Source organism: Lutjanus erythropterus, chromosome 12, assembly GCF_056507025.1.
Source record: "Lutjanus erythropterus isolate fLutEry1 chromosome 12, fLutEry1.hap2, whole genome shotgun sequence".
NCBI lineage: Eukaryota > Metazoa > Chordata > Actinopteri > Lutjaniformes > Lutjanidae > Lutjanus > Lutjanus erythropterus.
In genome coordinates, this window is record NC_139328.1 from 10,498,450 (window position 1) to 10,570,538 (window position 72,089).

Here is a 72,089-nt window from a genome sequence, read left to right on the forward strand (position 1 = left end):
ACCAAATTCTTCATGGCCAGACACCACACTGCTTTTTAGTTATTTGGGAAAACTGACCCTTTAAACGACTAACCAACCAGCTGTATTTGATTTACAAAACTGTGTTTTGGACGAATATGTGAGACACAAGACATCGTCAAGATAACAGAAGTCCAGAAGTGTCAAATAATGCATTTATCTTGTCTAAAAGCATCTAATACTGACACCCACTTGAATTTCACCCAACCCGATTTGGGTGCCTTCCCAGACTCTGATCAAGCTTTTCAATCTCCAAACTTCTGTCAACTTCTGTGACATTAAAAAAGTGATGTCTTCATGATTCACACAAGAAAACTACACGCCACAGACACAGAAATGCACTTCAATATTAAGTGCAAGAGACAACGGATTTTACAGCTCATAAGTTCATACTTTGACATGAAATAAGAAGCCAGTTTGAAAATGTCAGTGCAGATGGTGTGAGAGCATCTTCATTTATTAACATGCTAGATTTCATCCTTGTTAAAACAAATCTTGCAGGAAAATGTGCTGCCAGCAAAATGGGTAACTGATGATAATCTGAGCATAAAAATGTTTTACTTTACAGATGATTTCTCTTCTCTCTGGTGTTGGATGAATTTGTTTGGGATGCATAATTAGATGAAAATCTTCTTCAGGGATGTCAGAAAATTCCATGAGGCTACAAAACCAAAGAGCGAGCGACAGACAGGCTGATATATGATCTGTGGCCTGACATCTGATCCCCAGATCTGCAAAGCAAACACGCACATTTGTGTACGCATGTGTGCACACGCGCACATGCATGCATTCACTCAAAGGGGGTGTGAGGCAGCGTTGATTAGTTTGTGTGACAGAGGATTAACACACACAGGTAAGCCTGCACTGCACATGTGTGCGCATATATACACCAGCAAACACATGTATGTGTGCTGGTTGGAAGGCGGGCTCAGCCACGGTGGCGTTGTATTGAGGGGACTCTGGGGTCTTTGTATAAATACACAAACCTCTACCCAAACACACCCGGCTGCCAGATCTCATCATGTGGTTGAAGAGAGAGGTCAGAGTGTGCGACCACTAAAAAGGTTAACACAGCCAGGACAAAGAGCACAGACAAAGTCAACCTTTACTGTGGTTTTCACAATTTTTAGCTCAAAACTCAGGTGACAAAATGTGTTCGTTCACATTCCCATCAGGTCACTCTTGTCGTCCAACGAAAAAGACTACAAGAGGTTGTAAAACTACAAAATTTACTGGCTTACTGTGACTCTAAGTTGCAATACAGAATGGAATAAAAGATGTGCAAGGAGAAAAGATTAGCAGAATTGTGGATTTGAGTCACATGACTTGGACTGAAGTCAGATTCAAATCAGACAAATTTGATGACTTAAGACTCAACTTGGACTTTAACACCAATGACTCATGACTTCACTTGGACTCAAGGCGTTTGACTTGAAAATACTTGATAAATTTCCCCCGAGCCCAAACATTAAAAAGTACTTAATTTAAAGTGTGCCACAAATCATTAACTTGACTTGTGACTTACAAAACAATGATTTGGTCCAACTTCTGAAAATTAGGTATCTTTACGTGTAAAAATACACAATTTAAATGAAGTGGTTAAGGCAGAAAAGTGAAGGAAGAGTTGAAAGAAGAGTAAAAAAAACAACTTAAAGGAGGTTACAATAGTGCTGAATCTTCAGCACGCAGTCTTATCAATGAATCAAAGCCTTAAACAAAGCACATTTAAGAATAAAATCTGGAACAATGAGACAGGAAGATGAACACAGGTAAGACAAGGGACATGGAAAAGTACTGAACTTTGAAGTATTTCAGTCTGTGAGCTGAAGCCACATCTACAGTAAACATGCTGGGAAGCAGACGGTCCTGTGGTGGGGCCCAAATGGCCATATAAAGAATACTTTGTTTCTGTAGTAGTTCATCTTTTCAGCCGGGGACCCACATTTATGGAATGTATTCTGGTAAAGCAAACCAGTCAAATCAAAGTGCGACTTGTTTTGCATTCCATTGTGTCATTTAAAGCTGAAATCTGTGGTGTTTTTAAAGTTGTTAAAATGGCCGTGTTTTATGGCGTCGCACCTGCTCTGGTCCGCTCTGCAAATAATAAAGTCAAATTAAATATTTCTCATGAATTATGAGGTAAATCAATGGCATTTCGTACTTGATAGACTGCTGGATAACAACAACAACAACTATGTGGAGAAACTGGCTGTAACCCAAATCCATACTGCTATTAATAATTATCATATGTTTAATTAAGCCTATAGGCAGTATACATGTAAAATGCATGACATTCCCAATTAAACTTCACAAAACAGAAACAAAATACCTTCCTAAAGATTTTTTTTCTTTTGTTTTCCGAGATCTCTGGATTGTGGGTGGAGCTGTCCCACCACACACGATCTAAATTTTTCCAGCTGTGAGCAGCTTTTCCTTTGTGCATTGCATTGTGGGAAGATTGTGTACATCAACAAGACACTTCAGCGAGCATTCTCTCTGGTTTCACTCGGGTCATTTTGTCCTTTTCCCAGTGAAAAAAAAAAAATATTCAAAACCTGCTTAGACTTGTATGGAATTACGATTTGTTTGGTCCCCATTATGGGTCAACCTCTAAAAATGCAATCTTGTCTCCAACAAATGATATTTATACACTGTATGACTGAACTATGTCCTCAGTTGCATTGGGATTCCCACCTGTGGTTTTCTTTAGGCAACAAATGCACTTCGGTTAAGGTTTGCGAACAATGGTAGTTTCAGTTAAATGTTAACAAACGTTTCAAGTTTTATGTCGCTGCAAACATTTTTCTGTATTAAACTAAACTAAAATCTTTCCCGAGCCACAACCAAGTGCTGCCACACCAAAACATAACCACAAAACATCATGAGATACTGTATTGCAAGACTGGTTATCGTTAGACTCTCTGTCTACCCCTCCACACTCATATCTTGAGTGCAATTTATTTGCCAAAAATGAGACAAAACACACAGTAAGCAAAGATAAAGATAGATTTGACTGATTCCATTATTTAAAAAATAAATTCCATAGATATCATGATAATATCATTACTGCATTATACTGATCTACTGTTACTGTTCAGTATCAACATTTTCCTAATGATCTTGTCATGGACCCGATGAAGAGTAGCCAATACTTATGCAGGTGCTAATGGGGGATCCTCTATTAGTAAAGGAACCTGGTGGCATTTCGTTTTTGTTTTTGTGCATTAGTTGTGTATTAACATACTTCCTAGAAATCCGTGTTGGAAAATGTTACATCCAACATTTCTAATAATGCAACTTTAACAAAATAAAAATTCCCCTTTAAGGATGAAAATGCAAAACACAGCGTACCTCAAGAATCATCAACAAAGTTGTACATTCAAATGTGTTGCGGACTGCAGATGAGAACAATTTTATGAGTTAATGACTCACACTTTATTCTTTACCTGGCATTACTACAGTTTTGTGCATAAATAATAACAGTATAGACTTTAGATAAAAGCCACATCAGTAACTATTAGTTTTATGATTAGTAATTAGTCATTTGGTAAAGGAATAATCATAAAAACATCTTCCTCTACACGACTAACAATCACATCTAAAGTACAGTAGAGATGGGGGACGACATGACATCATAATCTCTCATACACACACAGAGCAACATCACATAATTGAGCCACAAGAGACAGTCTAAATGACTCCTGCAAGGCCACAGACACAATAGGAAACAGAGGAGAGTAAATCACACACACACACACACACACACACACACACACACACACACACACACACACACACACACACACAGAGCACTCCCACAGACATCCCTGTCCTCATCCTCTTCCTTCGTGACTAAGGAACTTCAAACCTGTAATTTAAGAAATGCTCTGCCGGAGGAATGCAATAAATCTTGTGACAGCAAAGAGAAGCGGAGAGGGAAAGAAGAGGAGGGAAAAAAAAGAGAGAAAAGTGTCAGGCGCGAGTCAGCTTCCTCCTCCGCTGTGTTCGTGTGAGTGTGTGCGTGAGGGCGGGGTGTCGGTGTTAACTGATACAGGATCAAGCTGGGTGGTCCGGGGCCTACACATACACCATTTTTGTGTACAAATAAACTTAACCCCCGCGCTATTGTGGTCACCCCTCCCACTGCTTTTTTTTTTCTCCATCTCTGGTCCTCGCAGCTGCACAGTGCGCACGTGAAAACACCCAGGAACATTTGTGTACGAGGCTGTGCTCCGCCCTCTCAAACAGGGGAAATTGAGTAATTGAAACCTGCTATTAGGAAATAGTAATGATCTGATAATAAGTAGTGTTGTGAAACAATTACAAAGATCTACCTGGAACTGACAGTTGAGGTGATGAACACATATCACTAAAAAAAGATAAAAGAAGAAAAACACCCACATACTGATTCATGGGATGAAGCACTTATCTTTATTTGGACACAATGTACAAAAAAAGCGAATGAGAAGAGAGTGTAGAACCGTCAAGCAGCATCCAGGCTTCTTATTGGTCAGTCAGCCGGTGAATTAGTTGTCCACTGTGTTTTGCTGCTCTCTGATTGGTTAATGAGGTGATGCCACTCCTTCCACGTGGGTCCTAGATCTCCATCAGCTGGTCCGTTCCAACGATCACCTCATTAGTCCTCTCGGCTGAAGAAGAGAGAGAAATGTATTAATTTACGCAAAAAAAATGTTACATCAAAGGCAGTTGGATGAAACCCGTGGCTGGGTATCATTAAAAAAATGATAGATTCAATACCCATCAAGCATTCCTGAAAGAATCCTTCCACATTTTATGCATTCATTTTAGCAGATGCCACAGGCGTGTAACACAGCTAATTTCAAACTTTTTGCCAGGCCAACTCTGTCAAATACACTGCCCTCAACTCATATAAACATAATCCCCCTAAATCATCACTCATGACCCACTAGAAGTATCTGCAGAGTCCCTGCACTCTGCCTGCATTTCATTTATTCTAATGTTTTGCTTCACTTATGATGTTTCTGGGCTTCAGCCTGTTTGGCAGTGGCGTGTAGCCCCCAGCCAATACAGCACACAGGTTTTGGGGTCAGAACTCTTAAAAAAAAAAAAAAAACAGTGACCAAGGTTTCCATCATAGTCTCTGTTTCTTTCCTCTGCTCTCTGTCTGTGAGAGCCGCACAAAGAGTTTTAGACACAGAGACACACAGGCAGGGCAGACCGAGGATCTTCGGTATTTTTATGTGCTATTGGTCAAATTATAAAAAGCAGCTATTCATGGGATGCTGACTGAGGTAACATCTAAAAAGAGAAAAACAATCTGACCTGGCCTAAAATAACAGAATGTGTCGGGAGTCTGGACATTTTGATGATTTATGTTTTCAAAACTATTACTGAAGATGAATACGGACTTCAGACGTAAAGGACCTTCCCACTGGGTTTTGTATGTACCATTAAAAGCACAGAGTGATGTTTTTGCAAACCAGTTCGTGCTATAAAACAGCAGTTTTTGAATGCATCCCTAATTCTGCGAGCAAGTACAATGTGTGATATACATGAACGCCTCGGGTTTCATGCCGTCCTGCATTCTCTCATTGGTGTCAGTTACGTGAAAAAAGGTACAGACAGTGAAGAGGAAGGCTGCTTGCTAGCAATAATACATAAACAGTTCACAATTTTAAAAATTTGAAAATTCGGGTTTGCAAATGTCTCATGGCAACTTTAGAACTGACTAAGTGTTTCATGGTGTGCAAGCTCTGAGAGCTAAGTGTAAACTTTCTGGCATTAAAACTTGTTTGGCTGGTGACTGTCAACTCTTGAGTTAAAGAAATTTGTCTTTTCATTTTGAACCTTATGATAAGACGCTTCTGTTGGTTGGACATGCCTATTTATTCTGGGTGTGTTTTTCGTTTTTTTTCTTCCTTCTCTTTTACTAAATGCATCAAGTCATTTCTGCATGTTGCTTTTGATACCATACTGAGATGGAAAACAACGGTTGCCTGACAGGTAGGAAATCAATGTACATGTAATTTGTAGTTAATGAGCTACAACATGCATATCCACTGTATGGTTCTTTCATTTATCTGAAATCAGTCCCAGAATATTCAGTGTGGTAAGACTTAGGTCACCCTGACCGCTACCTGAACCTCGCAAAAAGAAATAGATGATGCTTGAAACCGAATCTGCCAGCATTTTCTCACTATCTCCCTCAACCCAGAGCTAGTTCAGCATGAGGAGAACAGCCGCCGCCGCTCCTCCCTCCGTCCCACCATCTCCGAGCATCGGTACTGATCCAAAGCAAACGGTGGCAGAGAGTTATGTTCCATCCACACAGACAGGTTTTAGTGTGAAGGAATCTGTTGCTCAGAACGAGTTTATGCTCCGCTGTGTGAAGGGGAGGACAAATGGAGCATGGGACAGCAGGAGAGGGAAGGAGAGGGAGTGACTGGAGAGAAAGGGAGGAGAGGTTACTCAATCTGGGTCTGTTGATTCACAAGTAGCTAAAACAGTGTTTAAATGTATTAAGCCTATATAGTTACATATTTCTCCTGCTGAGCCAGTGATAATATACAGATCCAACTCTGACCTGAATTAAGAAATGAAGGCGAGAAAGCCCCGTCAATGTTTCTGCAGGTTTCAACAAGTTAAATGTAAGACTCTATTAGACCTTTTTTAAAGTAAATATGCAATTTGTGACCTATTTCACAGCCATTCATGAAAAATAAGCTTTATGTTTTCCTGACTTTCCATGCAACGGTGCCTTTATATCCAAAATTCCTGGTTTGTGCATCAGCTTCAAATTTGTTATTTTCAACGGGCTTCAACCAAACACCAAAATACATTTTTTTTTTCCAAAAACACATAAGTAAAATCAAGACTGCGACTGACTTCATATCTCAAGTAACATTAACTTTGTAATCCAATCAATTTGTAAGACCTGTAAAAATTGTATTGAAGAAATTTTAAGGCCTAAAATTCAGATTATTAAAGTTGAAACTTTTTAAAGACCCACAAAAACACCACATATGTTCATGAAGAAGACTGAAGCGCTTATTTTGACCATATATTCTATAGGCAAGTAGTTAAATGTAATCAAGATGCACCATTAAATAAGAAAATAGTGTCAGCGTGTATTTGTATAACATATATGTCCACTGTTTTAATGCATATGTGTGTATTTATCAAAGCACCCAGTGGAGAGGTATGGCTCTTTTAAATATCAACACCTGACAGACCTGTATCTGTGTGTATCTCCGTGTGCATGAGTGTGTGTGTGAGTGTGTGTGTGTGTGTGGCTAACTGTCAGGGTGGTCCTTAGCAGCTAACAGCCTCAGCAGTAGAGAGGGTGTGTAATGTCTTTTGCAGCCTACGGTCAGCCGGCTAGATTGGTGGCGAGAGACACCGCTGAGCTTTCTTACAATAGAACATAAAATAAACAAGAGAGCAGGTTGATCTTTACTGAAATCTGTTATATAGAAGAATCTAATCTGATCCAAGATAGATTAACTGATCGATAAACTGGCAGACGTTGATTCTACCAAAAACTGTCGAGGGATGTTTTGAAGTGGATGACCGCAGACAATATAATTTTTAAAACAGCAAAGCCAAATTATTATTAAATGAATTATTTAAAAAAGAGAGATGGCAGTTGGTTGCTGGTTGCTCTGTAAACTCAACTGCAGCTAAACACAAATGTATGATTTGTACTATTGGAAAAAAAGGGGAAAAAAACAGGATAATCAAGAAAGCAATCCAGCACTCCAAAAAATAAATGGTAACGAAATTAAAAAGGCTTTAATATAGTGGCTAACTCATTTAAAATGCCAACATGTTTCAGCCACTACAGGTCTTTGTCAGTGGTTTGAACAATGCTTTGTTCGAAGCCTGGATTGCCCCCTTCGCAATTAATTAGTTTGCCCTTTGCTCTCATTTTCTATCTTGACAAGTATTATTTTGTTCTATCACACAGGCTTGACTATGATACAAGATTATGAGCAAAGATGAGGCAAAGAGAAAACAAATCTTACGTCTTAGGTTTGATTTTTTTTATTTGTTTTTTTGTGACTCTGCTCGGGGGGAATCATGAACAACTCCTCCTGCCAGTCGTGGAAGAAAAGTTGTTCTTCATGAGGATTCCTCCTTTTTTTTGCTCTTCTGAAAAGTCTTCCCGCATTAAAATTAAAAATAAGAATAAGAGACTGTTGTATGCTGTACATATTGTAAAGCCATCTGAGGGGGAAAAAAGTGCTGTTTTGGGCTATTAAAATAAATTTGTTTTCACTTGATTGTACACGGGCAGACTAAACGATTATTTTCATCAATCTGTCAATCATTTTCTCAATTAATTGATTACAATTCGGTCCATAAAATGTCAGAAATTTGTGAAAAAAAGGTTGATTACTGTTCCCCAGATCTGACGGTGACGTCCTCCAATGTGTTGTTTTGTCCACAACTGTCATAGAGAACTAAAGAAATCAGGAAATATTCACACTTGAGAAGCTGGAATCACAGAGGTTGTACGCTCTACGTTTGGAAAGCCTTTTGTTTTGGGCTATTTAACTACACTTGACCTCGCTTGACCACATACAGTAGATCCCTTATAAAATATCTATTAAGGAGACAACAAGATTATATAATGAGCTCATGGAGTAAAGTGTCAAAATACAATAACAAACACTTGTGTCTGTGCCTCAGTGACAGTAAGAGGGATATTAAAGAACAGAGAGGTTTCTGTCCATCAAAGACAAAAATAGGCTGAAACTTTTCAATTGTGTGACTGAACTTTGGCTATACAGTGTATGCAAAACAATTATGCAACCAGGGGTCCAAGTTTCCAGTGTTCAATAGCATAATGTTAGCAGCTCGTTGCCGGCCAGTGGGAGAAACCTTTGCCAAAAAAAGCTGAAGTTTTGTTGCAGCGATCGCTCACTGGACGCAAAAAAAAAGAAAAAAAAAGTCTCAACGGTTTCAAACATTTTTAGACGAGTTTAGCTCAAATTCACGCTGTTGTTACTTAGAGCACCCTGTTGTTCACTCAATTAGGCTGCTCAGTCTGGTAGCCGAGCTCGCTCTCTCTTTCTCTATATGTGCGTGTGTGTGTGCCTGTGTGTGTGTGTGTGTGTGAGTGTGTTGGATGTGGCTGGAGGCTGCTGCTGTTGAATTCCGGGTGGTCCTGTTCTGGCCCTGCTCTCTAACCTCTCCATCAATGTGACACACACACACACACACACGCATGCATGCATGCACATACGCGTGCATGCACACACACACACACACACACACACACACACACACACACACACACACACACACACTGAGCTAGCTTTGGGGACAAGAGGATTAAGGAAATAAAAAAATCTCTGACAAATCTCTCTATCACACAGACTTCAGAATTAAGAAACTTTCCTGGTTGGCTTGAACACTTGGCACTTACACACAGATACCACACACACACAGACATTAACACCTTGTCTGAGTCAGACACAGAGAAGTGCTGCAGCTGGGTGAAATAACATAATTAATAAGCTACTTTGTCTAAACTTTGTTTATTTTGTCTTCCCTTTTTGTGTCCCATTTGATTTAATTTGGGGGGAAAAAATGGTCAGTGCTCGTTTTGCTACATTCAAATTCCAAAAATGCTTAAAATGTAAATTTAGTTGGACTAATGAGACAAAAGAGGTTGCGATGAGGCATCATGTGCTGACAATCACTAGGAGAAAAACTTAAATATGAGGCGCAATCAATAAAATAAATGAAATGTATGAATCAAAGATTTTAACAGCATTATTTTGTGCGTGTGTTTATGCTTGTGGACTTCACCTCCTTGTTCAATCCGTTGTCCATTTCCCACCAGACAGTATTTGAGGTCTGCCCCTCGGCCGATGACAGCATTACTGCAGATCACGCTGCCCTGGATGTTACACCTGGAAATCAAACACATGCACACAGATCACATTAATTGCAGCCTGCTTCGATTTTTTTGAACAGTAGTGGCTCCCAACCTGGAGGGTGTCGGGACTCCACATGAGGTGGGGCTGCAACTAAAGATTATTTTCCTTATTGATTAATCTGCTGATTATTCGCATGATTAACTGATTTATCATTTAGACTATAAAATGTAAAACAAATGTGAAAGTAACTTTCCAAAACCAAAAGAATCTTTATGGTCATAAATAACAGAGAAAAGCAAAAACCTAACATACACTTACCTACACTTTTTCTTCTTTGTAGAATAGTTCATACTATTCATCATTCGTACTCCAGTTCATACTGGACTCAAAAACTCTTCAAATGAAACATTTGTTCATTGCTCATGTCCACATAACCAGTGCTGTGCCAACACATTTTTCAATTACTTTTGTGTACATGGACACAAAATTTCATTTTTTTTTGCTGAAACTCAGCACCATTTTAAAACTTATATATTATTTACTGTGATTTTCATTCTGTAGTCAAATTAGCAATAATAAACATGCAACTTCCGGTTAAAGCTTCACCATATAAGTCTTGATTATGTTCAGGAACAAAAAGTACTCGGTTAGGTTTAGAAAACGATTGCAGTTTTGGTTAAAATAACTACTTTAATAACAATCAACACTGAACTGAACCCCGGTCTCTTGTGTGAAAGAAAGTGAAAGTGTGTTGCGGGCTATTACTTTGAAAATTTGAGAATATTGCCAATTTATATCCATGCACACAAATCTATAGATTACATTTCGTGACTGTTTCCTGAACTGGCATAAAAACTGGGCTGGATGTAGAGTCACAAGAAGATATTGCTTCATTTTGTCACAAGACAAAAACGTTGGGAACTGCTGGTCTCCAGGCTACATTAAACTGATTAAATTAAAATGCCAGTTTATTATGTACACTTGGCTAAAAATAAGTCTAACGCAGTCTAATACAACAGACCTGTAATAAATCCTACCATCATGAAAGTTTAATGTTCAGTTTTCGTTCTGAGAAGCTTGATTTAACTTTTTGGTAGAAAGGGGGAAAAACACATTTATCAATAATGAATCATTCACAGCTACTCAAGAATATCCTTAAACCTTGAGTTGCTACATACAGTGGTGAGCTATTGGCTCATTTCTGGTCTTGAGTAATTAAAGAATCATATTTTGCTGGGAATTGGTTTAGTAGTGTTAAAACAGGATTTTCCGACTCTGCTGTTTGCTCTTTGGGCCCGCTGGAGATTCGAACATGTTTATGGTTCATGTTCTGTTTTCTTCCTCGTACCTTATGTACACACGCACACACACACACTTTCACACATTCATACTGGGAGCTGCCCAGTGCTGCCACAGCCTTCCACTGTTGGCTGTTCAGTTGTGGAGCGAGCGCCACACTGGAGGTCAAGCTGACAGTAGGAACATTCAGCCTGTTTCCCCATCAGGGATCCTCCCACCTGCTCCGAACACTCAAACACATCCAATCAACTGAACTTAATGACAGCACATTAACATATATATTAAAGAACAACAGCACAGTGCTGTGCTGTGTGTGTGTGTGTAAGACATTGTTGGCCTCGTGTTACACTCTTAGAAATAAGGGTTCCTAAAGGGTTCTTCCTGGAAGGCTGAGATTCTACCCCAGACCCATTTATCTCTGAAGAAAGGGTTTGTTCTTCAAGAGACATGGATGTTCAGAGCCTCACCCTTAAGACCCTCTATTGAGCTCACCTTGCTTGAGTTCTAGACGAAACCCTCGAAATTTAAAAGGGTTCTCTTTAGATCAGCCTGGCTGGGTTCTGTATGAAATCCTTGGAGTATAAAAGGGTTCTTGGTAAAACCCCCTTGGGTGGGTTCTAGATGAGATCCTTGGAATATACCCTTAGGTGGCTCCTAGATGAAATTCCTGGAATCAGAATCACTGTTATTTCATTTTTTTAAATAAATTGCATACTTTAATGTCTGCTTCTCACTATTTTTCCACTCTATGAGTCATTACTTAAACTAATAATAATAAAGTGTAAAGGTATTTAAAACCAGCCCTTTGAGAACAACCATAATTCTGATGTGGCCCGGAAAGAAATTGAGTTTGACATGCTTGTTCTATGGGGGCAAGCCAAAGAACCTTATATGGTTCTAGCTAGCACCTTCATTTCTACGAGTGTGCAGTCCCACCTGAGCCGGCAGTGCCAACCCACCGCGCACGCTCACATTCAGCCAAACCATCACCATAAAATTCTTGGAGGGGAGACACAGACAGTCTTGACACAGACAGTGTGTGTCCTGTGTCGGCTAACCGTGGAGGGCGTGTATGTGTAAGCGTGTGTGTGTGTGTTCGAGAATGTGTAGCTTGGGGAGCCCGGTGGAGAACACATGTTGGTCTTGCCCAGGCAGTGACGCACACACACTTGGCCCTGTGCACCTCACACACAGACAGGTTTGTATTGGCCCATTCTATTCAGGTGGTTAGGCCTGGAGGGAGAGGGAGAAAGGAGTGTGTGTGTGTGTGTCTGCGTGTGTGTGTGTGTGTTTGTGTGTGTCTGTGTGTGTGACTACCCTGGAGGTGGCGGTGGTAGTTGGTGATGGGAGATTACAAGATTCAGAGTTTTGTAACATTAGAGAGAGAGGGAGACCACCAAAGAAGCTTCGGAGCTGAAACACCACTAATTACTAACACCAGGGCTCCTCCTTGCCATGACCCCCCCATCCTCCCTCTCACACACACACATACACACACACACACACACACGTCAACCCCCACCTCCTGTGCCAACCCCCCTGTAAAGTTGACCCCTACTATCCCCCTTCCCAAACACGCAGCGCTTTGTCAACAAGTTCTGGTCAGCTCCAAACAAAGAAACCAGAAATGCGAGGGGTTTCTGCGACATGGCCGGGGTCTGCTAATCCCCTCACACTGGCTCTTTCTTTCCTTCTTTCTCCTTCCTTCTTATGTCCTCAAAAAAAAAGAAAAAGAAAAGAAAGAATTGCAATTTCTTTCTTGCGTGCTAGCTTGCTTTCCCCTCCTCGCTTCTTTCTTCCCTTCTCCCATCTCTCTCGTTCTTTCATGCCTTTGTGCGTGCACCTACATGGGCATGATGAGGGTCCCCACGCTGGCTGGCTGGGGTCCCTGAAAGGCTTAAGAAGAGATGGAGAGAGACAGCAACAGAGAGGAGAGAGATGGCGTTGAGGCCTCGATGGAGAGAAAAGAGAGGGAGGAGTAAGAAATTGAGATAAAAGAAAAGGAGCCTGTGAATGAATAAGTGCATTAAAATCCAGACTTGAGGCCAAGATGAGTCTCTTTCCACCGCAGTTTCTGGCTAAGAGACGGAGCAGATCTATCTACATGCTAATTCTACAGTAGCTATACTGCAGCTCTCTGTACAAATCCTCCTTTGTTGCAACAAAGCAGTCAATTTGACCACTTTATCTACCTTTATCTACATATGGCAATCCTGATGTGCAATAACATGGCTGATCATGATGCAACACTATTCAGACAGGGGTATGTAGTTAAATTATAATGTGACAAATTCAATATCTGCCACAACCTGCATGGCCCTTCTAAGATTCCTCACTCAAGAAGAAATTGTTATTCCCTCGAGGTGCATTAAGGTGATATGCCAGCTGAAATAAAGTTGACATTTTCCAAAAAATAAGTTAGGATAGTGCTTTGACAAAAAGTCCACAATAAGATATTAAAAAAAAAAAACAAAGAAAAATGACAACTTAAATAAACGGGCTTTATCAAATATTAAATCTAATATGTTTTTTGTTTGTATAAATATGTTTTTCCTTTAAACTTAAAGTGCTTCTGCTGTCATTCTTTAATAAAATAAAAGAGCCAGCCATGACCTAAGCATGTGCAAAAAATTGGCATGAATTGTCTGTTTTGTATGCACAATTCCAAAACAATGCATCAGTCAGTAGCAGTCCTTCTATAAAATAAAATTCAAATGAACCATTTTAATACCAAGGCTGATATTGTCACAGCATGGCATTGAGATTTTTTTTCATTGGAATAGTGAATATACTGTTACATATCTAGTTTCTACTGTTTCCACTGCTGATGAGAATTTCTAGCACATTCTTTGGTAGTTCAGAAAAGCAGTTATGAAAGTATCAAAGTTATTAAAAAAAAGATCTGAAGGCCCATTCAAGACCTCGTTTCAGTTCAGTCTTTACCTGAAACTTTGCTTGTAACAAAACCAGACAGTGTTCAGTGACCTTTTCTATACCAGCACTGTGTGCATGCTAATTTCAAAAAAAAAATTATAGTGCCATGTTATTGAAAGAGGTATCTATTTTTTATGTTATGAGTATTGTAATGAAGATTAAAATTATGTTATCATGACAACTCTAGATAGAACAGCACTAAACAAACTTGACGAACAAGACAAGACATATACCCTCACTAAGAGCTAGTCCTTATGAACTCCTGTTGTACAGAGAAACTTTCTGCAAATGCACAGAACTTTATTTCCTTTGGAGAAATTCCAGAGGATCATATTCACAGGATAGCATTCTCAAATATGTCAGAGTGAATTAGAATGGATTGTGTCCAAAATGATGTAAAAATACCTCTAGAAGATTTCCATTTGATGAAATGGTTCTACCATAAAAACATTCTACCATAAAGCTACTGAAATTGGGGAAACCCTAATAAATGACTTAATAGATCATCAAAATGAAAATTAACTTTGATTAGCTGGTATTGATGAAACTTATCAATCCGTCATTTCAAAACTACTTAACTTCCCAACAGAATTACAAAATAGCCCAGACATTTGCTGTCTGGACTTCACCTTTCAAGCCCCTGCGGTGCTCCTCAAATTCCATAAGCAGTGGGAAACTTGCTATTGGCGAGTAAATTAGCGGCTAAATGAAATATATGGATGTTGTGTGTTTCACTTCAGCAGCTTTGTGTTTGTTTGGAACTGATCTCTGGCTGGTTGCACACCAATAGATGCATTGTTAACTCAGCGGTCCCTGTTTGACCCCACAGAGCCCAGAAAACAAAACCTGTTACACCTCCCATCAACGGACACACACATGCACAAGCATCTGCCTGACACACACGCACACACACACACACACACGTTCGCACACAGGAGCACCCAGAAAATTCAATGGAAAGATATGCAATGAATGAAGAATGAGGCATACCACTGCTTTTATATGTAAAGACCAAACAGTGTTAATAGATGACGGGAAGGTTTTTGGGATAGTGAGACTTAAATGGTACAATTTCAATAACGTAAAAATATGAAAATTTGAATTGAGATAAAAGATGTTTTTCCTGGCAACATAAGCTTTTATTTTGAAATCTTTGTTTACTAAATTCCACTGCATGCATGTACTAACTCGACCCCTAGCAAAAGTTGATGTGAGGAGTGAAACTTAAATTCATAAACATGCCTTGAAGGTTAATTTTTTTTCAGGCTAAATTAATGTGTTTGCAGCAGCACTTCAAAGTACATATCATCAACGAGTGTGTGCATGTGTGTGTAGAGATGTGTGTGTTCTCACCCCTCCTCGATGGTAACCCCGTGCATGATGATGGAGTTGGTGACTTTGACCTTCTCTTTGACGGTGGTGGAGCTTCCGATGGTGGACCTTTTTATGGAGGTTTTATCTGCTACCTGACACATCGCTCCAATGATGCTGTCTGATCCCATCTGAGGACACACACAAACAGTAACATTACGCAGACATAAATACACACACAGGTCTCTCCAGTGATGATAAAGTGCAAATTAGACTCAGATCATAGTGAGTGAGCTGTGATGCAGCACAATTAGCAAGGCTGTTGATTAAAAGGGAATGGTAAGATAACAGAAAACTGAACAAATATGAATCTGAGTTGTTGACTGACTGATGATATTTCTACTACCACCACTAAGACCACCAAACATTCCATGTTGGTGGCCCCCTGTGGCCACCAACACAGCGTTAAAGTTCCACGGACATCCAGATTTCTTCACACCTTTTAGTTCAACACCCTACAAAAACAGCAAACAGTACTTGCTGCCGCCATCTTACCAATATGTTAGGGGCGGCTGACGTATGGGTTTACTAAGACTACTCAAACTACTAACCGGGTACCCATGGGATCAGTGCTTACAAATGTTACAGGACAACATTATAAATTACCTGACATCTCTCAGAAATGACAGCAGATGGGTGGACTGCTGGCTCCTCAAACAGCTTGGGGGCCTAATAGGGAGAAGACAGAGGAGAGGGCGGACAAGAGGTTAAAAAAGAAAAAAACTTTAGTGATGTCTGGAGAGATTGATGTCAGCATAGGGCTGAAAGATACAGCTGAAAAATGTATAATGATAAAATGTTTGGTTTGGTTTCAGTCGACATCGATAATTATATAATTTTTTACCTGTTTTTAATGAAGAGCAGGAGGAAGAAAGTTTGATTTAACCACTTTATTCAGACTTTTTTATACAGACTTTTCATTTCCTCTCTCCACGCTGTTTACGTTGTTGTGTCACATGTTCAACTGAACGCACACTCCATTATTAAGGGAAATGATAGGCGGTTTATGAGCCAGGGGATATTAGTCATGTGCTTTCAGAGTGGTTTGTATTTAATGCATTTAACTATGGAACTTTTCATTCAACAATTTTCTTATTGCTATTGATGATTTGTTTATTATTGCTACTAATTATTGCCCAAAGCTAATTATGGCCATAGCTTTTTTTTTGACTAATTACCAGTCCAAAACTTCAAGATCAAATGACTTCAAATGCCTGTCACATATGACAAAGGGGCAAACTGTTATATTTAAGAGGCTGGAACCAGATCTTAGTTCTAATATTTGATGTAGTGAAATTAAAGCTATTTATACTTGTAGAAATCTAGGCACTGAACTCCCTCCAAGCATACGCATTACACTATAAAGAAGATGTATATCTGAAAATGTGTATTTAACACAAACCCTTGATGGAGCAGGGTGATGTCAGACTCACCAGACGGTTTGCTTCTATGTAAGCAGCTAACGTGTTGACGCGGTAGCATGGGCCCTCGTCCATAATGTGAACGTAGCAGCGGAGTTTTCCTCCGTGGTAAGCCTCACTCATGTCACCACGGTGGTCGTTCCAACAGGAGCGCTCCTGGGCCAGCTGGAGGAGAAGCTCATCTCGTGATGAGATGAGGAGCTCTGGACAATAAAGACAGAGGAGGAGAGAGAGGAAAAACAGAGTGAGGAGCTGAAATGATGATACATACATGCTGTGTTGGGGGATTACGCATGCCTTGGGAAAGACAGAGGTGAACTTCTTTGTCTGCTTTTTATAAGGCCTGTCTTATGAATAAGATCAGAGGTGACAGTTCTGTGGCTGTTAAATGTTGTCTTGCCTCTGACTTTAATGTGTGAAGCTGTGATGTCACTGACCATGATTTGTAGAGCCGTCATTCTTTTTCTGGTTCTGATCCTCTGCGTCGTCTTTGATTTTCTGACTGTTGGTTGTTTTGGAGAACTGCTTCCGCACCAAATATGGTACCAACTCACCGCGGATTGACGAGATGAACCTACGACACAAGATGATAAGACGAGATTTCAACATGCTGCCAGTGCCAGTAAGTATCCTACAAAGTCATCAGTATCGCACATAAATGGAAAGTCAATGATCCCAGTTTAATCCTGGTTTAATACTAAATGAACAAGTGTGAAAATTAGTTTGTGGGGGAGCTATTTTCTGTGACCCTGTAATTATTTGATTCCTTGTTGACATGTCCTTGGCAAATGCTTTGCTGCCATTTGTGCTCAACATCTGATTCTATATCAACAGAGAGGTAAAGGAAAAAATTGTGCCAAAAAAAAAAACAAAAAACGGCACTACTTTGAAGCCACAGACATTGAAAGTGAAGAGATGGATTCATTCATTTGGCTACTGCAATTCAAGTTCACACACTACTTCATGTCACGTGGACAGGACACTAATGTCAAGAGTTGAGCAATTATCATTATATATCTAACATAAACTCCAGATTTTCTGTCCTCAATATGTTCTGAGTTTAACAGAAAAGAAAAAAAGGGGGATGGACATCACACAAATTATAACAGAAAATCTGACAAATTATAAAAGTTATAAAAGTTTCCACTACTATAAAAAGCTCTAAAAGATCGAAGTGGTGGTTCAAATGTGCTTCTTAACCGTGACCTGCTGCCACTTTTTTGCTTCTTAAAAAATAATTACTTAAATCAACATCAACATTAGAAATGACATATTTATGAGAGCAGGTAAATGTCTGTTTCTGTTGCTATTTGCGTGGGGTCATGTTGTACAAGTTGATGCCTGCACTATAGCTGGTAAACAGGAGGTTAAATGATGATTGCGTATCATTACTGTAATTGAGTAGTAGCAGTGAATTGAGGCAAAAGAGACAAGTAAAAAAAACTGTAATGAAAAAAAATCAGTGAATGATGTACAATGTACGTATTGTTATTGAAAGTACATCTTTTAAACATTTGGTAATGACAAGTAGAACCTCAGCTTCCTCACTTAAAACACAAGCGGATGAAGCCGAACGCTGCTTTTAATCCTCTGTGTAAATTAGGAGGAAACTTCCCCATCTTAATTTCTTCTTCCTCTTCTTTGCACTGTGCTGTGCTCAGTGCTCCTCTCCACCACCACCACCACCACCACCACACACCCCAGTCTCCCTCCCTTCACTTGCCCTCTCTTACTTTCTTTTAAAGGGAGATTAGAATTTCCATGTGAATGACAGGAGAAAAACAACAGTTACTCTGTCCATTTCTCTCCATGAGCAAGAGACAGAGAAAGAAGCACGCAGGAGAAAGGAAGAGAGAGAGATGAGCTGTGAAAAGAAAGTCCAAGAACAGCTCTAAAGAAAGAAATGAGTCATCTAACAACATAGATGATATATGGTGGCGGCAGAGGGTGCCTTAGTGATGTAATGACGTGAGATTTATATCAACACCTCTATGGCAAATTACTATGTTGAAGTGCACCCCTTGCCTTAACCAAAAATATTCAGCAGGCGTGAAGAAATGGAGCAGAGTTGGGAGACTTCTGTTTGTTGACTTTAGATTTAGTTATGTGACAACTAAAACTGGCATGGTGAGGACAAACTTAATTTAAAAAACTTAAAACGTAAAAGTGGGCAATAATAGATTTCCACAATCTGGACGTCAGCCAAGCATCCACTTTGCAAAGCTCGAATGTTGGCAAAGTCTCATCATCACCCTGTTTTGAGAAGTTTGGCGTTGTGCCGATCCTGAGCTTGCAACCTTGTCTGGAATGCGTCTGGATCGAGTCCCGTCTTTATCAAAAATGTTTGATACGGTTGTCAGCAGTCTCTTGATGTGCTACCCTTCATCTTCTCTTCAAGTGTGCAAAGCCAAAAACTCAAGATATTGGTCAGAAAGTATGAAGTAGGGCTGAAGAACTGGTCTAAATTAAAACTGCAGTACGACCAAAATCCGCATCACAGGAGCTGAAATGTTTGGATAAAGGAAAATGTGTCACAACATAGCATAATAAATGAAGCAGTGTGCTCCTTATCATATTCTCCAGATTTAAGGGAACATGCTTTTTTTAGTACAGACCCCAGCACATCATCAATCATCATTAATATATATATTTCTTTAGCCAAAATGACATTCAAAAATAACCATTCCTACTAAAATCATAACTCAATGCACAATTGCAATATAATGGAAATGTGAATTATTTTGCACATTGTTCATCTGTACAATGAGGACACACATCAAATATCATCGAAAGAATCAGATCAGGGAAGACTAAGTCCGATCTAATCACTAATAAATACGATTGTGGCACAATAGTTTGTGATACAAAACTGCATTAATGCTGCTAGTGCTTAAATATGTATTAAAATATCAGTTAGTCAGTTGGCTGTATGGGCAGTGAAATGATATGAAGAGTCTTTTGTTCTTGTTTACTATAAAGTAATAGCACGTTGCATATAGTATAGTGCCTGTTGTTGCTGGAGTGGTTATTCAATATGTGTTTTTTGGCCATGAACAGTCAATGGACGAGACCTTCGACTAATGTTTGCTGTGAGACCAAAAAGCTCAGACAGACTGCTTTCCAAACTTAACAGTTTTGTCTTATTTTCCTTCGTGTTCTGGCAATCATGCTGCCTCTAAAGATCCATTACCATCTTTAATTTGGAAATTACTATGCATTTTACCCAACCAAGTTCCAGCGGTTACTCTTTATTACTTTAAGAACATTCTTGTCAAAGCATCTTATACTTTCAAGTTAATTTTATTGGAATCTGCTTGTAAAGGTGACTTATTTATTAATTTAAGGAAGTCTATCATTTGAAGTTTGCACCTGAATCTGTTGGAGAAACATGGTGAAAATCAAAACCCTGGTTTTGAACATTATACACATGAGGAGGAATAACTAATGAATTTTCTATTAAAACTGTTTATTCATACTTTGTGTAGTATAAGTGAGTGTATCAAACCATGAGGCCTTTAGTGACATTACGTCATTACGAACACCAGTTATAAGAGCAGAACATTTTATTACAAGCTGATATCATATAGATCATTTAGATCCTTTCATTTTTTCAGAGTCTAACCCTGTATATATTGCCCGGGCAGCTACAGAAGGCTCCCTGTGATACTGCTCCACTTCAGAGGCTAAAGGCCTAACAGCCTGCCTCAGTGGCACATAGTAAAACAAATTAACACCTCGCTAGAATACCCTGCTAACAGGACCTTTCAAAGCCCTACACACCATGTAACCATGTTTAACACTTGCTACAGATTAAGCAGCAAATGTGAATGTCTGTCTGTCTGTTTGACTGTGTGGGTTCATGTCCGAGAGTATGCAAGTACTTATAACCCACACTGCTCACTATGCACAAATAAACAGGTAATTTTTCTTTTTTTTTTGAAAGATTCAGTGTTAAAAGGAGGTTCTTATTGACTGTCAGTGTACTGGCTACAGTAGATGGTGGTCTGCATGCCCCAAGTTAGGAGAAACAGAAAGCGGCACCAGCTAAGAAGCTAAACAATGAACTGATGTGCACAGGGTCAGTAACAAAAGGTGTTTCAGCCACTTATAAAAAGGTCCACGAACCGCTACCTCATTCATCTCAAAGTAATTTTCCCATCAGAAAATTTTGTCTACCAGCAAAGTTATTTAGTGAAAATATTCTAAGTGGCTAAAATACCTTTTGTTGCTGACCCTGTCCACAGCAGTTCATGGTTTAGTTCCTGTGCTGGTTACTCTACCTCTCTGAACCCCACTTCAAATAATATGAAGTATCCCTTAAAATTCCAGGTTGGATAGCTTCTTGGCTGATTATAATACGTTAATGATGATTTTAAAAAAGTGCAGAACTCACTTGTTCTCAACAAGAAAGTCCACCACGGCTTTTTTCAGACAGTAGAGGTGAGCGTCCACGAGGCCTGTTTTGATGTGCATCCTGGGATGTCTGCAAGTAAAAAAAAAAAACAGGCACAAGAGTCAACAAAAGTGACTTTTTAAATATTCAACAGGTTAGCGTGCTTAGACATACGCTAACATTGAAAGAATGGGTCAGAATTTACACCAAAATATGCATTAGTGGTGTCCCACCGCACTGCATACACACACACCAATTTCATGACAAACAACTTAACCCCGACTGCTAGTTGGAGGACAACTTGCTTTGATTCTTTTCATCACCTGCTGTTTTTATGTTTTATGTTTGCTTCTCATTTACTGAAACCCCTTTTAATTTACCTCCGCTTTGCACATAGGACAGGAACATTTGATGGAAACCAGACACAGCCATAGACCTACATAAAAGTCAGAAAATAGTGACATCTGTCTATTGTCCTGTGTCAGCTACCGCAGAGGTCGCCCCACTGAGCCGCTGCCATGAGACAGGTTTATGTCGACTGGGGATGGGGCGCACACACAGGCACACACATGCACACAAACACACACACACACACACGCATTCATCCATTCACACATCTACTCACACAAGGACACATGGTGGCCTGAGTTTGGACATGTGACATTTATGAAGCGAGAGCCAAAGAAAACCATTTTATCCTACAGGTTCCAATCTACCCTCAACCCTTCATCCTCTGCGACGATCCATCCTCCTCTTCCTCTGCCCTTTCAATCTTTACATCATAAAACCTGTGGGGTGCATTGTTCCTATAAAAGGACCATACCACTGCTTTTACATGTTTTAGCCCATTTACTACAAATCACATGCACCTTCCATTACTGCTAACCATTTTTCAAAAGCATGCTGCAGTGATTTAGATTTTTAAAGTTGTAAAAGTAGATTGATTTGAAAAGCCTGCGTCTCATTACCACACAACAATAACGTAACTTTAACAAAATTAAAAGCAGACATAACGATGTTCAGATCTGAACAAGCCGATTCATAATATCATACTGAAATCAATAGAAACTAATGGCCTAGGAAATAAATATCTGAGATTCTATGTTATGTACAATCAAAACAACCTGGTTGGTAGCCAAAACTAAAAATTATGTCTCCCTTCTGCCAGTAGTATGGGCGTCACCAAAGTATTCGTGTAACACTGCAATTGGAGCTAATATCTTAGCATGGCAACTCTGAGTCAAAGTTGTACTTGCCTGACAGGCCCATAAAATAAAGCTGCCTTAATGAGGTGATGGATGGGCCATCACAAGCCAGCAAAACAGCTTCAGTGCTTCTTGCCATTGATTGTACAAGTCTTTGAAACACTACATGAGAGATGAATAATTCTTCCAAAAGATATTCCCTCGTTTAGTGTTTTGATGATGATGAGAGCAGAGAGCACTGTCTAAATCACTCATAGGTGCTTAAACGGGTGACGGAAAAGTTCATGGCATGTGATTCAGACCATTTGACTCATCGTTAGGGCTGTACCGAATAGTTTCATTCTTTGATACACTGAGATTCTCTCTCGAAACGACGCAGAAAAGCCAATAATTGGAAATTTAACACCCAGTTCTCCTTACGGCTGAACCAACTGGTCTGCAAAATCTCACAAATGTAAACATGTGCATTGTGTTTGTTTTGCTGAGGACGGCTGAGCGTGAGCAACCACAGATGGATACAATCCAACTGAAACCCCTTGGCTTAAAGCTAGTCTATAGAAGAATTTTGGCATCTATGAAGTTGAAGGGAAAAAGCTAATACTTCATGTTTTAAAAGAAGCAAACAGACACAGGGAGAAAAAAATAAATCATATACAGATTATAATCACGTATAAATAATTGATGCATTGATGCAAAGTGGAATCAAATTAAATTGTGACATGCCAAGAGATTCCTGCTCCTAGAAGACACCTCTACAGCAGATATCTCAGGAACTTTTTTGAATCTGGGGTGACCTGTCCCTTTAATTTTTTACCCATCTGTATATTGTCAAGTTCCATACACGTTTGCCAAACCAGCTGGTTCCTCTTCTTGTTGTTAATTTTCTTTTTCAGCCAGAGCTGCCTGCACTGCTTGACTAAATCGGCTAGACATCAGTACCAGCAGTATTTTGTCTAAATAAAAAACATCGTTACATACACAGGGTTGTACGTGATTTTTTTTTTTGACAATTTTTAGTGTATTTGAACTATGTTTTAATTCTGTGCAAACTCCCAATAAAGCTGAATTTTACATTATAAAGACTTTAAATAATAATCTTAAGAAAACTTCTTTCCTAGGAGTACCGTGGAATATGTACACAGACATGAACAATAATGAATAAATAAATGTCAAATAAAATATCTGTAATGATCCAGGACAGGATATTGGAAGTGAAATGGGACTGAATGAAAAATGAATAATGAAAACAGTAAAACTCTCTCTCTTTCTCTGCCCCTCTGTTTCCTTCCTCTCTCTTTCATCAAAAAACTCTTTTCCAGCTCTCCCCTTCATTCAACCCTCTGTCTCTCTCCTCACCAGGCTTGCAGTATAACCGGAGTGACTCACGAGGATTGCTTGGTCACACATATTTTACAACCAGATGCTGAAAGCCATAAATCAAACTGTGTGTGTGTCCGTCTGTGTTAAGGTATTTTATTCAAAAGCATAAAAACACATGTGCGTGCACACACAGACACGCTCTGTGGGTGTTTGTCAAATGTATTTATTCATACAACATTTCCCAGGTGTGTGCCTGTGTGTATGTGTGTGCGTGTGTCGTGGGCTTAAAGTGGAATTTATGGGAACACCCAGTATGTGACATCACTGTTTGGCACCTGCGGGTGGGCAGTAGAGGGAGAGCCTACAGAGAGAGAGCAAGAGAAGGAACAGGTGCCCTTAAAAGCCAGCACAGTGAAGAACAGATATGAGCGATGTGAAGGACATCAGGCTTTTCATTCATAATAAAAACACGTTTTACAGCAAAGTGACGTCTCACAATCAAGTACTAGTTCCAGTGCACCCAGTCTGACCACAGTCACTGATATATCCAGCTGGTCAATACAATCTTTAAACTAATTTCAGCTTGACGCACACCGTGTTCAACTAGTGATTATCAAATTAATTTCAGCCTGGTGTCTTCCTTATAGTGCAGCAAGGAGGTTTTTTTTCCTCACAAATCAGCACTCCATTTTTCCCCAACATGCAAAAATTCATTGCAACATGCTGCTTTGATTCATTAATGTGCTGTGCCAGTGCTGTCAAAGATGCTCTATATAATAAAATAAATTATATATAATATAAGATAACGCATTATAAGCTCCGCCATTAGAATACATTTCCTGTCCTTTAAGTGGGCCGGGTCAGAAGTGATGGAAGTGTTGTGAATGTTGTGTGGATGGATGAAAGCAGATATAGTATTCTAGATACAGTACTAATTTAACGTATCAACCTTTTAAAAAACAAAAAAACAAAAAAAAAGATAAATGACGACATATAATGGCAGTGAAGTTTGTTGTTTTTGTATTTTGGGTGTGGTGGGTTTATGAGAATGATGTGTGGGTGGGTCAGTAAGTGAGAGCCTTATGCTTACGCTGGTGATTATGGGGTAAAAAGAATCGGTCATAATCTGCGCTCATGTTCATTTCTCCCACTGGAGTGAACAGAGTGAGGACCTGCCGCTAGTCTCCTAAAAGGGCGGGATACAGGAGATGACTCCGAAACGCGCCATCTCCTTTCTACGATGTGATCGAGCAACAAATCACCTGCTGACTTGAATCAGACAGATTCCTGGTGCATCCTCACTCTCTCTAATTATCAACTGAGTTACTAAATGGCATTTTAAACAGTCACCTCACCCTTTGGATCTTTTGCTGTGTGATGTAGCACCACTGCTCATATTGCAAGAAGCTTAATAAGTCCATTATTACCTTTCATGAGACTAATTTTAGCAGAAGCACTCTCCATTTCAGGTGAGGTTGCGCCTCCACTATAAAACACTGCAGGAAATCCTGCATTAGCAACTGCAACTATTACTGTGATTTGCTTAAGAGATTTGAAGCACTCAAGGGGGTAGCGATTTAAAAAGCCTTCAATAACACATGGCTATTTAGTCATAATACCAGTTAAAAAACATACCTACATGCTTCAGCTATTAAGGACTTTGTCAGGGACCCTCAGCAGCACTCTATGCAGATTGTTTTGTGAGTATCACAGTGAGTTTTTGATGCAGAAAGGAAAATGCTAGCCAACAGCAAAAAATAAGTGATGTGACACTAGCGAGTGAGTCAGTTTCTGTGAATACCTAAAAACAGGTAACAAAACCAACCTTCTCCAAAATACTATGACCTCCAGATCAGAGTCGAGCAGAGGTAGGGTATGAAAACACACAATTTAAGGTCAGAAGATTTCAGCAGTGGTCCTACTTGTGCCAGTCCTTGCACTGACATACAATTAGAGCCCAAAAGGTTAATTTAATCCTTACAAAATATACAACCTTTCACTGAAATACTACTTAGGTACTCTTGAGTCTTCACCAGCAAAACCAAAAACAAAAGAGTACACAAAACTAATTTATACTGTATAGAAAATTCTAATATATTTCTGATACAGGTTGGCATCACCGAGGTTTTAAACTGCAAAATCCAGACTCTCCTCGTCTTCGATCCTAAAATTCTCAAATCAAGAAAGTATTCACGCTGAACATTTGGAAGCTAAAACAGTTTTCCCTTTTTAATGAGTTGCGAGCCGGTTTGATTCATAAGCACTGGCCACATGAAACTTTATTAGTTTACACATTTTTTAACAGAATCCAACTACAACAAACATCTCGAGTTTCCCAAACAAGGGTAAACATGTTGCTTTTCCTGAAAACAGCGTCATGTGACTTCTGGTTGCTGCGAGCGCTGTAGAGCTCGGTGTCAAGGGGAGGAGGAATTTAGTGCCTCTGCAGGCAAGGATGACTCAACCCTTGGATTAATGACCGACTACTAAAGTACCACTAAAGTCCTCAGTGGGAGAGAGGAGTCACATCTCTCTCGCTCTCAAACACACACAAACACACACAGCATAATGTCTTATTTAGTTACAACTAAAACCCCACAGCGGACGATGACTCAGACGCAGCAGATTGACTGTTAATACCCTCATTAGTCAGGTTTCCACGACAGAGCCAACAGGGCTGAAGGGCTTACGACTTATTCAGGGCATTCAACGATCGCCTCCAAAATAAAATGTGTGTGATTCCCTTAATGCCATGCTAGTTAAATAGATGCTTTCTTAACTGAGCTGACTCACATATTTGTACCTGTGTTATAAGCTTAAAGTGCACATGGCCCTGCTGGTGCAGGAAAGTTACTCTTCAGATCAGTGACAAAACCTGCGCATTCGGTATGTGGGATCATAGACACAGTGTATCATATATTTTTTGTTTATCTATGAATGTCAGAAAATAGTAAAAAAAAAAATTAGTAGTTTCTAAGAGTCAAAGGTCAGGTCTTTTCTGTTGGACAAACAGTCCAAAAGATATTCAATTTACAGCATTACAAAACAGAGAAAAGCAGATAATCCTCACGTTTTAGAAGCTGCAGCCAGCACGTGTTTGCCTTTTTTGCAAGTTAAACGATGATTAAACGATAATCGAAATAGCTACATTAAATTTCTGCCAACAGACTAACTGATTAACTGACTGTTTCTGATTATCAAGCCCCATAAGTCATTTTAGCATCTGACTGAATTTCAGGATGGTCAGGCATTGTTTGCCGTGCAGGGTACAGGAGGGAGCGAGGACTGATCAGCTGCTCCTGAAAGAAGCTGAAGTTGCCCTGGGTGTTTTATTTTCTATTTTACACATACAGCACTCAGGTCATTCCTTGACGATCGGACCGTGCAATTAAAGCACATAACTCGTGGACCTTACATCACAGACGACTGACTTGTACAGTAGGAGAGGAATTTAACAACAAATCTTACAGTGTATGCCCAGCTTAATCATTTCAGGCCTAATGTTTATGTTTTTAAGTATCAGAAATGACAAGCAGCAGAAAAAGGGGAAATGAAAACCAGACTGACATGTACGCCAGCACTTAGATTTTAGCTTTCGAAGCTGCCAAATGATTCAGACGTTCTGACATTTTCAAAAAACACTAAAGAGCCAGCAAGTAAATGAATATCCATAAAACAAATAAAGCAGATACACAAAAGAACTGATATATGAGCATATAAATAGCAAATACTAACTTTTCCCTTTCTGGCTTTGAGTCTACATAGACATTAGTAACTTGTATATTGTCAAATCAATTTTATTTATATAGCACCAAATCAAAATGGAAGCTATCTGATGTCAGTTTTCATATAGAGCAGGTGTAGACTGTACTCTTTGTAATGTTGTTAGTCACCCAACAATTCCCACCAGGAGCAAGCACTCATAATAAAAAAGTTATGTAGTAAACCTGTTTAAATACGCTTACTTTGTCCATAAAATGTGTTACTGCATTAATATGATCCTGCCCTTTTTGTTACACTGCGATGGAAGTCATTTAATTTTTGGAAGGTACCACAGGAGCATGTGGTATTTGTGTTGATTGGGTTTTAGCCCCTCTGCCTTGTGCCATCATTGCTAACAGATGCAAGCAAACTCCAGGTCCAATATCTTAAAGGTCACTGCAGTTAAGATATGCTTCTCAAAAATGCTCGGTAGCTTTTATAATGACTTGAACTGTGCAAAAAAAACTATCACAAGCAATCACGTCTACCATATTAGAAAAGGCACATGATGGACAATATTGGTTACGTATGGATGTAAATTTGTGATTTTTTACTGACTGTAACTAACGGCATTAGTCGAAAAGAGGGACCTCAGTGGTTTTGCTTGAATCTAACTTATGATCCAAATAATTTTGATTTAGAATCAGCCTATTAATACACGGTCAACCATCCTCCAGGACAAGAGACTCTGACAGGTGGAGCTGTAATGTTCGAGGGGAAGCTCTGTTGGAGTCCTTTCACAGCGTTTAAGCGATTTCCAGGTCAAACAATCTCACATGTGCTGAATATTTTGAGCTAACACACCTCAACCATGTGGAAACAGTAGAGAAGGAGAGGAGGGGAAAAAACGCATAATTGAGGCTGAACAAGGATGAGTGGATATGGAATGGAGATTTGTGTGAAATGCTAATTACCATGGATAAAGGTTACCAGCAGAAACACTGAGCTAAGCTGACGTTAGCGAGATAACCGTAACAATTGTGGTCTCTTTTCCTGGCTTCTTGAATATCTTTGGGTTTACTTACATTATTTTACTGTAACAATAAGAGTTTTGCATCCTTGTAAAGCATTTTGTAGCATAGCATTTGCTAAATTGAAGTGATTGCTACAAAACTCACAATTTGTGCTTTTCACCTGCTAGTCAAGCAACTTCGCAATGGCTGAGTAGATTAACTGAGAATAATGTTGGACTGATGATTTAATGAGATTTAGGATATGGGTAGACAGGCATGCATTCAACATGTCTATAGGCACAGACAGAAAGCCAGGGTAATATAAGATAGGCATTACTAATTGTAATTTTGGAATCAATTCTTATTTGAAATTGGTTCTCAATACCCAACGCTAGACGGATGAAGGCATGCATGAATGATTGTGTGGAAGGATGCGGATGAGGGAAAGATGGCTGAAAGAATGAAGCGAGGAGGAAAAAGTAACTCCAGAAACAAGAGACAGAGTTTTAACTGAGACACGTTTAAAACTATATAGAATATTTTCACATTTGAACAGTGAATTGATGGACCCTGTGAAGAATGAGGAGCTGATATTTCTATATAAACACAAAACAAAAAAAGTTTTATTTAAAACTTGACGCAAAAAAAGTCTTTGGAGATTTTTTCTTTTTGCCCAAACGACCCAGTGTGGCTCAAATGCGAGCGCAAATGTTTCATGAATGAGGCAGTGTGCACATATAAAATACAACTTACAAAGGCAGCCACCTGCAGTGTGTGATGTGCCATGACGATGTGACCTTTGACTGGATGGTACTGATGCACAAAACAGTCAGATCTTGTAAAACTACCTCTTTGTGGGTTACAAAACTCCAGAACACCAGATATTTATTCTGTGGTTACCTCAGGCAATAAATACTGTACGTTGGGAGATTTTTTCAAAATCTGTTTCATGTGGTTGTGTGACGTGTGAGTGTGTGTAAATGATCGGAGGTGATTTAAACGTTATAAGTCTTTCGATGTAAGCCATAAATGTTTAGCCGTGGGCTCGTGTTTCCATAACACTGTGACAACGTGTGAGTGTTTTCTCTCCATCAATGTCCACCTCGCGGTCGTGTTATGTGTATCTGTGTGTGTTCATATAAGCATTTCTGTGTGTGAGTGAGAAAAAGAATGTGCGTGTGTATACATATCTGTGCATATGTGTGTGTGTCTGAAGATTTCCCTGTGCAGGGAAGCATGCAAGCAGCTGCTCTGGCCCCCCTCTTATTGGCCAGAATTTACAGTGGCTTTGGCTCCATGAAGTATTTACGAGCTCCCAAAACACCCACTCTCACACATACATGCATTTTAGGACTCAGAAACAAAAACCTACCTAGAGTACTCTTCCTGTAACAAAAATCCCACACACCCGCCACAGAGCCTTCAGCCTAACACACACCAACGCTGATTAGAAACCAAAACATCTGCTCTCAGAACTACAAATGTGCAGAACACATTTACCATCAGTCAAACCCTAAACGCTGATCTCAAGATGAGAATACTGATGACATACTGTACAGGCTCAGCAACTGATGGAATTAATATAATTAAATGTGATTGATAAAAATCTGACACAATAAGTAGAATTTCAACTGGCAAAAAACAGCAGTGGTTAGTAAGAAAAATGTAGAGTTCTGTTTAGGAAAATTAGTTAACGATAATTTTCATTGTCGATTAATCTGAAGTAATGTTTTTGATTAATCAATTAATAATTTTGTCTATAAAACGTCAGAAAATGGTGCAAAATTTCGAACAGCCCAAAAGACGACATCTTCAGATGACTTGTTTTGTCCACCACCCAAAGATGTTTCAATTATTTTCACACACTAAAGTAATCAGAGAACATTCATATTTAAGAAGCTGGAATCAGAGAATTTTGATTTTTTTTTTTTCTAATAACTCAAACCGATTAATCGCCTCTCTAGTAGCTGACAACTAGTCGATTTATCATTGCAGCTCTAGTTATGTGAGAAGACAGTGACATATTAGATTAAAGTTAAACTAAACATTAAACAGCTTCATCACATAAATTGTCACAGGATGCTGTTACTCACTTTGTACAATATATAACAGATTCTACTGTGCTATTTTATGTGCTGTGTTGCTTTGCTAGTGTCTGCGATAAACCAAGTCTCACCGCTGGTCGGACTAACTGCTAGATTTGGGTAAACTCAAGCTGTCATTTCCTTTTAGTCCCAGCAGGTAAATTATATCTAACCTAATGTTAGAGAAAGCATAAGCATTTTAGATGAATGAGATGTATACACTTAGAAATGACATCATGAAAAAAGAGAAAGTTCAACATGCTGCTGTCATTAAACTGTATGTGTGTGATGCAGGGGTTTTCTGCCCTGAAGTTACTGTAAACAAACATGGTGATTGGTGCTATAGGGGGTTGAGACATCTTAAGAGATATCCATCTTTGAGACAAATTAAACCAAACAATCTGCATGACTATATACCACTAGAGGTACAAAGACATATATAATATGTTTCAGAAATTCAGATGAACCCAACCCTCAGGTTTTTTTAATGACTTACTTCCTCATGATAGACTTCCTGACTGACAGCCCGTCCTCCAGATCGGCCTCATTGGCCATGAAGAGCAGCCTCTTCCCTGACTGATCCACTCCCACAAAGTCTCTCTGCTCAGCTGGAAAACAAAACACACAATATTTAATGTTAACACAAAATAATAAAGGCTAACAGTGAGTGACACATTTAGCACACCTTTATTTGTACAACACTTTTTGTATGCCTTCCTTTCTTTAATACTTAGGGAGTCGACAATTTCATAACACAATAACAAGCATGAATTTACTGAAATGAATACATGAAGACTTGTCATATATCATAATAAAATAGTGTAATATATCTACAGTAATCTAACAGTCAATCTCCTGTGATTCATTTTTCATGTTACCTGTCTTTTTCTTGCCCTTCTGGCCTGGCACCGTCTCTGTAAACTCATGGGCTTTGCTCATTAGCATGGCGAGTGTTGCATTGTGGGCTCTGAACAGATCAACCACCTCGTGAAGCGCTACATCTGTTATCAGGTCACAACTCAGCACCAGGACGTCCGTCTGAAGAGAGATGTTGGAAAGAGAAAAGAGAGCAAATTAAGACAAAATGACCAGAACATACTGGATCTGCAGCGTTGGACTATGACTGCTTCATCAGTGAAGAGATTTCAGGCTTTCAAAAAAAAAAAAAAAAAGTTTCTGACTTGTTCTCTCTTTTGAAACAAAATCTTTCCACCTGTTGTGATTTTAAAGAGATTTCCAGTGTCACCCTGCCCATCCACACAGACACACAACAGCCCACAGAAATGCATGGAACACAGTTTGAAGTTATGTTTAGAAAGTGAGGTTTTCTCACTCACGACAGTCATCTCGCTGTGCATGTAGACTATACATAAATTAATGTGGCGACAATGCTCCACATAAACACCTCGAGACATGAGAGTTTGGACTGTGTTATTTTCAACAGTCACAACAGAAACTGGCTCACTGAGCAGGATTTGAGACAGAGACACACAGACAGAGCGAAAGAAAAGGAGAAAGAAGGAATGATTTGGTCAACAGCGAGTTCATCCAAGTTTAGCATTGCTTGTATATAAGCCAAACCCACACAAACACTTGTAGGGCCTGTTTTAAAGTGACTTAAACTCTGATGACAGTGAGTAATAAATCCTGCTATGTTTCATTGTTTTTGTTTGAGAACGTGTCTGTTTCTCCTCAGCTGATCCAATTCTGTCGTTTGAACGTGTCCTTTATTATAAAAGGTTTCAACAGGAGTTGCCTCATCCTGCTCTAGCTGCACAAATACGTTATGTATGTACAGTAACATCACTGCAATGAATGCAAACAAATAATAAATGAAAAGTTGGAATATTACATATTTAGCAAGTTGTGAGATTTACTCATCAGTGCTCACAACAATCCAGGTACAGATTAGTAAAATACTCACTTGTGATACTTCAATTATGAATGAACTTCCCAACAAAAGAAAAACTACTTCTAAGATATCGGAAGAAGGGATCAACCGATTATCAGCCGGGCCAAATATCAGATCAGATTGTTTGATTTGTTTTGTTCAATCTGACTGTCAATCTGTTTGGCTCTGATGCAGCCACCTCTCTCTGAAGGGTCTCACTCAATGTCCCACCCACAACACTATCTGATTGGCTGAATGTTGAAAAGTTCTGTTTTAATTTAAAAAAATGCTTACAGGTATTTCAACAAAGTTATGTGTTGGAGTTTGTGTTATAAATTTTATCTTCATTTTTCCTGCAAATGTACTATATATCAGTTCCAAAAATCAGTTAATTATTTTGGTCCTGAAAAAAACATATTGGTTGATCCCTAATTAGAACAGTACATTTGTGGTAGAATTTGGCTGTATGACCTAAAATTGTACCTGTATATTCTTTAATATTGCTTGGTAATAATATAGAGTATTATGCATCACAGTACAATTATTTTTACATTACAATTTCAATAAAATGTGCAATAAATTGTTATCGTGGCCTCCTCAGGTGAGCCCTTCATACCAGTTAAACTGCCCAGTGCTCACAATGATTGGTGCAAACATAAAATTTTACGTTAACCGATAAAGCTCGGGCTACACAATCAATTGGAACATCATTGGAATCGCAGAGCCAGAACCAAATCGCAATTTTAGGAAAACTGTGCTAGAGAACAGCATCATAATGAGGCACTGTTGTGCTAAAAATCTTGTTCTTCAGATGAAATACATTTGTTTGTTTGGTATAGACCCTAATAAATATCACATCATCACAACCACAATGTTTTTTTTCCAGTAAAAAAGAAAGTTGTGATACAAAAATGATCATTCCCAGTAATCATATCACATAACACAATGCAATTTCAGTCAAAATAAAGACAACAGGACTTTTTTTTTACCATAATGTGCAGCCCGAGATACAGCTATTGATGCTATCATAAAAGCTGAGATTTATGTCAAGAGAAATGCAGCATGTTATCAGGGCCTGTAAATGTTTCAACAACACATTAGAGGCAAACCTTTGTCCACTAAATGTGTGTGATCATATCTTGGTGGGTAAAAATAAATCAAGACGACCTCAAACCTTGAAAATATCCAAATATGTTTGTATCCAGGCCATCATGTCATTCTCCTGGCAAGAAACTGACACAATGTCACATAAATAACTTCCTACAGTCCTCTTTCACCCAGAACAACGAGTTAGGCTGGCCAGCTCTGAGCACCTTCCTATGAACTGATCCAAAAACAGCACTGCTCCGACATCACAATGACACAAAGAAAACAATGACTCCAGAGCTTTTTTTCCCCAAAACTCAAATGAAAAAATACACCCTCGTTTAAGAGAAAGCCTCCATAATTTGTTAAAGGACAGAGAGAGAATATCCATTGAGCATTTCAACCTCCAGAGATTATTTCCATCATTAACTAAAACTCAAAGTATTTTCAGCACTCCAGCTATGTAATCATATGTAAACCAATAGGTTTTAAAATCTATATCAATACACAACTTGTGAATTCCACAGACGTATCACTTTACTCCACCGCCAACGACACGGAGCACAAAACCTACATCAGTCACTTTAACTGGCCTCCACTGATGCTACATGCCTGCATGTGTGTATGTGTGTTTACATATGGGTGCGCCCACATTTGTGTGTGTTATCCATCTGTCTGTCCAGTGATGAAGGCTGTCAGCATGAGAACTAATCCCACCATTAGCACCAGTTGCCTTAATGACAGAGACATCTTTACTCTGTCTGTGAAGGAGGAAAGAAGGAAAAGAAAGAGCGAGAAAGAGGAGGTGGGGTAGCATTAAATAAGGTAGGAAAAAAACAGGAGCAAAGAATCAATAACCACAGTCATGAATGAAGAAAGAGAAAGAAAGGAACAATGGAAGTATGAAAGCACAAAGATGAATGGAGGAATGCGGGACAGACAGAAGAGAAAGGGGGATGATGGGAGGCGATACCAGAGTCAACTTCTGCCTGTGATTAAAACGATACTGGCAAAATTAAATTTACTTCATTCACTAAAATACATCAGTGTATGGGCGCAGTATACAAAGCTGCAACTAATGAGTATCATCTCCACCAGATGTAAGCCTGGAGGAGATCATGCAGTGACTCCTGTGTGAACATGTGTGACCAACTGGCAGCTTGTCTGCAGTTAATCTCTAATACTACTGGACCAATCAGCCTAAAGTCTTCTTGTGCACATTCATGACTTTGTCCCCACGGACCTCTTGCAGTTTGTTGTGATTCACAGCTTTTGCTCATAACAATTTCCCAGAGCTCAAAGTGATGTCTTCAAATCAGTTCTTTTGTCCAAAACCCAACGACTCTTCATTTATGAATCCTACATGACAACGAAAAGCAGAAAATCCTCACATTTAAGAAGCTGGGACCGGAAAATGTTTGACATTTTGGCTTAAAAAATGACTGAAACAATGCAAAATAGTTGGCAACTACATTTATTTTGATCACCTAATTGACTAATCAACTAATCTTTCCAGGTTTGTAGTCTATATTGTAGGGAAACGAAGGCCTCTTAAGATATATAAGAAAACTCAACCAGTCACTTTGTGATTAGCCTGATGAACAATAAAGAAAGCAGTCCACTGTAGCAAAACACACTTTTGTTTTTCATTTGCATTTCTGGCAATGAGAGTTCTCTGGACACCTGCAGTACATTTAAACCTGCTTTCCCAATATGCAGCAAGATCTAATTTTACAGATTTGTGTAAACTACATCTTGATTTCAAACACTTAAAATGATGATCATGGGTTGAGGAAACTACAGAAGATTACAAGTAAGTAATGAATATTGAAGAGTCGAGTGGAGTTCTGTGTGTGGCTGGTATCAGTGGGGTCAAGGGTCGTGTAGTTGACCTAGAGGTAACTCCCAGCATAACCTGGTCTGGACCTGGCGACAGGAAGCTGCCACGGCAAAGCTGGAGGTGTCTGCAGGAGATCTACTGACACTGAGCCCCGGAGACCTTTCAACTCTCTTCTCCCTCTATCACACACAGGCAAGCTTGCACACATGTTCAGAAACAGAGCACATAAGTATGCACACAGACACTCACACGTGAATGGAGTGGGAAAAAAAAAAAAAAAGCGGCTGCATGATCCCCACACACAGGCACACACTCAGGCGACAGCAGAGTGGAGTCAGCTGGAGAGACAGAGACACTTTGGCCTTTCAACAGCCAGGATCTCTGGACAGGTCAGGACCACACACACTGAAGCACGCAAACACACACACACACACACACACACACACACACACTTGTCCCTGTGGCTGAAATCAATACAAAACTACTGCTTACACAATCCTGATCCAATTTAACAATAGCTGGAAACTTAGTAGGTGAATTTGCCCTTATGAGACTGCCCGATTAACGCCTTTTAAACATCAAATACACGGTTGTTATCTCCCCTTGGCTTGTAAGGATATTGTTAAGTGTTGCACTTGTGCTAAATTTAACTTTTTTTTTTATTAAAACTCTGTTAAGAAGTTATGATTTCGCTGATAACATATAACATTACTGGTTTAGTACTGTTAATCCCATTGTGAATCAGCAAAGTCTGCTGCTTCATGCAGCTGCTTTAACCTTTTTTTTGGTTGTCTGGTCTCTATAAGTAATGTCACTACTTTTTTTTAAACTGTATATTAAACTTCTACATATTTACATGTATAATCACACATTCACCATTAACCATCCAGTGCAAAGCTGTGAAAAAAAACAGGAGTACAAAAATAAACTTTGTATGTGTGGTGACTGTTCCCTTTTTTTGTTTATGACAATGTCTGATAAAGGCCTTTTTATCAAAAAGCCCTATTAGGAGTTATTTTGGTTTTAACAAGAAATAAAAGGTGGACTAGTGCTAGTAACGTTAATCCCAGTCTGAATCAACACCCAAGTCTGCAGCTTTATGCAGCTTGCTGTTGCTGTCTGATTTTTTCGTTACTCATAAGTGAGTAACATCGACTGTTAACCTGTGCCCTAACTGTAAAACTGGGATAAAGTGCTCCATTTTAACACGTATAGGCTCGCATTAGGCACTTATAAAATACTACAACTGCAAAAAACAGGAATAAACAAACTTTGCACATAGGGTTGTTGTGCCCTTTTAGTTTTTATAAGAATGTCTATCATCAAATAATGTCTGCATGGTTGTTGTCTCCCCTTTGTTGCTAGGGTTTGGGGTGCGCAAGACCTGTTTGTTATTTTAATGAAGACAGAATATTTGAACAATCTGCACACCAGACAGAAAGACAGTCCTCAAAGGAATGTAAAAGTAAAACTAAAAAGACATGTGGGCCACTTTTAACACGAACTGTGCCCAAACCTTAAACTAATGCGCCTCACAAAAAGAAGAAGGAAAAGGGTGGACGGGTTATAAGTAGAGAGCAAGATGCTGAAATGGCAGAAAGAAATAAAAAGAAACTTGGTCTCATCTAAGTAGGCTATGTTTGCTTTGTTCCTCTCAATAAAAGCCGCCGCTCCATCACTCACTCTTGTCTCTTTCTTCACCTTTTGTCTCAAGTCTTACTAGCTGACTAACATATGCAGACCAAAGGTGAACCTTTGAATCACAAACTCCAGTGTACATGTATTTTTTTTTCAGCTTGCACATACTCATTCTGCCAGGTGATTAAGCCTGAAAGATAATAAAAAACGTCAAAGAGGGTTTAAGCACACAAAGCAAAAAGTGCATGTTAAGTACTCCTTTCACTAGTTTGGCTTATTGTGAAAGACGTGAGCAATAATCAGGCATATCCCTCCACTTTTGTGTAAGTTCTCTGTTTGAAGAGGGAACAAAATAAAATATGCTGCTTGTAATCTCTCTTTTCAGTAACCAAGAGGAATGACCTACTCTGCTCATCCAAAGCGTACACTGGTTCCTGTAAGTATTTTGTTTGATAGGTTACACCAAATCCCCTCATGGGAGGGTGTTTGTGTAAAGAGATGAGTGAGTGTGTGTGTCCATACTGTACTCATGCATCAGTTTGACAGTTTGAGTGATCTCTGTGCTGGGATTTGGCAGGCCATGGTTACAGTTCTTCACTCATCACCCTCCAGTGGGTGAGTGTGTGTAACTCAATGCCTCTAATCTAGCTGGCTGCTCAAAGGATTAGGAACTCCACTATTCTCAATGGGAGCAAGCTGGAGCTAGTCCTGTTCAAGCGTGCATGTGTGTGTGTGTGTGCGCGCCTGTGTGTTTATACTATGCATCTATTAAAAATCTCTTGAGCAAAGAGAATAATAAGAATCTGTACAGACTCATTCAAATGCCAGAGGAAAAAACATTAAACTCACTTGTCACAACAAATTCGATGTTTTAAATCCCTTTTCAAAAGCAAAGCCAACCGATTTTGCTGTGAAGAACCTAATGAGCTGCAGTGGCAGGACATTTATGTCTTCAAATGTACGTTTGATGTGGTACGCTCTAAACAGACAAGGTATCTGGAAGCACGTTTCAGAGATTTTTGAACTGAGACTGTAGGAAATGTTGTGATGCGTTTTTTTTATTCTTGGGATCACAACAAAATTCAAAAGGAATCTTTGAGCCAAAATTGATTCTTGTTGTTGAATAAAGATGCTGACAGTTTTAGGGCCTTTATCCACAGACTGTTTTGTTTTTTTTTTTCTGAGCATCAGCGTCTTCTTTCAACTATTCCCAATAAGAAGGGAGAGTCTGCAGTAGCACACATCCGCCTAGAGAGAAATTGCTGCACCCAGTGTCTATTTTCCAAGTGTTCCACCTTTTTTGTGCTGCCAATTCAAGCACTTCTAGTCTTATCTCTGATCTTTTGTTCAGTGTTGGTGTCAACACTGTTTCTTCTCCAGACAATAAATCATTGAATGGGGACTCGTCACCCTGGTAACTAATGCAGGACAGTTTGCCAGAGAGCCAAGACTCACGTCCATGCAGGAGCCCAGAGAAAGATGTTTTTTAAAGTCTCTGTCTGTTCAGCTCTCAGTTGTTTTGTAGCTTCTAACTGAATATCTGTAGCTTGAAGTATCTGTCTTACTTTACTGTTTCATGTCACCTTTGAGTTGTGTTAAGTTACTGGCGATGAATCAACACCATCAACCAGCATCCCCTAATTTTGCTGCTTCACATAAAAAAAACTTTTACGTAACAAAATATCTTTTACTGTGAAGAATTTATAGCAAATCCCTGCCGTGCTGAACTAACACATGGAATCAAACCAAGCCAGCACGTGTGTGGAAAAGGGCCATATGAGAGCAAACATCTTCCAGTTGGGGTTCAAAGTGAAAAAATGCTAAACAAACAGATACAAATAGACTGTGCAAAAAAAAAAGGCTGTCATAGGAATTTTCAAGATATTGTTGTCATAGAAACAAAACCCATGAGCATTTTTTTTTAAATCATAAAAATGCTTTATTTGATGCAGCATCCGGCCAGCACCTTTCTGCCAGAACAAGCACTATGTGGACACTTAGCTGCATGAGTTAGTTTAGTTTGACAAGTTTTGTATTTAAAAAACAAAAACAAAAAAACACATTCCCCAACACATACTCCTCTGTTTTCTTTATCAATGTCAACAAAGATGATGACAATCAGACAATGACTTTAATCAGCGCTAGTTACTTTACCTGCCAGTTATGTTTCATACTTCAGTATAGTAAATCCTTAGTGATTTAGTCCACATTGCACTCATCTAAGAAAGAGTCTGAAAATACCCCTAAAAGCTGCGTATTGAGTGAGTCATGTCAAGCTAATTCCCCGAGAGATTATTAAACAGAAAAAGCATCTGAAAGCTTGGCTTCCCTGATTGAGCAGGCTGAATTAATTTTTCCTTCTACATGGCATCACAGTTGTGTGCACTTCTGATTGTATTTTTTTGTTACTGTAACATACTGTATTACACTATGTTTGGTATTTATAAATCAATTCAGAATCATAGAAGATAATAATTCTTGAATAAATCAATATTTCCACAACCCCTAGAAAACCAAACACAAAGCAGAAATTACACTATAAAGGTCAGATATATAAACTCAATGATACTAAGCCAACCCAACTGATTGTCAAACAATAAACAAGAGCAATTGGTTTAGAAATACTTCAACAATTCTAAACTATACAAACCCTCACACAAACACGCCTTTGTGGTCACAGGATGTCAGTCAGAACCGTGGCATACACAGAGGGTCGACATATACCCCGACATACCCAAACACAAATGTTGCACAGATGTGCATGACTACAGGATGAGAATAAATGGTGCACCGGGTAAACTGGCAGCACAGGGAGTTTGAGTCTTAACCATGACCTCATCTGTTTAGAGAGCGTCGGAAGAAGCGAGGGATGGAGGGATCATGCAGGCAGGATACAGAGGGGGTCTGGAAATTGGGGTTGGGGGTCACGGATAGCATGTCGGCGTGTGTGAATGTGTGCGCCTGTGCCTGTTTGTGTGTATTTTAAAAAGGTGAAATGAGGCACTTCAGCAGCCTTGACCATTCAGGGGAGGAAAAGGCACGGATCAGTGGTCACCCAGCAGTACACACAACGCCCACCTAAACCTCCCCCTCAATCTTGGTCATTTTTCAATGCTACCTCCAACCTCTACAAGTTTTTTTTCTTGGGGGTTGACGTTACACAACAAGCATCTCATTATGAACACTGGCTATTAGTATTGGTGGATGTATCATGTATTGTTGGGCTCTGCCCTTCCACCACATAATAAATTAAATGTTGCAGCTTTCATTTTAGACAACTTAACCACATTATCTTGCTCATATTAGGGTCACAATGAGTCAACAACGATTAATTAACAACACTGGAATCTTTTGGCAAACCGACACTCTTTCATTGGATTCAGAACAGTCTGGTTTCTGTTAGCGCTTTGATTCATCATACACAACATAAAGGTCACAGTGAACTGGATGAAAATGGGTGCATTCAGCAATGGGTGCAGAAAAATTAAGTTTGTCTTTTGGGGCCGAGGGGTGTTGGATGGTTAAATTGCTTTGTTGAAAGTATCACTGCATGCATTTACTCTATTATACCCTGATTATTCTTTCTGTATCATTAAGCTCGTGGTGTAACTATTCATGTTTTACAGTCCTAGTTCAGTCGTGTTCTGGTCCTTTTAAATTTGCTCAAATTATTGAGCGTTACTGAGATTAGGGGGGCAAACATAAACCCCGCAAGACTGTTTGCTATACAATCCCACTCTACATACACAAAAATACACACACCTTGATCTTCTGCTGGATGTGTCTGAGAGCGTCTGCGGTGCCCATGTCTCCATCCTCCTGGATACAAACCACGTCCAGTTTCATCTTCACGTCCAACTTCATTTTGGGGTCGGTGCTCATCATCTTCTGAACCTCTTTGGTGGTGATTACGATCACCTCTGACAATACAGGTCAAAGAAAATAGACATTAGATATCATCTACAGCACACAGCTGCATAAATCTCAAGATAACCCATAGCTACACTGATCCATGATGTCTTTTACATCATGACTTCTTTTAAGTTTATATGACCCTTTATTTTTATTAAGCTATTTATCATCTCTTTTACAATTTAACCACTGAAATCCAGAAAAAATGTGCAGTAAAGCTATTATATGATACTGTAATATGAGACGAGATATTGTCTGAGATTTTAGATATCATTATATCATAATATGGCATAAGTGTTGGCTTTTCCTGATGTTAAAGGCTGCATTACAGTAAAATGATGTAATTTCTGAACATACCAGACTATCATTTGCTTTTACCTGCTTAGTCATGATGTCAAGATAACTGATGATTATAAATAATCTCATTGCATTTATATTTTAAGAGAGCACAAATAATCATCACTGCAATATTGTCACAATGTCGATAAAAATCAACAATGAGGTATTTGCTAAAAAATATAAATAAATCATGAGATTTGATTTTGTCTAAATGGCTTAGACCTTAGGTACACATCTTCAGAATCTTAAGCCTTAAATATTTCTTATAATTTGTTATCGCATTTATTAAAAAGATATAAGACCTAGAGCTGTATCTTCATAGGACATAAGAATTATACAAGTAAAGGTCTTTCTCTCTGATCTTTCCATGGATGCCATCAGCATCTATTATGTGAAGCTTAATTAACCTCAAAAATGTCAATTTTCAGCAAAGAACAATGCCTTAACAAGTCCAAAGATGACCAAGAAAATGTCATCAGTAGACGTCTATTTGCAAGTGCTACATCTTGAACCTTGAATCAGGAGACTGCTGCTCTGCTTGTTATAAAGTTGGTAATAACATAATCTAGAACATTTCAGAGTCTGTCTGCTTTAATTAGGCTTGTCTGCATAAAATGTTCTCTACCGGGCATTTGTTCACTCTAGCTGTGTCAGCCTAGTAAAACCAAATTGCAGGGCTTTGGCTAGCTGGCTGAACACAGTAAACTGCTGGCCACACAGGATGATTATGTATAGAAAGCTAGTTTTATTTAGGCAAGTGAGGACCTACAGGCTTTTATAACAAACAGCCCTGTTTACTGGCATGAACAGAATACTGCAACAAATCCCTTTATAAGCCCAGAGTTGCTGGACCTACTGCAAAACTGCAAAAATCTGGACTGTAAATCTAGACAGGAAATGCACACCTGACAATGGCTGCTGATGTGATGACAAGCTGCTGAAAGCACGAGCAGGAAAAGCAACACAGTTGTAAACTCGATACGTTTTATGCAGTGAAATGAGCAGGCCCATGTTGCTCGCAGCAAAACTACCACAGACCATTTAATGAGATCGGGGTAGTTCCAATACTAGGGGTGCATAATTAACCAAACAGTGCAATATCCAAGGCCAACAAATCTTATTCTCCAGAACTAAGAAAATGATTTTTCATTGGTGCAACAAATTGTTACATCAAAATGTTGATGCTAAAATTATCATTCCCGCTATGAATCATATCGCAGAATTTGTCAAATATGATTATATGTAACATATTGTGCAGGCCTAACCAATACCGATACCAGTATTGGAAATTGTATCATCATTAATTATCATTAATTTGTACCAAATGACAACTTTTTTTTTTTAAGTCTGTAGAATCTGACAGGGCAGGACATCTCTGCCTCACAACATTCATTAATTTTGAGGTTTTCTGACACACATTAATTTTGATTATTTGTGCAGCCCTACTCTGACACAGCCTAAAATACTGTATCCACCAGCATCCCCAAGTGCATGAGTTTATGCACTGTTTATCAGCCCTAAAATGGAACTTTCCAACAGTGTCCTGTACTCTAATATTTTCTACCCTGAGTAAGCCCATACAACAATGATAGCAAAAAGAGCTGCAATGAATGATTATTTTCATTACTGATCAATCTGTTAATCGTTTTCTTGAGCAATCTATTAGTTGTTTGGTCCATAAAATGTCAGCAAATGGTGAAAAATATTAATCACTGTTTCCAAAACGCCAAGGTGACGTCCTCAAAATGTTTTGTTTTGTCCACAACCCAAATATTGTCAGTTTCCAGCTGCAACTATTAGACAATCGATCGATTAGTTGTCAACCATTAATCTTTTTGAGTCATTTTTTTTAAAAATGTCCTAATTCTCTGATTTCAATTCTTCTCAAATTTGAATATTTTCTAGTTTCTTTAATCCTCTATGACAGTAAACTGAACATCTCTGACTTGTGGACAAAAAATATGGACCAAACAACTAATCCCATGAATCAAGAAAACGATTGGCAGATTAACCGATAACTCCTAACCCTATTCAGTTGACTCTTGTAGAGGACTAAACAAACCAGAAAATATTTGTTCAAAGAGTCAGAGAACTGGGTCAAAAAAGAAATTAAAAGATTATCAAAATAGTAAGCAATTAATTTAATAAATGGCAACTTATCGATTAATCAAGTACTTGTTGCAAATTTAATAGTAATCATATCCTATAAGTATAAAGCTGTCAAAATAATGATAATGTAAATATATATTTATACGCATGGATATCGAATCAGTATTTGGTATCAGCCAATATGCCGAGGTCAGTTCCTCTTAAATGCAATGAAGAATTACATTTTGGTCTTGTTACTAAAATGTAACATTTTCAAAGAATAAGTAAAACATGTTTCAACTGTTTACATTTCTAACTGTTTTTTGAACACATACTTTTGAAAAAATTCAATTAATCCCATCAATTGAAGTCCAAATTTTGTCTCTCTTCCAGTCTTTTCCTTCAGGAGCTACCATCGACTTATGTCTGCTTGCCCTGGCAAGAAGACATAATGTGCAACATTAAATACTGCAATTTATCAGTCACTATAGATTAATTGTTGTCTGTAGAACGGCTGTTTTTAGGGCCTTCGTTGCTCTCTTTTACAACACTCAAAATAGTGTAGTTTGTGAGATCTTCTTTGACATCCCGACCTTGTTATATCATAGGTAAATGATACAATAAAATCTGTTTTTCTCACTATCTCAGTTGGCTTAACTAATAATTTTCTTTACACAGTACTTGTGTTTAAAAGGAAAGACTGTTATAGTCCTTATGTTTGGGTAGGAGGTGATCTTTTCTCTCAAAGCTCCTCTTTCCACATTAATGTTAAACTGAAGTTTGCACACTTTTTGTTCCAGCTTTTCCAAGTGGGCCACATAAACTCACACTCAAGGTACTGGCTGTATTTGTGCTTCTTTACGTTTTATGTGGAAACCAACCAAGAATGCCAGTGCACTTCTGTAACACTTTCCACCTCTGCCACTGAAACACAGTGTAAATGGAGGACTAACAGCTCACATGTGGCCACTACCATCAGATCCAATTAATGTGAAGCTCTAACAGCACAATTATACAGACTTGGACCTAGCCAGCAGAATACGGTATTTCTAAATGTAATCTTTCAGTTAACTATTAATTTGTTAATCATTTCTAGGATGAAATAAAAAATCTACAAACATTTAATAATGATGACAAATGATAAGACGGAGAAAAGTATATCAATTTCTTTTTTTCCTCTCGTGTTTTTTCTATTGCTTTAACTGATTTAAAGGCCCCACAAATCCACACAGATTTAATATTATTTGAGCTGAGTAGACCTCTGCTGACCATGAACGTGGGCAGATCACTAAAGATGAACAGGACTAATTAAGAAACATAATTTTTCATGTACAGTATTTTTTTTTTAGTGTAGTGAAATTTGTCATCCTTATGTATGTACATATAAATAACACCTCTCATAATATGCAGTGGTAGTGATAGCTGTAATTGAGGCAGGTTTAGCAGTAACAGGGTTATTAGATGCACTTGTTAGTTGAAGCACTTCAATGAAAAATCGAGCCCTCACCTTCAAAGCCAACCCTCTCCAGCAGGTTCAGTGGGTACCACATGAGTGGCTTGTTGCCAACGGGCAGCATTGCTTTAGGGGTGTTGTATGTCAGATCAGTCATACGAGAACCCCCACCAGCCGCCATCAACACCGCCTGGAGCTCCATGATGTCTGCTGGGAACGCCTACGAGAGAGAGAGAGACAAACAGATTATTAGAGTTATATTAATTTAAACTGAACACTTACCACAACTCAGATGTTTATACATATAGTTACTTATATATTGATAACTGTTGTGTAGAGACATAAGGTTGTAAAATATTTATATATGTTGTAGTTTGTGAATATGTGTGTATAATTTTATTTAGGCTCATTGATGTTTTTGTGGGTTAAAGACAGCAGTTCCCAAATGGTGTTCTGAGGCACAGTGGTGCATCTGATGCAGGTCCAAGTGTGCCATGGGATTTTGTGACAACCATACATTATTATTCCAACATACAACTATACAAAAAGTTATGAATTAATTTTGCTTTACTATATCAGTGCTTTATGCGCACTCGTCTCTCAGTTTAGTCAAATTCTTTGCCATAAAAAAATCCTTTAAAAACCTTCAATGTGAACCCCAGGTTTCGCCATTTCTGTGCATTTTGTATCTTTCTCTCTCTCTCTCTCTTTTCAGTTCCATTATCTCATTTTTAATTTTGTGTCCTATCTGATTTAAATGAGCGGGTTGCTGCTTTGATGTTATTTTACAAAGTTTCAAATTAATCATTGCATAATTTTGTTAATAAATATTTCATGAGTAACATAGTTTGTCACATTTTATCGGACATTACTAAATAAAAATAATCATTTTCAGAGTGATGACGTGCTACAGAGGCTACTATAACTCATCATTGGTGACTCAAAACTAAAGCTAAATAACTACTGTTTACCTGAGAAAGCATAACCAAAACGTGTTTATTTTACTAATAAGACTATGGTGAACAAAGCAAAAGAGTTAAAAAATGTGCATTTCTGAGGAAAGGAGAAATAATTCAACTCCAAGGGGGTTTTTTTTGGTTTTTTTTTGTAAATACTGGCGTAACTACAGAGAAAAGCCATGGGGAAAAAGTCAAGTTTGGGAAGAATGATATTCTGTGGAACTTCTGAAGTAATTTTGGTGCAAAATATTTCACAGTTGCTTTATGCTACCAAAACAGGGTGCATTAAAATAAAGAAGGGTGTTTGGAAAATCTCTTGAAACTCAAATGGCAGTGTTATTGTTGAACACATACATGGGTTTAACTACACTGTAAAAAAAAAAAAAAAAAAAAGATATGCAAAATTTTGACCACTCTCCCCTTTTTAATCCTCACTTACACAATAACAACAAATTATTCAGGCTGTGCTATAAAGTGTTCCACAATTTTTACCTATTCTTTTTTCCAAACTCCTTTGTTCCCCATAACATTGTTTTATTTCATTGTATCTGTAATACAAACAAATTACACTGTAAATAAATAGCTGACTGTATCATAAAGTGTTACCCCATTATTATGCCTGTGAGTGTATTTTGGGGAACAAACAAGTGAGCCATTTTTCAACACAGCATATGGTCATAACAACACATTTCAATAGTACTGTTACTAACAATTAAGTGACACTAATGCACAGATTGTTGAATTATCTGTACAGCACTGAACAGGTGAGACTCACATCGCGTTGTGCAAACATGGTCGTTTTTGCATATAACCTATAAATAATAAGGAAAACAATATTTCTTTCTATGATATGTCTACATTACACAAGCCATCCACACAGCACTGTCACTTATCTGATACAACTAGCGGTAACACCGGCATATGGTCAAGACAAATTGCCATCTGAGTCCACATGTCACTAACAAGAAGATAAAAATGTCATCCTCACTCGTTCAATGTTTGAAAAAAGAGTGTAAATGTACCTGTCAGTGATCCCTGTTGATCCGCTGCCACTTGAAATGACAGCGCCGTGGACGCATGTACTGTAAGTTGGTTGCTGTCACTGTTGTTAGCAGTTTGCTAACGATTAGCGCGGAGCAGCAAACGTTACTGTGGCTTCAAAGACAGCTCACAAGTAACTGGACACGTCCTCTGAAAAACAAACAACCCCTCAGATAAGCGGCAGAGGCAGAACTTAAATTACTCGTTGAATTCTTTAACAGAGTTTACGTAAAAGAAGCTAACGGCTAGCATTGTATGATGACACCTGTGTGCCTTCTGTGAAATACGTCCGGGTAGGGAAGTACTTCCTCCGTGCAGTGGTTCCTACCGCAGTTTACAATGCGACGGGATCCAAGTTTATTCTAGGCAATATTAAGATTTGTAGACACATAGAACACAGAAACGGATTATTAAAAACAGCAGCCATTTAAAAAATAAAATAAAATAACTACATCACTGTCTCCTGTTTACATTTTCATTGGGAATCAAAATCTTTTTGTAAATATTCCCTCTTGCCAGAATTATCTTAAAACACCTCCCAGTGTTTAAATAGTCACTGGTGTGAGATAATAGTAACTTTTTTTTATATGTGAGGAAAAAAAGGATAAATTAAATTAATTAAAGAAAGAAAGAAAGAAAGAAAGAAAGAAAGAAAGAAAAATCACCATGCTGACTTTAGTCATCATTATTGCTGACAAGCTCAATAGTGTTACAAAGGTCTTATTTTGATTCAAGAACCTTATTAAGGCAAAAAAAAAAAAATCAAAGGAATCTCTCATAAATTTAACCTTGATGACCATGATGATTATGGTGATGATGATGATGATGATTATGATTTATTATGATATTATCATTAGATGTTTCAAACAACAGACACATGCAAGGAATACCAAAAACATAATAAAAACACATAAAATAAGCCATCTCTAATTCTAAAAATGCTAAAAACCTAAGCTCACATCAAATTAGGGCAACATCAACAACAACATGATAATATCAACAATACTGCTACTACTGATAATAATATCAGTATACTGTATTTAGTTTTTTAATAATATTCTTTGTGAATGTAGAGGAAAACAGTTCTCTTGATGAAAGACAAAAAGAGAAAAAGACAGTTGAGGTGTGTTTAAATATTTTCAAAGTAAAGCAAGTAAATGTAAATTTACAAGCCCAAATAAATCACTTATGTGTCAAAAATATTATTTGTAAGCATCTCTCCAGTATCATAATGTTTCATTTATGATGGCATGTTGTGACACATTTTACCTTTAAAATGTAGATTTTACTGAAAAACATCATCACCGTCATTATACACTGGTTCTTATATTCAACATCATGAGCCTTTAACAGTTTGATGGCCTTAGAAATAAAGTAATCCCTTACCCAACAAAGTAACCATAACAATAGAAAATGTGATGACTGACTCAGCTCATGAGTTGTTTGTTGACGATGTTAAAATTTTACCATATATTTTTATATGTCACATTTTTGGATATTTTTTCAGTCGCCACCTGCACCCAAATGACTACTGAAAAAAATAAAGAGCTTGAAATACACATGCATTTTTTTTTCCTTTCGACCGCAGAAGAACTAATTATTCGGGTTCACACACACAAAGTGGTGTGAGCCGATTAGCAGCCAGAAGCCACCCAGCTACTCCTCCAGACTTCAAGCTTGAAAACTCCCAATTCACAGAGCTGAGACGTAACAGCAAATTGAGCTCGGGGAATGTGGCTTTGGTTTTGTTTGCTCTGGCCAGGAGATGAGCTTGACTGCTCGTTGCTGCTTGCTCGAACCCAGAAGAGCGAGAGAAAGCAGGGAAGAAGAAGAGAGAGAAAAGAGGGAAAGAGACAACCAAGCTTGTCTGTCTGTTGTTGCCTGAATGCCAGAATGATGAGATAAAATAATAATGGAAGAAGGAATAAGCCTGGTGGGCTGAAATGTTGGAGGAGGAAGAGAGAGGAAGTGAAAATAGGCTGGAGAGACAGGTTCCTGGAAAAGGGGTCCTTAAGTAATGAGGAGAAAAGAGCAGAGGTGAGAACAAAGAGTGAAGAAGAGGGAAACAGCTGGAAGAGAGGAGTGAAAGAAGGAGAAAGAAACATACATGGAGACACAGAAAGACAAAGAGAGACTAGGCTCTTAATATTTCAGTTATACATTGAAGAGACACATGAACAAGTTGACGTCTTTTCAGAGTGAAACATTCAGGCAACCTAAAGGCGAAATTTGTGAAATGTCTGCATGCAAAAATGAGCACTGCAGTCCAAATAGCAAGTTGGAGCCACAGATAGTATATTCAATAAGTGGAAATCCTATTTAATATACTTTACGATCTATGGTTGAAGCAAGTTTTCCCCCTGCCTCCTCCTTCTCTCCAGACTTGAAGCTCAGGCAGGCTGCGGGAAAACAAGGCGAGCGTGACACTGTAAATTGACAACAACAAACAACAACAAGTCCTATACTGTAAGTACAGGTTTTTATGTGGTTCAATGTAAAGCTAAGCCTGTTATCCTGAAAACACTCCTCTGCTCTGAAAATACACACTTTGGAGTTTGAATTCAGTGACTGCCTGCCTTCTGCCTGCCAGACTCCATTAACATACTGCTCATTTTAACCATTATAAACATCTACTCCTTCTCAGAGAATGTAAATGATTTCGTATGACTCACGAACAAACGCTCACTCTCTGGGCAAACATCCGGCATTAATTTGATCCACAATTACCGTGAAACAGGCAAACAATAATACCGGAATAAAAATTTCAAAAGAGGAAACCACGGCTATAACGAGGGGATATTTCAACTTAGCATGTTTCCTTAAGCACTGATGACATACCATTGTCATTTTCTGATTTATTACACTAAATATAATACAGATTTCTCCTTTAAAGCTTAATATGTCTGAGAAGGACTGCAGTAAAGTCAGCCCCATGGTTATAGACACTCTTCCGTTCTGTTTTTTCTTTCCTTTCTTGATCTGCAGATCATAGGCTGTTTATACAACAATATGAACAGGAGGAAAAACAAATGTATTATACAAAATAAAAAAACTACAATGGTTGTATTAGAACCAGCCAAAACAATGTCAGCAACAATCTCATCAGTAATTCTAGCTCAGTGCTGAAAGTTTGGGACTGATGTTATTGGTTAAAGTACAGTTATTATCTCTGACAGAGGTAAGCCTGGGGGAGATCATGCAAAAGATCGTGTGTGCATTTGTGCGTGACCACTGGGACTGGAGCTACTCGACCCATCAATCTATGTTATATATAAAATTTCTCCTGACTGTATGCTCAAGGACGTCTCGTGTTTGTACCGACCGCTGACTCCTCGCTCCTCTCGATCATTTGCAGTAGGAGCTCTAAGTGATCAACAACTGCTAGGCTAAAAACAAGGCTAACCCTGTCTGTTGCAGGCCACATTTTGGACTTTGTTGTGGCTAAAAAACTAACATTCGTTGAGAAGTTTTGTTTCATCCTAAACTGGAGTCATCCCATGCTCGATATGTCATGATCCTGTAAAGTTAGGCTTGATACGAGTTGATTAAACCTCCATAATATTAGCTTTGCGCCATCTCTGATATGCATCCATGTGGTCGCCAATGTCCGCTAGTAAACAAGATCAGGGATGCAGACTTCGTGACACATTCGACTGTAACTTGCGAACCAATTTTCATGAAACATGGTTCGTTATAAACCTGACAAATTGGACAATTTTTGCTAACCCACTGAATAACCACAACTTCCACTGGGGCATGCAGGCTCCAACCAGCATCAAGTGTAAATTATTTAAAATGTCAGCTTTTGTGAATTTCTCCAATACATCAGTTCAGTATTGGATTTCCATAAGTGTTGGGGGAGGCCAAGAGTTTTATTCCCATGTATTTGTCAAACTCATAAAACGTTGCCTGGTAAATGTCTTTCAAAACCCACATGTCCAGTTTGACACTCTGTGACATTGTTTGGGTAATTTTAATTTATGCCTTGAGCTATTTTATTCATTTGTGACTTGTAGTGTCAGGACTGCGAAGCTTTTTATTACATGCAACAGCAAATTTGAATAAAAAAAGATTAAACTCACTAACTTCTCTAAGACCTAAATCTCACAATCGAATGTAACATTGGGATGCGGCTGACCATATGAGGAGATACTGAAGAAAAGTCTCCTAAAGCAGTTACTGCAATGTGAGACAAATTTGTGGAAAATGTTCACTCATAACCGAATAAAACAAACCCCAGATGAAACCATGTATTTGACAAATATTCATATTTATAAATGAACTCACAGTAAATGTCTATGTGACAGACTAAACTTTCCAATGTGCTCGAGCTACAAAAGTTCCTTTATGTTTGTCTGTTTCTCCTCTTCACCCGCCCAGTTTACAAGGTGTTGTCAGTGTGCAGGTGGCATCCCTCTCTCTTCATAAAAAAGGGGATCTGGCAGAAAAGGCGAAACTGCAATAAAAGTCAACCCAAACCACTGACACTCACAGAGATTACTGCCTGGCTGGTTTACCACAGAGCGCTGATGTGTGCAAGACATTCCACATTCAGCTACGCTGCAGAACTGGGCTGCAGTTTACCGGTGTCGCTGCAATCTCACATGACAAGATGCAAACGTGTCTGTGAAAGATACAAAAGGCTGCATGACTAGATGACTGGATTTTTTTTTTTTTTTTTGTCTCTTCACACGAGAGAAGAGTCCATGGCAGGACATGCTGCTATACACGCATAGAGCTATATCTGTGAATGTAATGTTTTTAAAATAGCTCTAACTCAAGTGGATGGTGGAGTCCACACCACCTCTATAAAGCTGCAGCCTGGAACACATCCACTTGACTCAGAATGATTTTTAAAATTATATATTTATAGTTAACATTATAGTTATAATACTTGGTGTGAAAAGTGTAAAAGTGCAACATAGACCCATATAGGGTTCTTTGGTTTGTCCCCACTGGAGAACCCTTTTGACTTCCTGATAGAACCCTTTTTACAGGCTTCATTTAGAACCCTTTCATAGACTTCTACCAAGAACCATCTGTGAAAGGTTCCACCCAGATCCCCCTGTAAGAGGTTCTATGGAGAACCTTTCTACATTGTAATGGTATCACCCAAAACCCGTCTGAGGGACCATCCAGAATCTTTCCACCTTCTAAGGGTGATAACAAGAACCCACACTGTGTTTTAGAACCCTTTTCCCCCCTGAAAGGCTTCATGTGAAATTTCATGTGGAAATATCAAAAGTTAAAAATGACTGTGGTGGAAAATCTGAAAATGAAAACAGGCACAAAGACCAAGATTGTCTTTGTGGTGTTTTAATAGAGCTTTGCAAAGGATCAGTACACAGTCACACAGAGTGTAAAAGGAACTGACAAAGAATCACAAGTGTGCCTCTGTCTTATGGAATAAGGAAAACAAAGAAGGTTTGAGACAGGATGATTATGAAGTGCTTATCTAAAGGGTCAGGATGTGCTCGTGATATCAGGTGCTGTTCTTCCGAAGAAGCAGCTGCGTGTTCAAGGACAAGTAACCAATTAGTGTCTGACAAGTCATGAGAACTGACTCTAAGGAATAAAATATAGTTCAGCATATATTTTACCACTAGCCACCCAGAAGGTTCTAAAAGTATAAGGGCTCCACCTAAACCTTCTTGTCTTCAGAGGGTTCTGTGAAGAACCTTATTGTACTCTACAGATGAGGCATCATTTTAACAGTTTGTGCTACAATCACCTTTGTTTAATTTGCAAAAACGTCTTTTAACATCCATGCTTTCAATAATCCTTGAACAACTCCTGGGTTCCTTCGATGAAAGGGGTTCTTAATGGAAAGCTTTCTGGGTACCCTTTTGGAACTCTTAAGAGCGTACACATATTGTTTTTTCCTTGGAAAGACACTGCCAGTGCATCATGTTGTTCTTCATATGGCGTGTTCATTATAAGAAGAGAAGTGTGCGTGAAAGACAGGGACAGATTGTTATCAAGACTTTTTTCCCCCCTTTTCTGTGGGAAATTAGAAAAGGAGAAAAAAAAAAGCTGAGAATGAGGGTGAGAGCCTTCACAGGCAATTGAAAATCCACTGATCCCTTGTATTTTGCATATCATCAAAGCCCGGCTAATTTGTCAAATAAAGACATCCATCTGAGCGATCGGGGGGGGGGGCAAATGAAAAAGACACAAACACAGAACACCACTGCTCGGAGATGGAAACAGATGGAGATAGGCATGAGAACAGACGCAGAGACAGACAAGTGTGCAGGTCTAGTTGCAGAGTGACTTGAAATGGAGCCCTAAGATTTCCTCTGATTTCCTCCTCCCTCCTTGGCCCTGTCGCTGCGTCTTGTAAATCATTCTCAATTCACTGAAACAAGCCAGTTGGATTAGCTTGGTTTAGATCATAAACATTTGCAGCGCAGACCACCCAGGGAGAGAACAGAGCCAAGGCGAGTGTGTGTGCGTGCATGCATGGGCGTGTACGTGTGTGTGAAGCCTCCCTCTGAGTTTAGAGGTGGGCACTGCAGCACATACACACTCAAATGTGGTCTCACACATATGCATGCACACACACACACACACAGGCATACTTATACTGTGGTTTGTGTTTGCGCCACTTCCAGGGCCAGTGCACTGTGGGGCCCTCACCGCTGCCGTGGAAACCAAAACAGGCCCGTTCACCCAATGTCAGAGATTAACACACACATACACACACACACAAGCCACAGATAAAGATGTCTCACTGCAGTGCTGCTTAAAGGGATAGTTTGGATCATTTGATGTGGGGTTGTATGAGGTACTTATTGATAGTCGGTGTATTACCAGCAGTAAGATGGAGGTCGGCATGCCTCCAGTTTGAAGAGGCAAAGAGAGGCACCAGCGCAGAAACTAAGCAATGATCTATTGTGGAAAGGGTCGGCAACGAAAGGTATTTGAGCTGCTTAAAAAGATCCACCTAAAAGAATCAGTGTCGGTTTAAGTGTACACTACATGTAGAGTACTTTCACCGCTTTTCTTTGCTTTTTCTGAAGAAACCATCAATGTATAAGCCAAATCTCGCTTTATTCAAACCAACCAGACTCCACAAACAAAATCATTAATTTTACCTCGGAAAACACAGAGCTGCTGCTCTGCTGCTGCCCCGATCTGTAAGTTTGTCTGTGTAATTATGTGATTTTGGTGAATCCAAATGATCCTTTTAAATCTCCAAACTCACACAAACCAACTAACAGATCGAGGCAGCAGTAGATCGGTAACTTCTGTGTTCTGTGAGATAAAATGACTGATTTCGCCTGTGGAGTTTGGTTGGTTTGGAGAGAGAGCGATGTTTGGTTTATGTAACAGCGATTTCCCGTCAGAAAAGACTGTCTGATGGCAAGGAAAAATGGTGAAACTCTTCTAAACATATCATACACTTAAACTGATAATGATTTTTTTAATATTTGATGGACCTTAAATGGCTAATATACCTTTTGTTGTTGACCCTGTCCACAGCAGATCATTGGTTAGCTTCTGTGCTGGTGCTCCTCTTTGCGTCTCCAAATTGGGAGCGTGCCAACCACCATCTGCTGTAGGTAATACAGTGACTATTGATAAGTACCTCATACAACTCTACATCAAATAATCCAAACTATCCCTTTAACAATACACAGATATTCTTTTACTGTAAGAAGACATTCCTTTTCAGATGTTCATTCATTTTTTCCTTCTCTGATCACCATAAATAATCAGTTGATTGGCTTGTGTGTGTTTTTAATTACAGTGAAAGTGTTTCCCCTCATTGTTTACTAGAAATGCACAACCTTGTTATGTAAGGTTTTACAAGATACGGGTGATTGTCTTATAACTGAATAGATTTGTTCACCATCACTGCCCGAAACCAGCTGCAAAACGTTAAGTGTCATCGACCCAAACAACTTTGATATGAAGCATGTTTTCCAAGGACTTTCACAAATAAATGCTTTTCTTCTTTCCTCGAAAAGTTCAACAGTCTGCGTCACCAGACCTTGAAATTCATTCTTTTTCACTTGAGCACAGTTGGAGTAATTCTTCTCTTGTTTCTCTCCACATGCAGGAATGATCCGAGAGCCAAGCTGGTGTCAGAACCAGGAAATATCTGGGCTGGGTTTTTGAAGAGCCCGAGTGGGAAAAGCTGGGCAACTCCCTGCCGCAAGGCGCTGGCACTCCTCTCTGTACGCTGCTTGTCTGTCTAACTGCCTTTATAACTGTGTGCGTTGTCAGTTTACTTATTTTTTAGCTAATATCTTTACTTGAATTAGTGTCCAGTCTTGTCTGTCTAACTGCCATTTATTTCTATGTTAGGTGTCTATATTATATTGGCCCAAATATTATGCACTGAGTTTCTCAAGAAAAGTAAGTGTCTTATAATCAGGTTTGTCTTAAATTGTTGTTCTGGGGCAGAGCCACCCAATTTGACCCTTTGTTTTGGCCCACCATGATATTTGACAAGCTCATGCTTTTATTCTCCTCATGCACTTTATGCCAGAAAGTTGTCAGATTAATCAGATTTAAGAGTTGAAATATTTAGAAATTTTATTTTAGATTTAGAATGTAAATTTTTGATTAAATCAGATATGTTTTAATGTAACGTAATTTTACATAATATCAAGATTTATTTTTGGCCTGCGGCCCTACAGATAAATTGTTGGCCCTTCATAGGAAAGAATTTGGACACCTGTGATCTATAGCCTGAGTCTGCACTTGGGGATCCATGTATAAGTAAGAAAAAGGAGTCTCACTGTAGTTTGATCACACAGTTACAACAGCAGCTTCCCTGTCTTCAGTGTGTGTGTGTGTGTGTGTGTGTGTGTGTGTGTGTGTGTGTGTGTGTGTGTCTGTGTGTGTGAGTCTCTTCATGTTTGCCCTGTGAGGTTGACGGACCTCCCAGTGAGTGGACAGTCCATAAGACAGGATCTGGCCAAAGACAGACACACACAGACAGATGCACACAGACACAGTCAGACAAACGGGCACAGACATTCTTTGTATATATCAATAATTCTATATATATTACTGTAAACTTCACTTTAAACATGTTTTTCTTTGGGGAAATTTCATCAAAAAAAAAAAAAGAAAAGAAATCAATTCTGGGAACAGTTTTGGAAAAAAGTCATTCCAGGATTGTGCTTCAGGTCCAAATGACATGAAATCAGCTCACAGGAATGATCTGTGATATTTATTTATTGGTTTATTTAACAGGGACAGTGCACATCAATTAACATTAAAGTGCAGTTAATCAAAATGCTATTGTTTATCTTTAATCCCCGGAGAGATGTTATAAAGTCATCCTAATAAACAGAATATAAGATTGAAAATACAAAATTATTCATCATTTATCATTTATAAGTATGCAGAACAATAATAAAAAAGAAATGAGAGTGCTAATGTTAATTAAAAAAAACATCATTCAGAACACCTGTATTCGACATTGTCATGTTCATGTCAAAATAACAACACTTCATTTGGACTAAATCAATATCATCTGGGAAAAAATGGCATTGTCATAATATATATTATTATTAATGCTACAGAGGAGGGGCCGGTTGGATGAACATTTTCAGATCATTATAACTTCAGAGAGAAAACCCTCTATAACCCTCTATAGTACATATCCTTCCTATTTTTTCTGTGATGGCAAACTCCCAAAGGGTCGATAAAGGGACTAAAAGCATAAATTCGTGATGCTTTGGTAAATCACTTGTCTCTCCTTTTGAAATGTTTCATGTGTAAGCAATGACTCAGCACCGGGTTTAGCTCTTTTTATATATAAACCTGTCCCGTTTTATGGACAACACACCCAAAATATTTGGTCATGTTTGATCTCTTTCTATCTGGTGGCCTACATGTGTAGTTAAACTTTCCTTCTCTTTCAGCAAAAACAAAGTACACGCACACACACGCACGCACGCACGCACACACACACACAAAAATCTTCTTTTCAACCGAAATAAATGTTTATAGCATTCCAAACATTTTGTGTGTGAGACAGTATGTGTGGTCCTGTCTGCACCTAGCATGAGGTTTGAGGTTAAGGTGTCTGTCTGCTGGTGTGTGTGCATCTCAGTGATGTCTGGGTGCAAGGGTGTGTGTGTGTGTGTGTGTGTTTGCGTGTGTGGGTTAGAGAGAGAGAGGGAACGATGAACTATGGAACACCCATGCTTGCTTCTAAAATGTTTGTGTTTTGAAAAATGGAGAAAGCGATAGAGAAATACAGAAAAGAAAAAAAAACATGTCTGGGGTAATTTACTGGAACCAAGCTGTTTGGGAACACTGTGACACAGCGGTTAGTGCAGAGACAAATACTGAGGGCAGGTAACGCACAAAGTTGAACGAGTTTGATGTAACCGTGTCTGATGAATAAGTTGTGATGAATGTTTTCATTGAATATTGAATTTTGTTTTTATTTCGAGTAAAAAAATGAAAATACAGCGAAGTAGAAAAGTCGGCTGAACTGTTGGAGATGATGAAAGAAACATACAAATGTGCAAACACAAAACTACACCATTACAACCATGATTATATAAATTATATATATTTAAATTATTTTATTCTAAACTTTGTAGTTAAAAAGGCAGTGTACATTATATGTGAAATGGATTGCTTTAACACTACCCATGAATTGAACATTACAAATTTTTAAGCGCTGGTATTTGGACAGTGTTGACACACACTATAACATGAAAGGAACGCTGAAATTTGATTTGCTGATGCTGAATGTTAATTAATCTCATACATATTTGGTTTAATCTTTGGTCTGTTTTCTATCGCCTTTAGCAATGTGTTAAAAATGTGAAATGTCCTAAAACTGGTTGGCCTACAGCAGCTTATTTTTTAATCATGGGAGGTTTAAGTGATGATCTCAAAGATTTTCCCTTCATTCAATGTCCCTATGTATCACAGAATGAAGTAGCACAATAACAGACCCTATGGCCTACTGATGAAAACACTGCAATATTTATATCTTGGCAGTGTTATGATCTGGGTGTCTCTGGCAACATTCCCTGAAAAAATGCTGTACAAAGTTTCTGCTAATGTAATCTCTATAAACAGATACATGCATATAAATTCAGAATACTAAATCGTCTTAAGACAACAGTAGATAGGGTCCAAGATTGCTGCTAATCCAAACCAAATGTGCTGCAGCTTCACAATAAGAGCATTTCAGTGGCGAAACACCGGTTGACTTTTATTATGAAGTTGTCACAGGAAATGCAGTGTGTCTGTCAGAGAGATTAGCACTGAATAAATCACAAAACTAGTGTCATTTTTTGAAATAGGATTTCTTTGAAATGTTAGAGGGGGTAAAGGAACAAGGAGGAGCAGCACAGCGAGCTGTTACATGAAGAGCTGCAGACAGCAGGCTGCACACCTCCAGCTTCTTCCGATCATGGTTGGTCACAGAACGATGGAAAAAAGGTCAAATATTGCCTGACATAATCTGACATAAGATGATATGGAAAATTTGTAGTGGATTAGATCAAGGGACTTTAAACGGTGAGTCATTAAAAGAACACCATGAAAATAGCATACATGAGATGATGAGTAAGTGTGACGAGATTAGGACAAATATACATTTGAGCAAACTTTAACAATGTTAAAACATGCACCTGCAGCAACGACAAAAGCTCTATTGAAGACACCCCTGGAGTGACGGATGGACACACAAACTATTGCCTTGACAGCCAGTTGTCAGTGTTAATTTTGCACATATTTGGAGAAAGTGAAATATCTGAAGAGTGTCACAACATAAACAAGCACTCAGTGATCCTGCAGAGCTCAAGCCTGATGGTCTCGTGAAGGCATTTGTATATTCCTTTATATATCTGTGGGTTTCTTCCAGTCTTCTCCCACAGTAAAGACATGCAGATGAGGTGAACCAATGACTCAGCAGGCTCGAGGTGTGAATGTGTTCATCTAATTATAGCCCCTGTAAAGGACTAACAGGTCCAGGGTGACGATGCATTATCCAACACGCTGAAATAAACTGAAGAAACAAACATGTTAAATATGTCGGCACCATGTATGACCCATAAGAATAAGACACTGGCCATGTTTTTATTTGCATATAAAACAGACTCATGCAGTAAAACAATAACAACCCAGCCCCAATAACAGTAAAGCCATTCAGTAACAAATAGCACAGCAGGCCTTCCCAGCATTTTACAAATCTCTGTGTTATTTCCCCAAAGGACTGTAACGCCAGAAACTATAAAATACATGGAAACAGTTGTTTGCATTTAGAGACCATTACACAAGTAAACAGCGCAACACACACACATACATTCGGGCGTAATCCCACATACACATGACCACTCATATAACTGCTGATGCAAGGACGCAGAAATGTTGATATGAATGATACCAGTAGTACCACACAGCCCATGATTATCTGTGCTTTTGAGTAGCTGGTTGAATTAAGTCAACGTCTGGCTCAGGGCTGTTTTATGCCGCGAGTTAAATTTTATTGTGCTTTAACTTAATTTACTTTGGCTAAGATAACAGTATTTTTGGTGTGTTTTTCTTCTTCATTGTTTGCTATCAATGCCAGTAGAGAGCTGTAATCCTAAGTGTCCACTCTTTCACCTCACATTTATTTGTGGCTAAGATATGTTTGTTTCTAATGGTGCGTTCCATTTGTATTGGGAAGTCGAAATTTCCGACTTCACTGGCAGATAGTTCAACTGGAATACCTTCTGCATCCACAGTGGTGAAAGCTATATACTGTTTATTAGCACTTGAGGGGGCGTCCAGGTGAATTTTACCAGTTCGGAACTCATTTTTCGAATTATTCCCACCACCACATAAATGCAGGACTATTAGCGCATGTTAGCATGCTAACACAATAAACTGAGATGGTAAACATGGTAACACAATAAACTGACGGTAAACAGTATACCTCAACTCAGCCTCTCCAAGACCGAGCTCCTTGTCATCCCAGCCAGTCCTTCTATACAAGAAGAAATAAGTATTCAACTCAGATCCACCCAGCTCACACCTACAAGGTCTGCCTGAAACTTGGGTATCATGATCGATGACCAACTAACCTTCAAGGTCCGTGTGGCCTCGATTGCTCGGTCATGCTCTTTTACCCTGTACAACATCAGGAAGATAAGAACTTCCCTATCTGAGCGTGTAGCTCAACTCCTGGTTCAGTCTTGTAATATTTTGCATCGAGTGCTGGAACTCCTGACTCTCAGGCCTCCCCTCAAGCCTCTACAGATGATCCAGAACGTGGCAGTTTTCAATCAGCCAAAAAACAGCGCATGTCACTCTGCTGTTCAGATGGCTCCACTTGCTCCTGGTAGCCGCCCACATCAAATTCAAAACTTGCCTACAAAACTGCAACTAAATCTACCCCTGCCTACCTGAACTCCCTCATTCAAGTCTACACTCCCTCCCGCTCACTGCACTGCAAGACGCCTGATTCAACCACCACAACAAAGTCTCTAGCTAGACTCTTCCAGTCTGTATATATATATATATATATATATATATATATATATATATATATATATATATATATATATATATATATATGTATATATATATATATATATATGTATATATATATATGTATGTATATTTAAAAAACAATCCAATGCATCTCAGACACTCTGTGCACATTGCCACCGATACTGCCTGTAGGCACCTTGTCCTGTCAGACTTAATCTTTGGTTGATGGCACTTACTGATGTTGTTCTCTCCCGACTAGATCCTTGCCTGTGTTGTATAAACTCTCAGATGTACGGTGCTTTGGATAAAAATGAAACTGTGAGGTTGTAACATCAACATATAAGCATTATCACTGTGAGCCTGTTAGCATGTTGACATTAGCATTTAGCTCAAAGCATCACTTTTCCAAAATACTGTATAGCCACTAAGAGCTGTTAACATGGCTGTAAACTCTTGGTATAGACAAACTGGTGACCTACGGCAAAACAGCTCCTACAGAAAAACAAACTGGAACAGTATCAGCTTTTGCTAGTTATGGTCTGGAGGCGTGGTCAGAGTCCCTTCTTATTAAAAGCTAATAAACTAAAAAGGACAGGGGTTAATGGACACAGAGTCTGAGCTTCAAAACAAGACAGGATGGTTGGCGATGGAACTGATTCTGTGTGTGGGGAAGTTGTGTATCGGTCAGTGAGAGGACAAATAGTGTGCGCAAATAATTCATTGTGTATTTTGGCAGGCATTAGTAAGCAGATGGGAGAGCCCCACCACATGCAAGTAGTTTGAATTCAGTCACATAAAATGCAGCAAACTCACTCAATTAATAGTATCCTGTGAAGAAATAAATCAAGGAAAAGTCTGACCGAGGTAGACTATGTGTGGGGTGGATGTATCAGCCCACACTCACATCTAACACACAGGGATGCACAATGTGTAAATGTGTGTGTTACAAGGAGAGTGAGACACATAGGGAGGAAAGAACAACATCTAAATGACTTCTTATTTCTTGTGAAATATATCGTAATTTTAGGGAGGCTGAGTATAATTTCAAGGGTTTCTGTATCAAAAAGAAGATGAGTGCATTAGTGCACATGCTTGCACACACAGAGACACACAGAGACATACGCATCTGCTCCAGATGTTGAGGGTATTTTGTTTCAGAGAAGGTAGTGCAGCCTCACGTCGGAGAGGGGATAAATCACAGCCCCTGGACAGCAGCGAAGACACTTTTAGAGGCATTCGTAAACCCACCGCCTTCATTTTGTTCCCATATGGCAATATTCACAGGCGCTCTTTGGAATGACACTCATATACAGGGAGGAGTAAGGCAGAAGTAGTAGTCGTACACAGGGACAATGATTTTCAATGCTACGCTTCAAATTTTATCTTCTGCTCAGGAGGAAATGAAATGGAAATGTTGCACTGCATAAAAGACAAGATGCTCAGACTGTTCCAAAAAAAGTATCGGACATACTGTACTCAGTGAAGTGGATGAGGTATGAGATGATGTTGCAGTGATGCAGTCGTAACATTTATTGTTATTAAGACGAGGTAAACTACTTTCCCTCTAGGTGGAAAGTTGACAGTATTTTCCACCAGTGCAAGAGCTAGTGTTTTAAAATGTCACACATACTGTATAGCTCAAAACAATGATTCACAACTGTTTTGACATCTCAAAATGAAGCACAGCCTACCTGTGACCCCTAATCATAGGTTATGGCCTTGAGTGTGGGCATGAGCTATGAGCAGTTCAACCAAAAACTGATTTTAGTAACCTTTCATTCTACAGGTCCCCAATTTCATGGTAAGCAGGTGGTAATTAACGAGTAACATGTCTGAAATATCTTTGAAATATCTCTGAAATTGCCCTAGCATTTGCACCAAATTTCATGGTAAGTAGGTCATAATTAGCAAATAATGTATTTGAAGTTTCTATGAAATTACCCCAAAATTACCCTAACATTTACCCCCAAACTTATACATATTTTCCAGAGATCAGCTCAGTAATGATACTATTTACTTAACACACAGACTTTAGAGCCAATATTCACATCAGGGCAGCAGGGGATGAATTGTAACTGCTTACCTTATATTTAACCTCTGCAACATGCATAAATTGAATTGTTACAGTTAACTTTTAATTTAATTTAGTTAAGCTAGTTGCAAATGAATGCATAAATGACATCATGATTTTATCTGGCAACCAAGTTACATTTTCTGTCCTACTGCTAACTCTTCAGCATTGAAAACAGGTTACATGTTTTAAACTGACATTAGCTGGCATGTAGCGTTAGCTGCTGGCTGGTTGCTGCTCACATTACACAAAACTAGGGATAGTAATGCTACTCAGAGGCTATATTTCCTGTAATGTGCATACTCCACATCAGTTATCATGCCAATTTAGTCATCCAGTTTCTGCATCATTCTGTAGCTTTCCAGAAGTGCTCCTTATGTATAAATTCTAACAATCTAATTCTGATCAAAGTATATATATATTAGCATCAAAATGTGGTTTTCCAAAGTCCCTCTAAAAAAAAGACATAGGTTTCTGTGAGATTGCATTGCTACATATAAATCCCCAAGAGTGAGGGGAAGGAGGACATCCATGCTGTGACCTACATCACCATCTTTTTCTAACAGCTGAGTGTGCATTTTCATTTGAAAAAAATCCAAATGGAGTCTTCAAGGATTGTGAAATGCCCCGTGAGGTGAATGTATCATCATCAATTTTTGCATAAGACCTTGCCAACAAATATTGTGAACCCTGACAATCGTTATCATCATAGTGAGCTATTTTCATTTTAAAATTACAGGGAAGATGGGAGAAATACAGAGTGACGAAATGTAATGTAATGTGATAAAAAATGTGAAATCATATGATACCTTCAGATCTGTGATTTGGAACCTGTGTTTGAATCTGAAAACAGACCGGAGAGAACTCAAATTTGAGACTGGAACTGATAGCGAATGGGTTCTGTCCAAGATTCGTGGAGCCTTGGTGCTGTCTGGCAAACCAGCCCACGTTTTCACCGGTTTAGACGAAACACTGAAATCAAAGCTCTGTCATCAACAGAGGGCATTGCACAGTGCACAACAACCTGTAGAATATCAAGGAAAATCTACTAATTGTCAAGCCAGTCGACCAAAATAGAAAGGAAACAGTTCTATGTTTGTGCAAAAAGGCCTGTGGGAAGTTTTAATTTTTAGTTGTTTTTAAAAGTCTGGGTGCACAAAGGGAGAAGATGACTAGACATCTTTAGAAATATTCTGACTGGCTGACTTTGAGCATTACAACTATAATATATAACATTTAGTTATTTAAGGTAATGGTGCATTTCCTATTAACCATTGCTAGCTAGTTGCTAAAACTGACTGCAAACCTGACTAAATGTAACATGAATCAAACCTGAACATGATTTTCTGCCTGTGTCGTGTCGGATAGATATTCATCAGCTCAGGTTGTTGTTGCCCTCATGCTCATATGAGTAAAGTGTGCCTATCAAGGTTATTACACCATATTTGACTCAAAAACCAAGATATACAACAAGACAAATACTTCATTACCACGTCTGAAAGCTGAATTTTATCACATGATCAAAAGAAACCTCAACTTTTCTGACTGTGTTCTTATTCTTCTCCTGTCCTCGACATTACAGGCAACACACAGAGAGCTAAAATATGACTCTCTCTGTTGGACATTAGCCCATTTGAGACACTTGTGGAGGAGCCTCAGACATTCATTCATGTGGGGGATTCAAAATCACCACTGTGGTTACATGACTGACAGCAGTTTCCTGGTCTTGACCACTAATATAGTTGTTTCTCTTTCTCATCTTGATATGGAGTCTTTTTTGAACAGAGGAGGGGTCATCAATCATATATTCAAAGGTGGTCACTCACTCACACACACACACACACACACAGAGAGAGAGAGAGAGAGAGAGAGAGAGGGAGACCTCCTATGTGGTCTACTCTGAAAACTAAAATCAAATGAAAATATAAGTAGTAAGTCTGATTAACCCTCCAAAGTGGTGAACCCACAGACTTCAGAACTATATTTTTGTCATATTTCACAGATGCTTTATTCTATTATTCCAATTATTCATGACTTTGTCAACAAATGTGTTCCTACAATGACTTCATATAATTGGTTTCTGTTTTAATTCGAGTTTTGTTTTTAAATACTAATATGTTGGAACAATTTATTGCTTTGGTTCACGTCTGCCATGGCTCCTAATTTAAAGTATTACACACCATCAGTCACTGGGTTAACAATGTGCACCTAAAACTCTGCTGTTGGCCTCTGAGGACACTTCTGCATGAGCCAGTGAAAGAGCACCATCTGCTGGTCCAGTGTTAGTGTTGCTGTTAACGTGTTGGTACGAGACTCAAAACTGAAATGACCTGCATCCTGTTTTATATGGAGGTGAGTCTAACAGTTTCTGTACTTACCCTGTCCTTTTACTGGAAATACTTTTCTGTCATCTCGCAAGCGTCAGTCTCTTTTTTTCTAAGCGTCAGATTTTTTTTTTTAATTTTCTTTCTTTGTTGAAGTCATAATGTAACTACATTTGAAACATGCATCTGTCTCTCTTGTTAGGATTTGAGATAATATAGAGACAGGAGCAATAACAATAAAACAATAACAATAAAAATTTTGTCACATCCTTATAGAAGCTATAATGCACACCTCCAGGTTTCACCATAATTCCTTAGCTCTAATTGGACTGCTCAAAAATGTGATGAATCAGACTTAAATTTACAACATGCCTCTCTATGTCACATTTACTTCATGCATGAATGTTTAAGCAGGGCCGCAGCGAGGAAACTAATTATTAAAAGTGTGCGCTGTCTGCTCGGAGGGGGATATTCTGTGGACATGATGTGACTGACCTTGTTGCTTTCAGCCCATTCACACTGCTGCTGTGCTTCACTGGTGGATGTCACAGTGTCACCCACAGGGATGAGGAGGGAGAGATGCTTGGTACACATTCCTACACTGGCTGCTACTTACAAGTTCTGCATTTATACACACACACACACACACACACACACACAATACCCTCCACCCTCCAACACACACACACACGCACACACACAGCAAGTCACAGCATCCTCACGTAGATCCCTGGCAAAGCCAGAGCGATGCAACTGCTCCTCCATTGTCAAACCCCTTAACTCCCTCCCTCCCTCTACCACTCTTTCTCCTCTACCCCAATCCCTGCTCGCTGGCCCCGCTCTTTTCTCCTGGTCGCCATGGAGATGGCTAACAAAGCCATCACTTTTACCAATTTCCTCAGAGACAGGTGCTGGCACAATGACTGCTTCCTCGCCGGCTGAAAGGGGAAGGGGCAAGAGGGGTCCATGGGAACTCCAGGCGGACACTCTGAGGGCTGTCCAAGTGTCCTCCTCCCCAGGCCTTGCTGAGAAAAGAAGGCTAATTTGTTGTCCCTGTTTTCCCAGGGAGGGGGGATGCAGGAGGAAGGAACGGGGGGAGGCAGAGAGAGAGAGGGTGTGTGTATGCAAAGGGGTGTCCACCAGTTTTCAAAACAGACCGCCTAATATCAGTCTCCTCTCGCTTTCTCCTGCCAATGGGTGGCAAGGTCCTCCTTTCTCCCCTTGTTCCTTCATCTCCTCTCGCTGCTCCTATTCTCCTGCTACAACTCTGTGGGCCCCGAAACAATGGCGAGTCATGGCATCATGACTGCAAGATGTTTCAATTTAGCTTTCAGCAAGCGTTCACTTCCCTCTTTGTGTGTGTCTTGTGTGTGTATGAGCGCGAGTGTGTGTTTCTGGATTGTAATGTTTAGTGACAAATGAGCAGTAAAAAGAACTTTTTTTGTCATTTTCTTCCAATTACCGCAAGTGTGTTGCAAAGTAACAGCATGACCAAAAAAACTTTTCACGTTGCAGGATTTTTAGTTGTTCTAGTTATTTTGTTTAGCCAGGGTGGAAGTAATGAATTACAATTACTCATGTGAATGTAACTAAGTCATTTTGGGGGGTATATGTACGTTTATGAATATTTTTTAAAGTCTGTAATTTTAGTTTTACACATGATATGTAAATTCTGCCACTAGGGGTCTCTCTCACATTAAGGCAGTTACAAATTTGATGATGTTGTGTTTTGATGTTATGTTTAAAAAAATAATAATCATCATAACTGATGAAAATCTATCTGACATGATGAAAAAATGTTTGTGGTTGAGGCAATATTAAAGTTTTTATCAAGGTTACATGCACTCTGACATATCTGATGTATCGTGTTTCCTGGAAGTTATGGCAAAGAACAACTAGCTAGCAACAGCTAACAGGACACACAGCATTATGTTGAACATTTTTCTGCATTTGAACATTGAAACATTTGGAATAAGTACACATCTCAGCAAAATAGCCTACAAAACACGTGTCTAGCATTTTATTTTTTTTTATTGTTAATGTGGAAATGTACAGCTTTGCATCCAGAAAAATTAATTTCTGAGTGGGGAAAATTCACATGAATGACCCCTACAAACAGATTCAGCATTCCCTATCTGACCTGAGCATCCATGTTGCTTCAACTTTACAACTTAAAAACTCATGAACACGCATCTGATAAGCACATGAATGCACTCTCTTTGTTTGTGCCTATTAGGAGACAATCTGCCATATAACGCCAGGTATATCCAAATAAAAATCTGGATATGCGTTTGCAGGCCTTATTTGTGCTTGGATTGGTCTTCATTGAAGTCAGATGAAACATATTTTGACGAAGGGCTAAAGTTACTGACGGACATTGCCTCTTTTAAATTGTTAATGGCAAGGACTAATATTTAGAGAAGTTCTATGAAGTCTGGGTCATTTTATTTTTAAATATACATAAAGAAAGAAACAAGAAAAACATGCTAGTTCATCTATATTGTACTTAAGTGGTATTTTATGAATGTGTACATTATTATTTATTCACATTTTGTATCCCTTTTTATTTAAAAGTGCTTTGTACCCTCTTTTTTTCAGACTGTCTCAGTTGCCAAGATCTGCTTTGTTACATCACGTTTGATTTGACAGTGTTCACTGACTTGCTGCAGTGTGTTAGATTATGCTGCATTCTATGTGTAAAATGCATATACTTACAAAAAGAATTAGAATTATAAGAAAAGTGCAAGAAATAAAATGTCGACCTGTTTTGAAGGAGATTGTTACATGCCTACTTGATAAGCTGATGTTTTCTTTAAGTCATTGTTTGCTGGTTTCTTTCAGACTTTGGCTGACACTGTGAAAGAGGGGCTGTCTGTTGGCACAGCTACAAAGTATTTATTGCCCCTCTAAGGAGAGAAGCCATGGGCTTTCAGTGTGAGGGAGGTGTATATATGTGTGTGTGTGTGTGTACATGTGTGTCTTTGTGTCTGCTTATGAAGTTGTGTGAGTTTGTGCATGCGTGTGTGGGAGCTCTTTTTGAATAGACCTTACAAACTTTTTGTTGGTGGCACAAAACTTTTTAAGGCAGCATGTAAAGCACTTACCTTCTGTAAAGGACGTGCCATTCAGCTGCAAAAGACCCTAACGGCTGTTGTATTGGCCTGTGTGTGTGTGGGTGTGAGTGCAAACGGTAGAGTATGTGCACATCAAGGTCCAAGGCGATAAATCAATGGCACTTCCACAGTGTTGCTTGCTCTGGTCAGATTCCTACAGACCAAATATACAGTCAAAGCTTAATTAAGAAAAAGATTGGTCAAGCTATAAAGATAATGTGTAATGTAATATATCAAACTTAAATTTATGTATTTTTTAAAAAAAGGATTGGTTGGAATAGTTTATCATGATGATTTACTTCCCCATAGGCTCACCTTGTCTGTTGCAGGCCACACTTTGGCCTTTGTCATGGCTCAAAAACTGACATTCATAATTAGTTTGGTCTAATCTTCAACTGTAGCATCTGCAGATTAATTCCATACGTGTTATGACCCACTAATTTTAGTGGGTCATAACATGTTAAGTTAGGTTTGATATGAAATTAATAAAGTCCTGTTTTGTTTGCTCTGCTGGAATTTCTGCTATGTGTCTGTGAGGTTTCTATACTGGAGTGTTTAAAGTCCACTAGTAACCCAATGAGAGATGCAGACTCCAAAACTGACTGGATTGTCATGAAATTGGAATTGAAATCTATTATAAACCTGAAATATAATACTGGTAACTCATTACTGAAGATGAACTAATCGGCTCTATGCCAAAACATGTGAACAGCCACAAATTCCCATATATCTTTTTCCTACTTCACACACTTGCTGCTTTTATCTATTGTATAAGGTCTTATGTTCAAAAGTTTAGGGATTTAGGCTGTTGGTTGGACAAAACAAGGCATTTGAAGATGTCTGTGGAGCCCATAAACTGACATAATGAAAAGTTAGGAGGCAAGTCAAAAAATATGACTAAATTTCTAATGCCATAAATGATACTGTTAGTTTAATATTTTGAAAGCAAATGTTAAACATAATATAAAGTTTTTCCTTTAAGCTCTGAGCAGTTGGTAAAATAAAAAAAAAGCAAAAGCCATTTCTTTTCATTTAACACTAAAAGTTTGATATTTCAAAGTATTTAATACAAAGTTTTTATTTTCTGTTGTCTCACTCACTCATTTCCGCACCATTTACAGCAGTTCTTCTTATTATATTATAATAATATTTGCACATTTGCAATACTGACTTCTGTTATTCTCTGGGAAATTAAGGGAAACAATAGGAAACAATTTAAGTGAATTTTGTTGTTTGAGACAAATGAAAACCTTTTTTTAGTTTTGGAATATATTACAACATTTTTTAATAATTCTCTGTATCTGTAAATGAGCCATTCCCATTGAAAAACTGTGATCTACAGGTTTCATTTACCTCAATACACCACGTGGACTGCTGTCTGCCACTGTGTCTTATCCACAAACTACCACTGGGGGGCGCCAAAGGTTCACATCTTACACATAGAGCGTTCACGCTATGATAGTGGTGTGATAGAGGCTATCACACTTTCATCTTGAAATTAAGAAGATGGTAAATTCCACTCTTGCAGCAATTATTTCTTCTTAGTGTCATTCTATACATGGAAGGTTTATCTCAGGTTTTGTTTAAATATATTAGTTTTCAATAAGATTAAGGTTTCCTGATGGTGATAGCTCCTGTTTGTGGTGTTGCTGCCTTAAAAAGGATTTTTTTAAAAAAGGATATACTTCCAGGTGTGACGTTTGAGCAGGGGGTGGCATGACATTTACATCTTTGTTGCGATAACAAACATCAGCTGACGTACAGGAAGTTTCTCAGCTGTCAGGGAAATCCTCATGTGTCACGCTCAGATCTATGTTTAGCAGTCAGTACCTTCCCTCTCCCTGACATGGGACTCCAGGGTGACACAGGGCCAAGACGATGAGTAAAACATGAGCCAGTAGCATTCCTGGAATGTAATTAAGTCCAAATACTAAAGTACTGTACTTAAGTACAAATTTTATTTGTACTGTGTAGTTTTCTTTTTACTTTACTTTTTACTTCACTGTATGACAGATTTGGTGATTTTACAGTTAAGCTACTGAACAGTATACAAGTACAACTAAAATTGATTAGTTGATTCATCGATTCGTTAGCAGAAAATGGACTGGGAATTATTTTCATAATCATTTAAATCATTTTTTCATGAAAAACATTTGATGGTGCCAGCTACACAAACAATTTATGAAGACTTATTGCCTTTACTTGTAATCATTTTAAGGCATCTCTCACATTTTCAAACCAAACCATACAAACATTTGTATGTTTACCAGTAACTAGAGCTGCAACAATTAATTGGTTATGAATCAATTATTGAATTGATCACCAACTATTTTGATAAGTGTTAGGTTGGTTTAAGCAATTTCCGAAGAAAAAAAAATCTAAATTCTCTGATTCCAGGTTTTTAAATGTGAATATTTTCTGTTTACTTTACTGCTTTATGACAGTAAACTGAATACCTTTGGGTTTTAGTCAAACAAGACATTTGAAGGGGTCTGCTTGGGCTTCGGGAAACACTGTTCGATATTTTTCACCATTTTCCAACTTTTTATAGGCCAAAAGACAAATCAAGATAAAAAATAAATTAACAGATTAGTTGCCAAAGTAAATAACCGTTACTTTCTGACCTCTTAGAAACATTATCAATGCAGGACTTCTCTTGCTTAAGTATTTTTAAAGTGTGTTATTAGTACTTTCACTAAAGTAAAGAATCTGAATACTTCCTTCCCCCACTGGACAATATCTTTCCCAACAGAGACAAACCCCAAATCAAGTTTTCTGTACCATGAATAAACGTTTTTTTTTTGTTTTTTTTTTAAAGATGTGTATTACAGTCAAACAGGGTGACCGATTAATAGAAACAAAATATAAAATCCAAGTCTCAAAGATGGGTGAAAAAAATGAGAGAAGTAGATAAAACAAAATAAAGAAATTACGATTGACAGGTTAAAAATAAACTGAACCATTTCTTCAGATAAAAGTGAATTTTAAGAAGTGAGGTCATACTGACATGGTCAACCTGAAACCCTCAGACCGGCTCGTGGGTCATGGACTTTAAAGGCCCGTCGGTCACTCCAGTCCACGACTTCTGTGACTCATCTCGCATCCTGCTGTTGCTAGGAGGCCGGTTTGTTGGCACAACTTGGCAGGGTCGGGTCATTTCATCATACTTCACATAGTGCAAATAGACATGTGTCATGGAAGTGTTGAGCTGCCACTTCCCTTAATAAGCTCATCTGTGTCGATGGTTGTCATTGACACCATTACATCACATCTCTGCAACACTTTAATCGTCAAACACTCAGCATGACAGGAAACGGTCAGCGATACAGACAACACTTCAAGTTTCTAAATGAAAAATATATTAATGTAATAAATAAACATTAAAACCCTGGTGACCACATTAATTAATCATTGTAAACCAAATTAGAGATTATTATTAAGCTTATTATTAAGTATGAGTCAGTTTTATCATCACTCTTCTATTGTCTGTATATTCACATGAAAAGAAAACGAATCAATGTGCAGGGTTTGAAGATTTTTTGTCTATATTTTACTTAGTTCATTACACTACTTGATAAATATTTCATGAATCTTTAAGGTTATGAGGAGAACAATTTTCAAGGAAATAATGAAAATAAGGATATGTTTTTTATATATATATAAATGACCTTTTGTACCTTGAATCATTTTAGATGTAATGTTTCACTTGTGTCCACTAGATGTCAGCGCAGCACCGATAACAAAATGTCTCATAGCCCAGAGGAGGACAACACAGAACATGATTAATGCAAACATGTTACCTAATTGTCACCAATAGAGTCAAAACACTGATGTAACAGGAATACTGACGTGTCACATTTTGAGTTGCAACATTCAGGGTCGTTATATTTCAAAATATGGGTATTTAATGCATTGATAGTCAACGACATCATGTAAAAAGCTTCCTATTAGTTCTTGTTCAAGCTTGATGAAAACATTTTCCATTTATCTGTGATGTAGTCTAAATGCAAAGCAAAGTCTCCAACAATAAATCTGTGTTTATTTGCTCTGTACCTGCAGCTGGATGTGTCGGCTTTAACACCTCTTAGCTGGAAACCTACATAGATGCCACAACATATCAAAAGTCTGTGTTGTCTGTGGTATGAACTTGAGGGTGAGAAGACGACATTTTCAGCTGTCTTTAAGAAACACCTAAAATCTTTTGTGTGATTCAGTTTTCGTGCCCTTTATAGTTAATAGAA

General features: G+C 38.6%; 1 protein-coding gene across 1 annotated transcript; it reads right to left on the reverse strand.

Annotated features, from left to right (window-relative positions):
- Positions 1 to 4,426: 4,426 nt before the first annotated feature.
- eif2b3 (eukaryotic translation initiation factor 2B, subunit 3 gamma) lies at positions 4,427 to 47,169 on the reverse strand. The gene is made up of 12 exons (XM_084732781.1): positions 46,858 to 47,169; positions 44,931 to 45,096; positions 40,847 to 41,004; positions 31,508 to 31,667; positions 31,126 to 31,237; positions 21,306 to 21,395; positions 17,350 to 17,486; positions 16,925 to 17,115; positions 16,098 to 16,160; positions 15,474 to 15,622; positions 9,817 to 9,920; positions 4,427 to 4,667 (listed from the first exon to the last, which is right to left on the reverse strand). Exons 2-12 carry the CDS (start codon positions 45,076 to 45,078, stop codon positions 4,615 to 4,617), a joined length of 1,365 nt encoding a protein of 454 aa, XP_084588907.1. The 5' UTR covers positions 45,079 to 45,096; positions 46,858 to 47,169; the 3' UTR covers positions 4,427 to 4,614.
- Between the last annotated feature and the right edge of the window lie 24,920 nt (positions 47,170 to 72,089).

Excerpts from the sequence above, each read along its gene's own strand:
- eif2b3 (XM_084732781.1), bottom strand. The coding sequence starts at position 45,078 with ATGGAGCTCCAGGCGGTGTTGATGGCGGCTGGTGGGGGTTCTCGTATG. Across the intron at positions 31,238-31,507 it reads GAAGGGCAAGAAAAAGACAG|CTGAGCAGAGAGACTTTGTG; the intron begins GTAACATGAAAA and ends TTTGTTTTCCAG. Across the intron at positions 21,396-31,125 it reads AGGAAGTCTATCATGAGGAA|ACATCCCAGGATGCACATCA; the intron begins GTAAGTCATTAA and ends TTTTACTTGCAG.